This window comes from Glandiceps talaboti, chromosome 14 (genome assembly GCF_964340395.1).
Source record: "Glandiceps talaboti chromosome 14, keGlaTala1.1, whole genome shotgun sequence".
Lineage (NCBI taxonomy): Eukaryota > Metazoa > Hemichordata > Enteropneusta > Spengelidae > Glandiceps > Glandiceps talaboti.
This window is the reverse complement of record NC_135562.1, coordinates 635,233-707,321: the sequence shown is the minus strand read 5'-3', so window position 1 is coordinate 707,321 and position 72,089 is coordinate 635,233. Positions and strand designations below refer to the sequence as shown.

At 35.2% G+C, this 72,089-nt stretch overlaps 2 protein-coding genes across 11 annotated transcripts in view; both read left to right on the top strand.

Annotated features, from left to right (window-relative positions):
* Positions 1-8,001, top strand: part of LOC144446036 (protein 4.1-like) — an 82,688-nt gene extending 74,687 nt beyond the window's left edge. For 8 of the 10 annotated variants that reach the window (XM_078135707.1, XM_078135713.1, XM_078135710.1 and 5 more), the window contains 4 exons: positions 282-578; positions 2,909-2,989; positions 3,665-3,825; positions 5,002-8,001. In XM_078135707.1, coding sequence (XP_077991833.1) covers positions 282-578; positions 2,909-2,989; positions 3,665-3,802 — 516 coding nt within the window. In that variant the 3' untranslated portion in view covers positions 3,803-3,825; positions 5,002-8,001. The remainder of the gene's footprint in view (positions 1-281; positions 579-2,908; positions 2,990-3,664; positions 3,826-5,001) is intronic. The other 2 variants (XM_078135715.1, XM_078135709.1) reach the window with 1 other exon arrangement.
* Positions 8,002-38,284: 30,283 nt separating this feature from the next.
* On the top strand, positions 38,285-65,582 carry LOC144445776 (gamma-aminobutyric acid type B receptor subunit 2-like). Its single transcript, XM_078135415.1, has 15 exons — positions 38,285-38,554; positions 43,411-43,548; positions 47,889-47,990; positions 48,721-48,978; positions 49,790-50,014; positions 50,570-50,630; positions 50,917-50,994; positions 51,568-51,715; positions 51,989-52,121; positions 59,905-60,066; positions 61,299-61,421; positions 62,362-62,467; positions 64,478-64,587; positions 65,197-65,346; positions 65,493-65,582. Exons 1-15 carry the CDS (start codon positions 38,285-38,287, stop codon positions 65,580-65,582), a joined length of 2,154 nt encoding a protein of 717 aa, XP_077991541.1.
* Positions 65,583-72,089: the final 6,507 nt, after the last annotated feature.

Below are 72,089 nucleotides of genomic sequence, written 5' to 3'. Positions count from 1 at the left end.
CCTTGGAAAGTTGGACCAGAATTTATGGAGGTCCCCTTTCTTTATGATAATGCTGCGTAGGAGCTTGCCTGACAGGGTAGTAGTATCATTTGTGACTATCAATACATGGTAGTCTTTTAGAGGCAAAGAGACATAACATCACCACTCTTCAATGAGACCAGAATAACACAATGAATAGTATACCAGGTTCAACAAAAAAAATACCGACTACATACTCTGGTCGTTCTATATCATGACAACGTGTGTGTGACCTGAATGAAAAAACCTTCAATTTTTTGCAGGCCGAACCTGAAGAAGAAGAAATGGTTGAGATGGTTGCCACACCATCTTTTGAAGCTGCACCAGTTGTAAAGACAGCTGCCTTGAAATACCAGCCTGGTGATGACGATGATACCACGGCAACAACAGATGTACCTATTGTACATACGGAAACCAAAACAATCACATACGAATCAAATGAAACCAACGACCAGCCAGACGCCATCGACCCAGGCACACTTCAAAGTGCACAAACTATTACGAGTGAAACACACACTACAACTACAACAACACATATTACCAAGGTTAGCAGTGACATAGTGGGTACACTTTTATTATTCTTCTCTAACTTTTTAATCATGTTCCAGAAATCTTTCCAATAGTGTGCAGCCCTTCAAACACAGAGTTTATTATAACCTTGAGAATGATAATATACAGTTGATTTTAAAAAGTAATACCCCACTTACATGATTAAAACCAGGAAGTGTAAGATAAAAGTTGAGCTTGTGACCTCACCATAAATTTTTCGATTGCAAAAGACCTGTTTTTGTTAAACAGCCGTAAACTTACATTGAAAGAAATAAGAAATAGAGGTTATTAACGTCCATAAAGAAATGAGGATATTTCAAAAACTGAAACTAAAAAATGTCCAAAGTTTTGACATAAAAGGTGAAATCCTTGCTTTCAAATAGTCATATCCTCTGTGAGGTTATGCAAGTGGAGTATTACATTAGATGTGGTGGTGTTGATACCATGACAGAGGTGTTTGCATAATTTCTTAACTATTTGTTTGATATGCAACTGACAAAATGTAAAAAAAAAAGGCAGTGTGCTAGAAATATAGTCTGTTATTTGTATATTCAGTTGATCAAGTTCAGTAAATAATTGTGTTATAGTTTCATAAACCTGTACAAATTGACTATATTCTGGAAACTAATAGTTGCATAGGTGTGTTTATAATATACCTAGTGATAATGCTGTGCCATGATTCGCTAGAATCAGTCACGTGATAGGAAAATAGAATGACTCACAGTCCCTCGGGTGTAATAAACGGGTGCTATAGCCCTCATGGCCAGGCAATATGTGTTCAATATTCCTGTGTGTTATAGTTACATAAACCTGTACAAATTGACTATTTCCTGGAAACTGCTAGCCTAGAGACTTTACTGTCTGACTGGGTGTGTTCTTGTGAATAACATCAAACCAGGTTAGGAAACATGTAACAACCAAAAGATGATGAAAATAAGCAATTCCTAAGAAATAAACTTAAGGTTGGTTTGCTCTTCACTAAATCATCATGTGTTATATAGCTCTGGAAGCAACTCACAGGGATGTTGTTGTTTACTGAACTTGGTATACTGAATTTATTTTATGTTGTTTTCACTCATATTGCAACCCTTTTAAGTTACCATTGACAACTTGTATAATGTTTGCATGAAATGCTTGTGATTAATACTGTAATGAAATGTAGGAATTTGATGGTGGCAAGGTTGAATGATCTAAAAGGGACATTGTCATGAAATGTAGGAATTTGATGGTGACAAGGTGGAATGATCTAAAAGGGACAATGTCATGAAATGTAGGAATTTGATGGTGACAAGGTGGAAGGACGTTGTCATCAATTACACGTGAACTGTAATAAAAGTTTCATTTGAACTTTTTATATAAATGTAATTTGATTTACTAACTATTACTAGAATGTATTGGCCAGTTGTAGGAGAATGTCCAAGTTTTATCTGTTTTTGTGTTTATTCTCAATCCTTGTTTTTATGTCAGTTCTGTGTTAACCTGAATTGGGAACACAAAGCCAAATGTCTATGTTGTATTATATATCCATAAACCTGAAAGAGTCAAGTAATCGTAGGGTTAGGGGTTTTTAGAGTAGCCACCATAGCAAGACTGGAGAACACTTGGCCCACTAGATATATCGGTATTTTGTTCCCTAACCTGTATTGGAAGGCACACAAAATGAAGGAGCCAAGTTCCATTAGGGTTTATGATGTTAGAGTACCCACCATAGCAAGCCTAACAAACAGTGGCTCAATGTATTTCGTGTACCCTAGTCTGTTTAGTAACCCCACAAAGTGAAGGAGCCAAGTAACATTAGGGTTAGAGATGTTAGAGTACAGCATATGTTAATAAAGTGATTGTTAGAGGTTTTACCTAATACTGAGCTGAGTCCAGTGTTTTCTAGGTGTGCTATCAAACACTTTTATGAAGTAAACAAGAAGTTCTTCTAAGTGTTTTTGATGACTCTGTCCTTCTACGAGCAATGTATTGAACTGACTAAACTGTGCATGCTTTGTTTGATTTGCCTGTCAAGATTTAGCCTTTTTCTACTGACATGATAGGATAGTGTTGTATTATTCATCATGTTAGTCAGACTGACTAGCACCAAGCAAGAATATGAAGTAACATGTGACGAGGGGTGGTCACATGTGTATGCCCTCTGTGTTGTATGACTTGCATTTATCATAACATTAATCTCAGCCCAAACTTATCTTGTACTTGCTGAATGGAAGCATAACTTGTGAAACTCTAACATAATGTAACTAACCATAAGGAGCATACAGCTACTCTAAAAAACATAATTTGTTATCAGTGAATGTATAATAAGTCTATACATTTTATGTGTTATGTTTTTATGCAGACTGTCAAGGGAGGCGTGTCAGAAACACGTGTTGAAAAGAAGATAGTTATTCAGGGTGATGCTAACATTGATCATGATCAGGTTAGTACTGTAAGTTGAAAGAGAACCTTGACAGATTTTCCCAGTATGCACAAAGAATATGTTTTGTTAAAAGCCCAGTTCAAATTTGGGATTGAGGAAGGCACAGTTCCAATTTGGGATCGAGGAAAACTGTTATCCAGCCGAGCTTTAGAAAAAGTTGGTCCTAAATAAATGATTCATATGGCTCCACTGATAACACTAATGTGATCCTAAACAGAGTCGCACATATTTTCTAGCTCAATGGAGAAAATATGAGAAGACACTATAGTTATAACTGTGCAAACTGAGTTTATTTTGAATTGAGTAGTGCAAACCTAAAGACATGGACACACATTATTGTGATGTAAAACAATCCGAAAATAATTCTGTATTTTCTATTTGAATGTGTACAAGTTTGTTAGCACATGATATAATCATTTGTACTTCACGAAGTATAACATAACGAATGCATTAGAATGGAATACATGTATATGGGGGGGGGGGGGGTGTTTCCCAGTCGCAGACTGTTACTTAGATGATTTTGAAAATTGACATGTTTTTTATTTGCCGCAGGCCTTGGCTGATGCGATACAAGAAGCAACATTAAGTCAGAATATTGCCCCCCCCCCTCCCCCTCCCCCTCCTGTACAGATTATGTCACTGTAATAAGTTGACATGTGTGTTTATTTATTACAGGCCTTGGCTGATGCGATACAAGAAGCAACAGCATTGAATCCTGACATGACTGTTACCAAAGTAGTAGTCCACAAAGAAGGTGATGAGGTGGTAGAGGAATATACACAAGACCAGTTACAGGCTAATGGAGAAAACTAACCAAAAACAAGCATTTTACAAATGTAAGTACATCACAACTGATGAGCTAGAAATTTTTGCACTTCAAAAAAATGACTTTGAAATTATAAACACACAAGAACAGTTATAGGCTAATTGAGAAAATCAACAAAAAGCTAAGATTTTATAATTGTTAGTATGATTATTGGAACAAGATATGAGATTGAATTGAAAATTTTACCTAATTGAAAATTTTGCCTAGTATTTTTTCTCCCCCAACTCTCCATTGTGAGTAATTTCAAAAGTTAGAAGGATAGATATTCTTAAAGTGGACATATGGATGAGGATTGGATTTTGGTTTTTTTAATTTATAAAACAATTTTATCATGGCTTCCTACTTGAAAAATCAATGTAACACAACATAGACCAAGTCCTTGTTTGAAACTCAATAACATGTAAAAGATTAATAAATGTGCAAAATCTTTGTTATTGTACGTACAATGACAAACTTTTTAAGTAGGAAGCCATAACAAAATTGTTTTATATATTAAAAATCCAAAATAAATATCAAATCCTCATCCATATGGCCACTTAAACACTGAAAATGTAATAAGCAAGACCCAAAGATAGTTCTCAAAAAAATGGACTTTCTCGTCATATCAATGTTTGTAAGAAGGAGAAGCGGAGAAAAAAGTGTATAGGTAGTTGTAGGCTATAAGGTATATAGAAAGCCCAAGACTGAATGACTTGACTAGTGCCCTCAGTGGTGAGCTGTGTACAAAACACTCATGAATTTTGGTGGTGCTATTTACATAAATTGCTATCAAGAGTTAATCAAACCACAGGGAACAGGACAAATAATCAGTTTTGTTATCGCGATTTTCCGGATTTAACACGTGTTACCTCCATTAGTCGGATCAGTGGATGTTTACACTCACGGCTTAATGCGCTAATTGGGCAAATAACTAGTGAGTTTGTTCTTGAATTAGTAAGCTACTAATTAATGCAAAGCTGATAAACTCCAATAAGACATTGATATCAGGTAGGTAATAGAAAGAAAAAACAGTGAGAGGAAACTTTATTTGAAATATACAGAAAATAATATTAGAAATCCGGAAAATCGCGATAACAAAACTGATTATTTGTCTTGTTCCCTGTGATCAAACTAACATTAATGGAATGGTCAGGCCTAAAATGGGATAAATTGAAACTTATAGTTTGTCTTTCTTTTTCTGTTTCAGATAATACCTAGAGTTGCACTTCATAATTGAACAAACGTTTTATATCTTCAGCCTTACACACACTGAAGTGTGTACTGTATTCCTATTGCTTAGATAGAGAGAAAGAGAGAGAAGAAATCCAAGCAGATATCCTGGTTTCCTGGGTTGTACCTAATTCTTCCTACTACACAATCATCAAACAACAAGAGAAAAAAAAAAAAAAAAATATACATACGCAGGAAGCAAGCTCATTAGATTTTTGACAAAAAAATCCACCCATACCAGTCTGTGTGTATGACAAGAAATTAAGCTCCGTTTTGGAGTGAAAAGTGTCTTTTTTTTCACCGTTAGTGAAAATCACTTGATCAGATAAATATTCCACATTTTTATTGTTCATTGTCTTTGGTATGGTTACAAAAAAATGGCAGTTTGCTTGTCCAGTACTTTTGTCTGTATTCCCTGGGGTAATGGTTATGTGCATATTACAATAAGCTTTTATTGGGGGTTTTGAAAAACAGAAAGTACATAATGGGGCATATAGAGATACTGTGTATGTAGTCGGGAACACTTTTGGGGAATTATATTTGTGGTGTAAACTTAATAATGTAAACTATTGGTAGGGCAGACACATAAAAACTGTAACAGACAGACAGACAGACAGACAGACAGACAAGTAGGCCAGATTCCCCTTACTTCATTATATCTAGTATGTGTGAGACACTAAACATTTTTTTTTTTAAAAATCAGAGATAAACGTTAAAAGAAACCCAGTAGTTCATTTGTGTCAAGTAAGAGACCTCTTAAAAGAGTAAAAAAATTGTGCATATTTTCTCTTTGATATTTGTTCATGAGTCCGTACAATTTCAACAAGTTTTCATATATTTTCCTAGAGAATTTTTCGTTTTTTTCTGCTGCAGCATGTGCGTCCCTCTCAATTGTTGCATATATGACCTTTGACTAGAAATCGGAAACCATGTACTGTAGTTGATTTCATTGTGCAGCCGTGAGATACATGTACATTTCATTAGAGACTGGACAACCCACTACCAATGCCAGTTTGTCTTTCCTTTTAAAAGCTGTATTTTCAGTTTGGTTTAGTATTATCTTTATTTAACAAAAAAGACTACTGCTTAAAAATAGGTACTTTATTCATTGTTTACAAGAATAATTCTGTCTTAGTAACCTTTATTTTTTATTTTTGTTTGTTTATGGAATTATGGTGATTTGAATTAATTAAAAGTTGTTGAGCCAAGACTTTGAATTGAATAGTTTGTATATGTGACCATCATAGACTGTATATGTATTCAATTTTTATGTTAACCTATTACCTTGTTGTAACAAATTTTTTGCCACTCTTTGTTTTGTTTTTGTATAATAATGAAATATAGCAGGTATGCTTAGGGAGAAGATAGGATTTAAATTTAGAATTATGAGAATGTCAGAGTTAGAAATTTATTCAGTTAATCAGTGCTCGTCTTCTCCTGCAATTTATTCGTACATGCATTTTCTGTTGATAAAGAAAGCAGATTGGAATATTTCTTTGTTTTAAAGAGGTTGAATTTGTATGCATGTGTTCCAAGAATCAAATATCAAATTCATGTTGATTGTAAATTATGGAGAGAAAAGTAAAGAATTGAAAGACCTTTCTCAGACACATTGCCCTCTATTGCCAAAGGCATTTCAAAGAAACAGTGCCCTCTATTGACTGTGAAGTGAAAAAACTTATGAATATTCATGATGCTGTCAGCCATTGCTAGATGATGTACATTGACAGTCTCTTTCCAGGTAATTAGAAAATGTTACTGTTTCCATTGAGTTTACATAGTTATAACTGAACCATGGATAGGGTGCTTTTCAATAGCAGGGCAAAGATGGAACACAATTGATTGAAATCTTAACCTGATTTTTGCATAGCCCAAAACTGCCGCTTTCAACCCCCAAAAAGGGCTGACAAAAATTAACTGTGAATTTATTTGTAACAAACATGTAGTTTCTACTGTGCAGTGTAATGTTTTATTTTTTGGCAGTAATTTACACCGTTTCATGACTCTGACCAGACAGTTTTGAAAAAACAAATAACACATCATGTTAGTGTAGTAGTCCTACTGACATCTGACTGTTAATTGTAGTGTTGTAGAACTGATAGGATTTGATAGTAATTTTAATTCAGAAGTTTGTATCGTCTAACACACCAAAAAAAAAAAAAAAAAAAAAAAAAAAAAGGTCGCCGTGCGCTAGCATGTATCTCTGGTCATTCTCTGCCTGGGAGTAACAACAATCTTGCAATTTGTGATTCATTGACACAACAACCCCTGTAATGATGTAAAATAGAACATCCCAGATATGTAAATGGTACAACATTTATTAATAATAGGGGTGTGAAGAATGACATCACGATTACCGAGTGACAAGTCTAGTAAGTTACCTGCTGATTGGTTATATACCACCATTTGAATTTAAAACACCCATTCAGAATCATTGTTGTAAACCCAGTGCAGACAGCCCCCCCCCCCCCCCCCCCTCTATGTATGATTCTGGTTCACAAATCCTTATTGTAAATACCACCCTGTGAGTTGTCATTGTGTGCATGCAAATGCACCGTCACATCTTGTGTTGTATGACTAATGTATTTAAAATTTACTATTAACTCTAAAGAATGCAAAATCGGAAGCACCAGAATCTAGCTTCACATCCACTTCTAAGAATGGCATCAAATGTTAGTCTAATTTTTAGGGCGGTTAAGTGTGGAGGAGTGCTGTAATTTAGTCACATACAGCAGTTCAGTGTGGAGGTGCGTCATATTTTAGGCACATATAGGGCGTTTCAGTGTTGTGGGGGGCCAGTCGTATATGACCAGAGATAGTGTCCGACTGTAATGTTGCCATTTAGATGGCGTTAATTGGGAGTGCGTTTTATTTGACGTACACCAGTCTTTCTAGTACAACAGTTGAATGCTTATTACGCTATAATGTACCTGTAATCTGTGAATGGAGGAATAAAGGCAATTTTTTCTCATTTTAATCTTTCTCATGTGTTGGTGTATGTTCTGTATTATGTTCCAGGTTGGCTCTCAGAGCTGAAGAATGGTTATACCTCAAATTAAATCAAAAACTGCTTTTGAGTGTAAAAAATCACAGACTGACATCTATATGATGATATGATATGATATGATATGATATATATTTTATTACCCGATCAAAAATAAGTACAATACAAACGTAAACACAGGAAAAGCAAACTAGATCGGATAACAGGAGTCAGAAAATAGCTATGCTAATCGTGTCTGACCCCTGGCTAACATATGACATGTTTGCTATCAGTTCTGAAAGAGGAACTACACTTTCGAACATTTACTCTAACAGAATAAATATGTTGCTCAGATTTCAGTGACTGCATACAAAAAAAAATATTCCAAAAGCATTTATTATGCATGAATCTTGAATATGTAATGGCCAGGTCCATTGTTACTGACATCAAACAATGGACCTGTCATTCACTTCTTTGCATGATAGAATACACATGTAATTTTCAAACATTATACTAGTAATTATGACTGATGAATAGACTAATTCAAGAATATAAAACCTTGGCTTTCACACATTTCAATAGATAAACTATATAAGCCTTTTGATCGCAGTTCTTACACGCCTTGTAAGATATTTCAACATCAGCCTTTATATTGGGTTATATGTCTTTGGTGCAAGGATACATCAGCCTTGATATTGGGTTATATGTTTTCGGTGCAAGGATACATCAGTCTTGATATTGGGTTGTATGTATGCCTTATACATCAGCCTTAATATTGGGTTATATGTCTTTGGTGCAAGGATACATCAGCCTTGATATTGGGTTATATGCCTTTGGTGCAAGGACACATCAGCCTTGATATTGGGTTATATGCCTTTGGTGCAAGGACACATCAGCACTCTGCGTACTACATATACCACACAACATACGTTTACCTATCTGACATTGGTTAAATAATGCTGTGTGATGTAATATATTGTAGAGCATTCACACACGCAAGTCATTTAAAATAAACTGAGATGTACTTTTTGACAGGGAAATACTTATTTCTAGAAAGGTTACAGTGAAGATAGACAACCTTTTTGATGCAATATAAGTTATTTATTTAATAACTAAAGACTTATACAGTTACGGTAAAGAGAAATTTTGAATCAACAAGAAATATTATATAGTACTAGAACTCAAAACACTTTTCTGTCTAATTGTACTGTGAATGTATTCACAAGTTATTATAACATACATGTATGAGAGAGAGAGGAGAGTTAATTCTTAGATGAAATTGTATTATCACTGTTGGAGAGCTTTCCATTAGTCACAGTTCAGAATTGGAGCATCATCAATATTATATGTTCCGTAGTTACAATGAGGCACTGTGGAAGAAAACACAAAAGAAGTATTTAATATCTTAGCTAGGTGGTCATTAGATAATCTGCATTGTAGAAATTCACAACTCTACTAGACTACACTTTATCTTGCTTGCATGTTCTGTGTACTGGAATATAAACTAACAAGTGTTATCTATTTGAATATCAAATCAGGTAGATGACTTTCTATTATTAAATCCAAATTATATATTTGACAACTGTACATTGTAGATTGGCGTTCAGATGTATATACATGTACATGATTATTATTGAAAGCACCATAAGTAATATATTGAACACATATTGCCTGGCCATGAGGGCTATAGCACCCGTTTATTACACATGTGATTCTGGTAACTCACAGTCACGAGGGGGTAATGAACGGGTGCTATAGCCCGAATATAGGCCAGGCAATATGTGTTTTATAATATACCTCATGCTGTGAACTCGCGGTGGCAGACGACATCATCAGAAGCTGCCATTTTGACCTGCTGTGAACTCACGGTGGTCACGTGACCATGTAATAGTTGATGGAACTATTTCCCTAGGGAAATAGTCATTCTATTTTCCTATCACGTGACTGATTCTAGCGAATCATGGCACAGCATTATCACTAGGTATATTATAATGCACACTATGCTATATACTATATGTGATGTTACTCTATTTTCAGACCTATGTATAATATGACAATATCAAACTTACCACGTGTCTCACAGACAAGACCTTTGTTTCGATAATCTTCGTACTCATCATCCCATTTTCCATCTTTGTTGGGTTGGAACCTGTTCCCATGGAAATGCTTTGTTATTGATATGACATGATTTTATATATGAATAGATGTTTCCATATGTATACTTTAATAGTGGTACATGTAGAAACTATATCTCCATTAACCTTTTGATATGTAAGGTGCCAAGGGTTATATGTCGAATGACCTTTGAAGGTGCCAAGGGTTGTATGCCCAATGACCTTTTGATATATTAGGTGCCAAGGGTTGTATGCCCAATGACCTTTTGATATATTAGGTGCCAAGGGTTGTATGCCCAATGACCTTTTGATATGTTAGGTGCCAAGGGTTATATGTCCAATGACCTTTGAAGGTGCAAGGGTTATTTAAATGACCTTTTGGTATGTAAGGTGCCTAGGGTTATATGTCCAATGACCTTTGAAGGTGCCTAGGGTTATATGTCCAATGACCTTTGAAGGTGCCTAGGGTTATATGTCCAATGACCTTTGAAGGTGCCTTGGGTTGTATGCCCAATGACCTGACCTATTGATATGTAAGGTGCCAAGGTTTATATGTCAAATGACCCATTGATGTGTAAGGTGCACCTAGGGTTATAATTGTGAACATTACAAGCATAGTGTGGGAAAAGCTGTGCAAAACCAATGTTATGATTATGATTATCATGTATACAGGAAGGCATATGAGTACATTGTTCTGGTATTATTGTGACTACCATGTTACCTTTAGCAGACAATCACCATTCTTTGTTGTAATGTTGTAAATTCAAGACTTCTTCCATTATATTGTTTGCTTCCATGCTATGTATTCTTTTTCCCCCAAAATTCATGTGAATCTCAGATAAATTGTATTATTGAATTAGTGGAGCCCATACATGAATTGTGAATGGCGTTTGGTATCGCTATAGATGTAATAGATGTTGTTTAATAAAAACAAAAAATTTACCAAACATTTTTATCTGTCATTTTGCCCTTACAATGGAAATATTTCTGAGTGTTAATTCATTAAAATTGCCACTTAAATAGTACTGAACAACCAGTCTTGAACCAAAACTGACTTGATCCATATTATACTGGCAAGGAATTGACGTTATGCCCTCAGTGTCTGATCTGTCAGTTACCTTTGTTTACGTGATAGAAACACATGATCAGATGACGTGGAAAGTTTTGATTGGTCCAATGTACATCATGTGATCCTAGTGTAAATTTTCAGTCTGTCTCACTCATTGTCGTTTATACCTTATCCATATACTTACCATAGTTGGACAGAGTCTTGTCCGTTCACATTCTGTAATGAGTCGTTATTTGGTTCGCCATTTGCCCAGTTACTATAGTCATTAGGGCATAACCCTTGACGCACCACACCTGATGACCAGACATAGTCACCTTCGTTATTGATATCATCCAAACCTATCCAGAACCCAAACTTGGAGATACAAGTGTTGCCATCCAAACCTTTACTTTTGATGTAATTGACAACAGCCTGGTCTTTTTGCGCGGTATCCAAGATTGCGAGGCCATGATGAAAGTGTTCGCAAAACTCTACAGCATTTTGATAGTAAGGATTATCATTCACGTCCTGCTCACAGTAGAAATGATAGATTCTGCAGTCACATCCGGGATCTAGTTGTAATTTGCATTCATATTCAGCTATAAAGAAGTGATGAGAAAATACATTCTTTTAGTTAGCAGTATGGAAATCTTAGTTGTATACTACTCGTCATATTAGTACAGCAAAGATGAGGGTATCACATATCATATTGGTACAGCAAAGATGAGGACATCATATATCGTATTGGTACAGCAAAGATGAGGACATCATATATTATTTTGGTACAGCAAAGATGAGGACATCATATATTATTTTGGTACAGCAAAGATGAGGACATCATATATCGTATTGGTACAGCAAAGATGAGGGTATCATATATCATATTGGTACAGCAAAGATGAGGGCATCACATATCATATTGGTACAGCAAAGATGATGGTATCATATATCATATTGTACAGCAAAGATGAGGGCATCGTATATCATATTGGTACAGCAAAGATGAGGGCATCGTATATCATATTGGTATAGCAAAGATGAGGACATCATATATCATATTGGTATAGCTAATATGAGGGTATCATATATCATATTGGTACAGCAAAGATGAGGACATCATATATTATTTTGGTACAGCAAAGATGAGGGCATCGTATATCATATTGGTATAGCAAAGATGAGGACATCATATATCATATTGGTACAGCAAAGATGAGGGCATCATATATCATATTGGTACAGCAAAGATGAGGGCATCATATATCATATTGGTACAGCAAAGATGAGGGCATCATATATCATATTGGTACAGCAAAGACGAGGGCATCATATATCATATTGGTACAGCAAAGACGAGGGCATCAGATATCATATTGGTACAGCAAAGATGAGGGCATCAGATATCATATTGGTACAGCAAAGATGATGGTATCATATATCGTATTGGTATAGCAAAGATAAGGGCATCATATATCATTGGTACAGCAAAGATGAGGGCATCATATATCATATTGGTACAGCAAAGATGATGGCATCATATATCATATTGGTACAGCAAAGATGAGGGCATCATATATTATTTTGGTACAGCAAAGATGGGGGTATCATATATCATATTGGTACAGCAAAGATGAGGGCATCATATATTATTTTGGTACAGCAAAGATGGGGGTGTCATTTATCATATTGGTACAGCAAAGATGAGGGCATCACATATCATATTGGTACAGTAAAGATGAGGGCATCATATATCATATTGGTACAGCAAAGACGAGGGCATCATATATCATATTGGTACAGCAAAGATGAGGGCATCATATATCATATTGGTACAGCAAAGACGAGGGCATCATATATCATATTGGTACAGCAAAGACGAGGGCATCATATATCATATTGGTACAGCAAAGACGAGGGCATCATATATCATATTGGTACAGCAAAGACGAGGGCATCATATATCATATTGGTACAGCAAAGACGAGGGCATCATATATCATATTATTGGTACAGCAAAGATGAGGGTATCATATATCATATTGGTACAGCAAAGACGAGGGCATCATATATCATATTGGTACAGCAAAGATGAGGGCATCATATATCATATTGGTACAGCAAAGATGAGGGCATCATATATCATATTGGTACAGCAAAGATGAGGGTATCATATATCATGGAATCACTCACACTTGAATATTGCAGTCAACCTTTTTAATGTTGTAATTTTAGTAATTTAATAGAAATTAAGAGAAAAGTATTGTTTTCACAAATATAGATATGATTTCAATATATTAATCACAAAATATCAAACACTTCTGTACATTATACATTATACAGTTAAATGAACACTAACCTGGTGGATCACAGCCATATTCCTCAATTGGTTTGTCCTCTAGGCGAAAGACAAATCTACCTTCTTTGCCAATATTACTGTCTTGATCGATATCAACAATAATGTGTTGTCCTGATTCAGGAACATTGTAAGATGTAGTGGCGTCACCCCCATTGTAACCAACCTAATCATAAAGTAAATATATTACAATTGTTAACATGCTGAATTAAGCTATAATTACAGCTTACCCGTTTAGTTGTCAATGAATAGGAAATTACACACACACACACACACACACACACACACACACACACACACAGACACACACACAGAAACACAGACACACAGACACACAGACACACACACAGACACACACACACACATGCGCAATCCGTGGCTCTTCGCGGTCATCATTAAAATCCTTTCAATTTTTTCCAGGTAATAAACAAAAATTGTCAAGTGTCTGTTTTCTTTAAATCGTGTTATGTTGAACAATTTTCAAGAACTTGTCAACTATATTCATGTTTGTGTTCACTGAAATGATCAAAGAATTATATGTATTGCATCTGAGGATGTGTAGGTGAAGGTGCATTCACAATATGATGATCCCAATGGTGATATGCAAATTAGGTATATAAATATCAATTTTAGTCAAAAAAACATATCTCAAAAACTACATGGGAATGGGGATGTTCTGGAGTTGTTATTCTGCAGTTATTGTTCAAACGTATTGACAAAGCTGGCCCTAGCAACCATGACCATTAGCAACAGTGAAATGATGATGCATATTACAAAGATAACAAGGATTGTTAGGTAATTAAGTGTATAAAAGATTTTTAAAAGTATGCAAATATGCCTAGCAACAAGACCACGTCCATAGCAACAGCCAATGATTGTTCATATTGCAAAGATAAAAACTGGGAAGGGTACGCAAGTGAATAAATACTCCAAAAGTGTATGCAAATATGCCTAGCAACAAGACCACGCCCATAGCGATAACCAGCAAATGAAGTATACTATAAAGATAATACAGCCATTAATAGTGGATAGGCAAGCAGATAAACAAACACAAAACTACAGTTGCGCTAAAATGCCATTGGTGCTATTTTCAAAATATTTTTAGTCAGTCTTATTTGCAAAACTAGAAAGGATTATGATGACTGTGAATAGTGAAAGATTGGCACACCCACACCCCCACACACACATGCATGCATATACACACACACACCCACACCTACACAAATATTCATATATTTGTTATTAAGCCGTGTACACAAGAAGTACATACATACATACATACATACATACATACATACATACATACGTACATACGTACATACATACATACATACATGCATACATACATGCATACATACATACATACACACATACACAAATACATACATACATACATACATACATACATACATACATACATACATACATACATGCATGCACGCACACATACATACAGACAGACAGACAGACAGACAGACAGACATACATACATACATACATACATACATACATACATACATACATACATACATACATACATACATACATACATACCATACATACCATACATACATACATACATACATACATACATACATACATACATACATACATACATGCATACAGTTTACATGCATTTTACTTACATAATGACGTTGATTAAACTTTTAAAATGATGATGCATCCTTTCTATAACATTACCAAAGCCTTCTGGTGTTGTTAAAACAGTTGACTGCATCGTAGGCATTTCTTTAACGGTTTTAGGTACGTATGATAAATTATGTCATCTGATCGTATAGAAATTATATCTTGATGCCAGTCAGTTAATCGCAAGTGGTGGCTAAGCGTGAACCAGTAAGTACAACACCGCGAGTACCTTATACAGATGCAACAAAAACTTCTTTCAAACACGTGTAACCTCAGCTTGTGCCCTTATAAAATCATTTATTTACTGACTGTATACTGTACGATGTACTTACATAGGCAGGGGTACCGCCAAAACCTGTATTTGCATTACCACCACTTTCCGTTCCTGTAGTCCATGTAATGTCATCGTAGTTAAAGATGGTAAATAAGTGTCTACCATCCGTGACAAGTACACACTGAAACGTGTTTCGCTGTTGGACAGGAATACGTGATGGTTATGAGTACATACTTTTGTATTACATATCAGAGAAGTAAATCGCCCTTTTTACCACCCGTAAAGGGGAGGTTATGTTATGCGTCTGTCTGTCTGTCTGTCTGTCTGTCTGTCTGTCTGTCTGTCTGTCTGTCTGTCTGTCTGTCTGTCATAACAAAGCACACATATCCGATAAAGCCTGTTAGCATAGTTCAACCATAACAATGTATCAACCATGAGAAAGCACACATATCCTCTAAAACCTGTTGGTATAATTTTAATTGTATTGAGTAGTTTGCATAATTAATCAGTTTGATAATTAGACAATATATTTAGAATGGTAGCTTTAAATTTCAGATAATTTAGTACATGGTAAAGAAGTGCACGTGTCATTAAAGCTTGATGATGTAACTTATATGCTAAATTGTTAATTTTCATATTTAAATGATTCTTTGATAATTAGGCAACATGTTAACTATGCAAGGTTCAAATTCCATAGTTTTATATAATTAATTTTCCAATTAAGTGGTACGTCATGTATAACAACAGTCACTTTAAATCTGGTATCATAATGTTTAAGCTGCAACAGCTGTAGCTGGAAAGTTTGTTTTCAAATGTCTTGTTAGGTGCAATAACTGACTTGTAATATCGTATACCCTGAATAGTATTGCATCATCTGTGGGTAAACATATTTTTGTAGCTGTATACACACAGTAAATCGATTTTTGGGGCCGCGCCCAAAATGCAGCGCCCTCAATGGTGATAATAATTTCAACACGTTTCTGTATTGCTTATTGATGATATCAACCACCGATTAACTTGTACAATGTCTAATTATTGGTATTTTGACAATATCAGTGAATATATTATGGATGTCTGATTGAAAAATGATACTCCAGTTACAGTCTGTACAGTTTAAACATGGTGACAGATTCAAAACCAAGTTTTTGCTTTACACTACCTACGGATAACATTGACCGCTAATTAACAGATACAATGTCACTACACTACCTACAGATAATATTGACCTCTAATTAACAGATACAATGTCATACACTACCTACAGATAATATTGACCGCTAATTAACAGCTACAATGTCTTTTTATTGTCTTTTAAGTGAATGTATCTTTGGTTACTTGGTGAAAAAAAGTTCCAGATGCTGCTAGTGCAGGTTTTAAATACTGGATATACTTAGTACATACCTTGTTTAGGCCAATGTACGGAGAAGTACCAAAGAAAGCTACCTGATCCCATGTCGCTATAAATACCCATGTTGCACAAAACTGCTGATGTCCGGGTTTATTGCTTCTAATTATGTGGGTTGCTTTCAACATTGAACTGTCAAATGGATCTATTATTTGTCTGTAGTATACATCACCGCCTGCCGTGGTGTCAGCGTCTGCCCAAAAGGGAGCAACAATATCACCATATGCATCACTGATACCATAATAGTTATAATCATACGGTGGGTAATTATAATCATACGGTGGGTAATCATACGGTGGGTAATTATCATACGGAGGGTAATCGGGATAGTAATTGTAATCATCATCTAAAGGAAATGGTTGGGGAGTAAATTGACCTATACTTCCACTGAATGAAATGATTCCATTTGTGTTTACCTGAAAAAGAAAGAAAATATAAAATGAAAAATGGGAGTAGTAGTGGGCACTTGGCAACTTTGACAGTCGATTATTTGAAAATCTAGAATGTAGGATACTAGTAAATCTAGAAATCTAGAAATCACCAAAATTCAAATATCAGCGACAGGTCACTTTCTTTATGCTTCCACAACAACCCTCGTACATCCGGTCAACATAGGAAATTGTTTACACTTACCCACAATGAATCGTGGTTTTTGTCGAAAAACGGGAACTGGTTACTGTTTACGAGAGATATCTCACCCGAGCCATCGTCATCATTTTTGAAGTTTGTAAAATCACCTTCATCGCTTCCATAAGGAAACAAAAGATCTAAAATACAATAAAGAAACAACTTGTTCACACTACACATCTACCTACCTACCTACCTACCTACCTACCTACCTACGTGTACGTACGTAGGTACGTACATACATACATACATACATACATACATACATACATACATACACACACACACATACATACATACATACATACATACATACATACACACACACACACATACATACATACATACATACATACATAACATACATACATACATACATACATACATACATACATACATACACACACACACATACATACATACATACATACATACATACATACATACATACATACATACGTACATACGTACGTACGTACAAACAGACACATGTATTCTGCATGCATGCATGCATGCATGCATGCATACATACATACATACAGACAGAGACAGAAAGATAGACCGACAAATTGCTATTTAGATGGCGAGATATACAAGAGTTTTAGGGACAAGGAATTTATTAGATATTTGATTTAAATTAAAGGCTACTTACCGGTAGACTGGTAGGGAAAGAATAAAAAAATAAAGTGTTGATCAAAATACAAGAATGCTTTGCTGTTATGCTTACAGCGAAGAATCTTAGAATACTGAGCAAAAATATAGTCTAAGTGTATCCTAATATTACATATACGGTGTGTCTATCAAAATGAATGGAACATAATTACACAAAAGCGTTGATACTTCTGACAAAAGTCAAGGATGTTCATCAAAATGTTCGTCGTTAAGATTTTAATATAAACTGATTACACTATTATGTAGGAATAAAGCCCTTGAAGAAACGGTCAGACACAGAACCACAAAATAAAGAAAAAAAATAAACGACGATATACAAAGAAAATAAAATGAATCCAGCCGTATTCCTACATGATATTTTAATCACATTGGGTATCAGTCAAGCCAAACCTATACATAGCAACCATTAACTGTCAATGCATTGATATGTAATGTATTCAAACGTACAATATGGAGTTTGTAGAGAATAGAAGAAATATGAAAACAGGCACTAATATTTGGTACACATTCATACAAGCTTTAGTTTCGATGAGACTTCTAATTTTGAAACAACGTCAATAATTTGTGACCTACTTTCGTATCATAGTTTAAGATACAATCGAGATTTATAGAAAATTGAAACACTCACACTAATACATACATACATACATACATACATACATACATACATACATACATACATACATACATACATACATACATACATATCAAATTCTTTTATTTCCAACTTACATGAAAATAGTATGTACAGGTAAAGTACGAGTACGAGTTTTTCTTGGTCACCTATGACAAACGTTCACATGATATTTGGTTGTTATAGTACCTACATCTCAATCTCCAAATTTTGTAAGAACCTATTATTGAGCTTACACTACAATATTTGGTGATGGATTTGGAATTCCTTCTATTTAAACCAGCTTTGATCAAACCACTTGTGACTTTATGATGTACATTTCCGAGACTTCCAATGACAATAACTATTATTTCTGAACGAAAGCCTGTAGTGTTTATTTCTAGTGAGAGTGGAAAATATTTGTCGAACTTCTGAAAACACAATGAAATATGTGCATGAAAGGGTACGGACACTTCAACTAGTAGTGCACGTTTGTTCTGTTTATCGATGATAGTAATGTCTGGTCGTTTATGCTGATGTTCAAAAGTTCTCATATGGGCATCAAACATTTCAGGTTTTAAAACAGTGTCTTTAAATGTCTCCTTGCCAGGATTACTGTTCGCGATTTTACCGAAGATTAAATCAACTACTAGTATTCTATTCTGTCTTTGTTGGTATAGTTTCTGGAATTTCGTACAGCTATTCAAAATGTGTGATACTGTTTCAGTGGGATGATTGCATATTTTACATGATTTAGTGTACGACTCTGGATAGTACAGGGTCATGAGACTTTCGCACTGCAGGAGCTGTAAACGACCTCTCGCGACAAATGATCCCAGATTATCGTCAATCTTGTGATTGTTGAGGTAAGTGGACGATACACCATGATTTACTTTCCCTGCCTGTCGAGTCACTCTTCCCTGTGAAGATTTCGCCTTAAGCTCGAATTGATATTGCTGCAGCAACGTCTGTTTAAATATTGTGTAACGAATTTGTCTGGCGAATCGAAGGTTATTTACACTTCCTCGTCTACTGCCATTTCGTAGAGGTATTTATCGTCTCCTTTAATCAAGGAGATGTGCTGACGCTTGCACATTTCATGCAGATTTACCCAAATTGACTTTCGCCAGTTAACTTTAGACTGCTTTGCTATGTTACCGGTATTGTTGATAACATATCCTGCAAAATTCGGACAATCATCGTCGTGTACAGGTACATACATACATACATACATACATACATACATACATACATACATACATACATAATACATACATACATACATACACACACACACACACATACATACATACATACATACATACATACATACATACATACATACATACACGTACCCCCACGCACTTACGCACATCTTTTATCATCTTACATATACACATAAAATTCTATATTCCGTGGCAGAAAACTGATTTACAGCTGTATTAATAAAAAAGATTACAACGTAGATAAGGGAGCCTTCAGTAATTTAGATGGGGAGAGAGCTAAGGAAAACCAAATCCGGTCTATTGCGTAAAACGTGACCCTCTCACCTATATCAATATCATTTTCTAAAAAGTAAACCTCCCCAATTTACTCTCTTAATAACGTGAGCTGACCCTCCACTTTTGCTCTCTTTCTCCCAGTGAATGTTTTGCTCTCCGCAATGATGAAAAGTCTATCTCCCAGTGAATGTTTTGCTCTCCGCATCTCCCAGTAAATGTTTTGCTCTCCGCATCTCCCACTGAATGTTTTGCTCTACACAATGTTAAAAAGTCTATCTCCCAGTGAATGTTTTGCTCTCCGCAATGTTAAAAAGTCTATCTCTCAGTGAATGTTTTGCTCTCCGCAATGTTGAAAAGTATTTTTTTTAAAAACAGGTTTGTCGTGGAAAGGGACAGAAACATATGGTTAAATTTCCAATACATACATACATACATACATACATGTATGTAAAGGAAATCACAGGGGTACACCATGTATAATGCCTATGCCTCAGAATTTTGCATCCCAAGAATGTGAATGTGTGTAGGATAAAAAATCCACTACATGGACATACTCTCCACATTGTCAGAGCCATGCATGGTCAACATCTCAACTCTACGGCAATATCCCCAATATCTTACTGCATTGTTCCCTTTTCACTCCTGTAAGACCCACTCCTCTCCTCACACCACAACTGAATTCACTGAATTGTCGTCAGGAGCGATTTGACTAATATGTTCTGATATTACGGTATAATGGTGGCAGTGATCGGATATAGCAGCAGTGAGATTTGACTATGATGGCAGCGGTGGGATGCCAAAATCACAAAATATTGCAAAGTTAAATTATACAATGACACCCCCACTAATTTCCCCGACCCTCCCCCTTGTAATTACTGAACGCTCCCTAACAAACAGTTACACCAGAATGGATAATACAACGTTGTTCTGATATATTTAATGGTATGGATGAAATAATCACCTCAGCAAATGAAGGTATATTTGAGAAGACACACAGAATCAATATTAGTACTCTTGATATCATCTTGACTGTTACCGAAATAATTCTATAAAGAAAAGAGATTGTATTAGACATAGGACATTACAATATAATTACTTTAGATCGGAAAATTGGAACAAATGCGATGTTTCGATAGAAATAATAGACATATAGAAACGTCGCATTCGTTTCCAATTTATCAATCCAAACTAACTATAATGTTAGTACTGTCCTATTGATTCTTGGACCCATGAACAATATATTCTCCATTGTATTAGACATGATCAGATTGCTACCATGATATCGACCGCAGAGGAAAAAACAGATGAAATATACAAAATATAGTTATGGAAGTGTATCCACTGTTACAGTAGTTGATATTACCTTTCATATGTTCCATACCGAAGCCGAGAGGAAAACATTCAGGAGATGGATTTTTTAACATTGCGTAGAGCAAAACATTCACAAGGAGATGCGGAGAGCAAAACATTCAGCGAGATGGACTTTTTAACATTGCGGAGAGCAAAACATTCACTGGGAGATGCGGAGACCAAAACATTTACTGGGAGATGGACTTTTTAACATAGCGGAGAGCAAAACATTCACTGGGAGATGGACTTTTTAACATTGCGCAGAGGAGCAAAACATTCACTGGGAGATAGACTTTTTTAACATTGCGGATAGCAAAACATTCACTGGGAGATGGACTTTTTAACATTTCGTAGAGCAAAGCATTCACTGGGAGATGCGGAGAGCAAAACATTTACTGGGAGATGGACTTTTTAACATTGCCGAGAGCAAAACATTCACTGGGAGATGGACTTTTTAACATTGCGTAGAGCAAAACATTCACTGGGAGATGCGTAGAGCAAAACATTCAGTGGGAGATGCGGAGAGCAAAGCATTTACTGGGAGATGGACTTTTTAACATTGCGGAGAAAACATTCACTGGGAGATGGACTTTTTAACATTGCGGTGAGTAAAACGTTCACTGGGAGATGCGGATAGGAGCAAAACATTCACTGGGAGATGGACTTTTTAACATTGCGGAGAGTAAAACATTCACTGGGAGATGGACTTTTTAACATTGCGGAGAGCAAAACATTCACTGGGAGATGGACTTTTTAACATTTCGTAGAGCAAAACATTTACTGGGAGATGAACTTTTTAACATTGCGGAGAGCAAAACATTCACTGGGAGATGCGGAGAGCAAAACATTCAATGGGAGATGGACTTTTTAACATTGCGGAGAGCAAAACATTCAATGGGAGATGGACTTTTTAACATCGCGTAGAGCAAAACATTCACTGGGAGATGCGGAGAGCAAAACATTCAATGGGAGATGGACTTTTTAACATTGCGGAGAGCAAAACATTCACTGGGAGATGCGGAGAGCAAAACATTTACTGGGAGATGGACTTTTTAACATTGCGGAGAGTAAAACATTCACTGGGAGATGCGTAGAGCAAAACATTCAATGGGAGATGGACTTTTTAACATTGCGTAGAGCAAAACATTCAATGGGAGATGGACTTTTTAACATTGCGGAGAGTAAAACATTCACTGGGAGATGGACTTTTTAACATTGCGTAGAGCAAAACATTCACTGGGAGATGCGGAGAGCAAAACATTCACTGGGAGATGCGGAGAGCAAAACATTCACTGGAGATGCGGAGAGCAAAACATTCACTGCAAGATGGACTTTTTAACATTGCCGAGAGCAAAACATTCACTGCAAGATGGACTTTTTAACATTGCCGAGAGCAAAACATTCACTGGGAGATGCGTAGAGCAAAACATTCAGTGGGAGATGCGGAGAGCAAAGCATTTACTGGGAGATGGACTTTTTAACATTGCGGAGAGTAAAACATTCACTGGGAGATGGACTTTTTAACATTGCGGAGAGCAAAACATTCACTGGGAGATGGACTTTTTAACATTGCGGAGAGCAAAACATTCACTGGGAGATGCGGAGAGCAAAACATTCAATGGGAGATGGACTTTTTAACATTGCGTAGTGCAAAACATTCACTGGGAGATGGACTTTTTAACATTGCGGAGAGCAAAACATTCACTGGGAGATGCGGAGAGCAAAACATTCGATGGGAGATGGACTTTTTAACATTGCGGAGAGCAAAGCATTTACTGGGAGATGGACTTTTTAACATTGCGGAGAGTAAAACATTCACTGGGAGATGGACTTTTTAACATTGCGGAGAGCAAAACATTCACTGGGAGATGGACTTTTTAACATTTCGTAGAGCAAAACATTCACTGGGAGATACGGAGAGCAAAACATTTACTGGGAGATGAACTTTTTAACATTGCGGAGAGTAAAACATTCACTGGGAGATGGACTTTTTAACATTGCGGAGAGGAGCAAAACCTTCACTGGGAGATGCGGAGAGCAAAACATTCACTGCAAGATGGACTTTTTAACATTGCCGAGAGTAAAACATTCACTGGGAGATGCGTAGAGCAAAACATTCAGTGGGAGATGCGGAGAGCAAAGCATTTACTGGGAGATGGACTTTTTAACATTGCGGAGAGTAAAACATTCACTGGGAGATGCGTAGAGCAAAACATTCACTGGGAGATGGACTTTTTAACATTGCGGAGAGCAAAACATTCATTGGGAGATGGACTTTTTAACATTGCGGAGAGCAAAACATTCACTGGGAGATGCGGAGAGCAAAACATTCACTGGGAGATGAACTTTTTAACATTGCGGAGAGTAAAACATTCACTGGGAGATGCGTAGAGCAAAACATTCACTGGGAGATGGACTTTTTAACATTGCGTAGAGCAAAACATTCAATGGGAGATGGACTTTTTAACATTGCGGAGAGTAAAACATTCACTGGGAGATGAACTTTTTAACTTTGCGGAGAGTAAAACATTCACTGGGAGATGCGTAGAGCAAAACATTCACTGGGAGATGGACTTTTTAACATTGCGGAGAGCAAAACATTCACTGGGAGATGCGGAGAGCAAAACATTCACTGGGAGATGCGGAGAGCAAAACATTCACTGGGAGATGGACTTTTTAACATTTCGTAGAGCAAAGCATTCACTGGGAGATGCGGAGAGCAAAACATTCACTGGGAGATGGACTTTTTAACATTTCGTAGAGCAAAGCATTCACTGGGAGATGCGGAGAGCAAAACATTTACTGGGAGATAGACTTTTTAACATTGCGTAGAGCAAAACATTCATTGGGAGATGGACTTTTTAACATTGCGGAGAGTAAAACATTCACTGGGAGATGCGTAGAGCAAAACATTCACTTGGAGATGCGGAGAGCAAAACATTCACTGGGAGATGGACTTTTTAACATTGCGGAGAGCAAAACATTCACTGGGAGATGCGGAGAGCAAAACATTCACTGGGAGATGGACTTTTTAACATTGCGGAGAGCAAAACATTCAGTGGGAGATGCGGAGAGCAAAACATTCACTGGGAGATGCGGAGAGCAAAACATTCACTGGGAGATGGACTTTTTAACATCGCGTAGAGCAAAACATTCACTGGGAGATGCGGATAGGAGCAAAACATTCATCGCGAGACGGACTTTTTATCATTGCTGAGGGTAATGTTTTCCTCGGCTTTGATAGTTACATGCATGAATGAATGAATACGGCTAAAAAGAATATGAGGTACAGATAAGAAAAACGAGAAAATGTATCTTTTGACGAAATGGCTGAACGATCGCCAAAAATCGTACCATTGACCCATATGGCTATTAATCAAATTTGACTGAATCAAATTCCAACACTCGTACTGTAAATAGCTAGTTTGAGATCGAACAGGGTTATCCTACTAAATGTAGTTTGGACAGGATTTCCATCATCTTTTGAATAAAACAGACACGAGGATAAGCTTACATCTTATTATTAAGACAATTATTAAAGCAACAATCGACAGAAACCGACAAAATTACGACGCGTACGTACCGTAGGCCTTGGCAGGGTCGAGACAGCCACGTCGCGTACTGTAAGAATCGGCGCGGCCATGGCATGGTCGAGACAGCCGCGTCGCGTACTCGGCCGTTGGGTAATTTTTAGTTTAATAACCGCGAACTTGTCCTTCTTGAACCACTATTCGAATAAAAAGTTGACAACTAAAAGTTTCCTACTCACCTCATATAATCTTCTGCTGTTTTCTTCTTTGTCTGCTTAACTGGAAACACACAAAGTTGTATCAGTTGGTATAACTATGGCTATATATTGAGTTGAAATACCAGGGGTATATCAGATTGTAATATTTGTCCAATGGTAGTCAGATTACATAGGAAGCACAAGATGCAAAATAAACAATATTCCCCTGTTTAAAACAATTTATGCAAATTTTACTGAAATATGGGCAAAAGTTGCAAACAAAAGATGGTTTCCAGATTAAGTACTTTTTAATGTTACCGATTTCTATAAAGCTGATGCTCCCTTTTTATTGTCCATATTGTGCGGCTCAGTACATCCTCTAACCTTTCGATATTTGTATAAAAAAGATGATGCAATAGGACGAAATTATATTAATAACGTAATCACCTAAGTAAATATACTAATTATATTAATATTTTCTATTCTATTCTATTCTATTCTGTTCTGTTCTGTTCTGTTCTGTTCTGTTCTGTTCTGTTCTGTTCTGCCCTGCTGTTTTTTCTGTTCTATTATATTATATTCTGTTCTGTTCTGCTCTGTTCTGTTCTGATCTGTTCTGTTCTGTTCTGTTCTGTTTTGTTTTGTTTTGTTTTGATCTGATCTGTTCTGTTCTGTTCTGTTCTGTTCTGTTCTGCCCTGCTGTTTTTTCTGTTCTATTATATTATATTCTGTTCTGTTCTGTTCTGTTCTGTTCTGATCTGTTCTATTCTATTCTATTCTATTCTATTCTGTTCTGTTCTGTTCTGTTCTGTTCTGTTCTGATCTGATCTGATCTGATCTGTTCTGTTCTGTTCTGTTCTGTTCTGTTCTGTTCTGCTCTGCTCTGCTCTGCTCTGCTCTGCTGTGCTGTGCTGTGTTGTGTTGTGTTGTGTTGTGTTGTGTTGTGTTGTGTTGTGTTGTGTTGTGTTGTGTTGTGTTCTGCTGTGCCCTGTTCTGTTCTATCCTATGTTATTCTATTCTATTGATAATTCATAACATATTATAATCACATCATAGTTCACACACACAACCACACACACATACACACACATACGCACGTACATATATACTAGTATATGTAGAAAGGATATTTAACACGAGTAAATTCATTTTAACCAACCAACCAACCAACCAACCAACCAACCAACCAACCAACCAACCAACCAACAAACAAACAAACAAGCAACAGGAAACAGGACACGCGGACAAACTGATAACCAGGCTATTTGGCAGGAAATATTCACTTTAAACAAAAACAAACAAACAAACAAACAAACAAACAAACATACATACATACATACATACATACATACATACATACATACATACATACATACATACATACATACATACATACACACATACAATAACAAAACAACCAAGTAAACTAAAACAGAAAGCAAAAACGTCGAAGCACTGAATTGAAATGTAATTAAAAGATCAGCTGTTGATGGGAGTTCACATATTGATGATAATATCTAGTCATCCCACGTCATCATCTGTCTAGTAATTGTCTTGCAAATATCATAGGATTGAAAAATCATTGAAATCACAATATGGTTTATACAATAGGTTTAACGTAACCAGTGGTGCAAGAAATTGTGAAGTGACTTTATAGAAATCGGTAAAAATCAAATGATTTTCAATACAAAAGCAACCCTAATTATATTATTGAGGGATTTCAAACGGAAATAGCTTCTCTAGTTCTAAATCCTTGACATTCCTAGTGTACTGAATATTTCACAACTCCTGGCAGCGAAGTCAGCATTTTAAAAACAGTTGAACACTAGTTCCAATTTTCAAAAACAGGTTCACTCTCCTACTAAGCCCTGAACCCTCTCAGCCGAAGAAATTGGCCGGTGCTTTAATTCATGCATGTGCACGTGTTAATATTAATAATGTCCATAAACTTTTTAGGTATTTTATGATCGCTAGAAGTAAGAGTGTTTCCAGGTCCCTGTGATTTGTCTCCAAGTTGTGTTTGTCAAAGTATAGCATTATCTAATAATGATTGGTGTCGTTTATAGTGGTCAAAGTTGTTCCTTGTTTACCATATTAGAAAGGTTTGATTGTTCGTGATTTCTTTGCATAGAACTAGTTTGTTGTAAACCCAGCAAGTTTTTTCTTTGCATGGAACTCGTAAATATAATTAATGTGTGGTCTGTTTACGTATTACATTCGTCCATTCATTATCCCATGCATACATCTCTTCATTCATGTGTTCGCTCATTCATTCATTCATTCATTCATTCATTCATTCATTCATTCATTCATTCATTCATTCATTCATTCATTCATTCATTCATTCATTTATTTATTTATTTATTTATTTATTTATTTATTTATTTATTCATTCATTCATTCATTCATTCATTTATATTGTTACTCATTTCAGAAAATGATTTTTGATATTTGTGAAACCAAAGATTCAGAATGCGTAAATAATTATTTTTGACAAACGAGCAATTTGACTATTTATGAGAATGACGCTGAAGGACGCCAACTAAGTGTAGACAAGTTAATGAAACAATTCATGCATTACTGTCGGTACGTATCACCAAGCTGTTTCATCAGTAAATGTGCTGAATTAGTATCCATCACTCATAATTGTCTGTTTTATAAGATGTAATTTACATAAAATCAAATGTTATAAAACTAATAACTAAGGTGTTTTGATTGAATATCAATTTATTGATGCCATAATATTGTTAGCATACGAATATTTATAACATATGCCTACGTGTGGTTAATCCGTAGATTCACAATGTGTACGTTTTGACGTCGCCTTAGATGATAGCACCGATAGTCAGAATCCCAATCAGAGTCAGATTGTGACCAACGCATTGAATTTCAAAGGGAAAATTGTCATTAGGTAGAAAAACGAACTTTGTATTGAAAATGTAGTATCGCCAGTTTAAGTGACATATGGTCTAAAACTTGTGAGTAATTTTACGTCATTTCAAACATTTGAAAGAGAGGATGACATGGTGTCTATTATCATAAATAACGTGTGGCAACTGAATCAACTATCCAACACAATAATATACAAGCTTAGTAGTACATACAAGTAGAGATGTCTTTAAATGAAGCTAATTTCAACAATAGCTATAAGATGAGACACAAGGCAGTTTATGCCAAACGTATGCGATCATTTGTGAGTCAAGTCAAATCAGACAGTAGAGTGAAAGTTGACATTAGTAAATCAGAATAACAACTGACACTGCCGTAAAGTCTATAATACACATCACTACACACACAGCACACACACAATACACATACATGTATATACATACATACATACATACATACATACATAGATAGATACATAAAATAGATACATACACATATACATACATACATACATACATACATACATACATACATACATACATACATACCCACACACATTCACATACACATACACATACACACACGCATAAAACGTACTCGAAAGTAATAACATTATAATCATTAAAAATGTTAATCATTATGTGTCATTTAAATCGATTGGTACTGGGTTATCACCCTGAATAATGTTAGAGGCTGTCACTCCCAACAAAGTCCATAACATAAATGAATAAATATTAAAACAAACACATACACATAGCAGCCTTACCGCAATTCAAAAAGGTCCATGTCAAATAGGTTACGATATTTATCACCTGTACAACACACTCATATCTATACTTTCAACGATCACCACAAGTCTCGTTCCTGAATTTTGTAAAATGATTTACATTGTAAAGACCTTTATTTTAAAATTTGCTCCAAAAGGGATACATAACGATTGATGATTTTACAAGATGTGTTCATATTTATATTGTATAGTCAAGGAAATGAAAAACAAAACTATTATGTATAACAGCAAACCGAATACAAACAGTTCTATCAGTAATGTCGTAAAACAGTAACGTCTAAACACTACCTTTCACGAATAATTTGACAGAAGTAGCTTTAAGTTTACACCATAACGTCTAACAATACAAGTACCGTAATGTTTTGATAAGTATGAATAACAAAGACATGATAATTCATCAATACGCAATGAATAAAATATTCTGCTTGAGGCAGAGCAATGCAAAATCTTAAGCTAGTTAAAAGTACTACGTGATGTCTATTCCATTGGACAGGATGTCGTCAGTTAAACGTCAGACGAATTCGGATCACTGAGACAAGGCTTTCAAAGTATTTACCGTTTGCCACAATTGTTTTATGTCTTGTAAAAGCGGCTTCCGTATGTTTATAAAGTACTTGATGTGTCTGTATGAAATTATGACCGTTTACTAAAAGGTCAAAACAAAAAAACAAATCGCTACCTTTAGGCAAAAACCAATGTTACAGTAATGGATTGTACATCAAACGTCGGTAGAAAATAGTAGTCAATCGCACAGAGGAATTATCTATAGGGCAAAGCTTTTATAAAAATTACAGATGAAAGATGAAGAACAAAAATACAGAAACTGAGTGTTCTTATGATCATTACAGCGTCAACAGATTGTGGATATGTCTGGTATAATGTCATTGATGATAGTGATACCATTAAAGTTTCAAATACAGAATCATAAATAACACCTTCCGATCTATTTTGGTTTATATTTTCTTTCACTGTTTTGACATTTTGCTGATAAAAATACGTTTCAAAAACCATGGATTACAATTATTGTTTGTAGTATTTTCATTGGTAAAGTGTAAGTGTAAATAGAGATAACCAAAACGTGAACATATGATTTAAAATTCATCATATTTGCTAAGAAAATAAAAGCCCAATATAGATCGTCAGGTGTTGTTTATGCTTATATTTTCCAGTATACAGAAACCAGGACGAGTACAAGGTAACTGTAGTTCACCACAGTGTTGTAATATGAGTGTAAATGTAACAATTTATTAATCAATATAATTCTTGGCGTTTCTAATAACAATTCTTTGACAAAATGCACATAGGCAAGATAATGGTAGGCCATGTGCCCGACGAATTATGTTGTCTATATGCCTTGTTATTCCAAATATCCAGGATTATAGTGATTTGATAAGTATTTTATTACTTGTTGCTTTTACACTACTATTTATCACAGTTATAACAGCATCTACTTTTATATACTATTTTATTTTTAATTTGTAAATACTTTTGCCACAAATTCCTAAAGAGATAATGTTTTTCAAGGCTCCATTTCTGCCTGTGCTAAGCTGAAGTTTAATCTCACTTTTTCTCTTGTCGTGATCGCAGAGAAACTTGTCAAAAAATTAGTGTTGAAGTCATGCTGTTCCATTCCATTCCATTATGTTGAGTTGACTAAGTTAAGTATATCCTAAGGATCCGCCTTGATTCTACCCACGTTTCAATACTATACACCGAACAAGTAAACTTGTTAAATTGAATTTGTAGCAAGTAAACAATGTAACAGCGACCTATGCTTCATTGATGAAATAAAACATGTGAATTTTGACAGAGTTGTACCTTAAAGCTGTTTTCAAAGACTGATTCCAATGTTTATTTGTATTCAACACTCACTCTCCAACTTTCACGAGTACCTTCGTTACTTGTCAATGCTCGTCAGTGTTGGCATAGCAACAGTGTTCCGCCCTACATCTTTACAGAACACCCATAAAAACCCTCAGGCATTTTGACTTCTATTAAAGTGAAGGTGTGTAGAGTCACACTCACTTACTCCGTCCAGAATTATTACCTACGACAAGGTCTAAGGGAGATTTCAAAATTTACAGGGAGGGAGGGCCGATGAAATTCGTGGGGATTCACTTTTTTCAAATCGGCTCTCAGGGGAGGGCCATATTTTAGAAAATGAGAGTAGGGGAGGGTCACATTGTTATTTGACTCATTGTATAGTCTAACATTGCACTCTTTTTGTTTTTTGTTATCCCATCGCTGCCACCGGCTCCAAATCCCATTACCGTCATAATTGGGTTAGGGTTAGGATTACGTTACATTACATTACATTACATTACATTACATTACATTACATTACATTACATTTGGTAATTAATAAAACCTAGGGTTTCGTGAATTGGTAACTTTCTTTATATTTATATACTTCGTAGACAAAAAAGTCACACATGGCACTGTCTTGAAGGATGTGGTTGTGTTTTTTGATGTAGCAAACATAATGCATTACAACATTAACAGGGAGTTAAACTCTTTAAATTCAGAGTCACAAATTCATGTTTATCTTACATTTATTCATCTAATAAATGTAACATAAAAAATATTCGTGACAATTAAAACATCTGTTTTAGTTTTGAAATACACAATTTGTTAACTATTTTGCCTGGTAGTTATAAAGATTTGAGACATACAAACACCGGATTCCAAAGATTTTAGACATACAAACACCAGATTTCAATGATTTGAAACATACAAACACCAGATCCCAAAGATTTTAGACATGTAAACACCAGATTCCAAGGATTTGAGGCATACAAACACCAGATTCCAAAGATTTTAGACATATAAACACCACATTCCAAAGATTTGAGGCATACAAACACCAGATTCCAAAGATTTTAGACATACAAACACCAGATTCCAAAGATTTTAGACATACAAACACCAGATTTAAATTATTTGAGGCATGTAAACACCAGATTCCAAAGATTTTAGACGTACAAACACCAGATTCCAAGGATTTGAGGCATACAAACACCAGATTCCAAAGATTTTAGACATACAAACACCAGATTCCAAGGATTTGAGGCATACAAACACCAGATTCCAAAGATTTTAGACATACAAACACCAGATTCCAAGGATTTGAGGCATACAAACACCACATTCCAAAGATTTTAGACATACAAACACCAGATTCCAAGGATTTGAGGCATACAAACACCAGATTCCAAAGATTTTAGACTTACAAACACCACATTCCAAAGATTTGAGGCATACAAACACCAGATTACATAGATTTGAGGCATACAAACACCAGATTCCAAAGATTTTAGACATACAAACACCAGATTCCAAAGATTTCAGGTCATAAATATTATTTACAGAATATTGAGGGTACCGTACGTATCCATACATTAATATTATATATTATATATATAAGGCCTAGATACTCTAGCACCAAATAATTGAACTAATCAGCATGGCGTTTGAATAGTCATGGAATAATACCGATTTTTACAGTATTGCGACGAATTACAGACGATTATAAAAAAATGCAGTTGTAGAACATTTGCAAATCTCAAGAAAATAACAGTTGATCAATCTAACAGTTTATATTGTATGTGCAATTGCATTACTTTCGTTTTGAATTTTGTAAATGCTTTGAATTTCAAATTAAAAAAATACACATGGCATATCTTAAGGATATTGATAAGAATCGTTGGTTGATAAACATCGTGTGTCCTATATCCCATTTCAGTACTTCCTTTCGGCAATTTGTGTGAATAATTTGAAATCCCAAATGACAAAAAAGTAACATGAGATATTATCGGAGTGTCGCATCTCTACAATTTATCATCAGCATGTAATTTAGTTTGCAGCCGATAACGAAGTTCACTAAATGATGTAATTCGAGAGTTTGTTATTTGGTGTCTACGAATAAGACATAATATGCAAAGAAATGGTTTAATAGATAAAAGTAATAATGCGAGGTGTAGATTTAATCCGTGACAAATCGCGTCCAACCCTTCTACAACTCCGACACTGCATAAGTGATGAGGACGCCCACCTCGTTACACTTACAATCTTCCAAATCATAAAGCAGTAAGGGGTGAAAGGGTGTTATGGTTTATGGCTAATGCAGTGTTAAGAGTTGCATAAGGGTTGGACTCAATTTGGCACATCTTGTTTGTTGGTTATTTACTTCCTATCAAACTTTTTGAATAAACTATATATTGACAACCGAAAACTGGGGTAATAATCGTTTTTGGATGTTTACACAGTGTAGAAGGAGAAGTTGCAGTAGAAGAACTATAATCAGAATATGTACACTCAGGGAATATCTTAAATATTTGCATGAAACTATGATATATATTATTGTGTTTGTCATGACGTCATGATTGCAACATTGGTTGTTTTGTTAACTCATTGTATAAAATGTTTACAATAGGCGTCAACGCGAAAGTTGAGTCTTCTTCGTGTAATAGTTGATCAGGGTGTAGTGGGAAGATCAAATGCATAGGAAACGGAATATGTAATGAGTAAAATGTGGACAAAGATGCAATATGTTGATTAGTGTGTAGTGGAAATATAAACTGCATAGGAGACGATGTATGGAGTACAACATGAACAAAAGATTGTATTCCTTGATGGCCCTGAGTTCAATCTGTGTTGATGATTTGGTTTCTTAGAATATTGTTTGACTTTAATTTGTAGAATCTAACTGTAGACTTAAAGTGGCCTTATGGCTTAGAACTGGCTATTTACTTTTTAATTTATAAAACTGCTTTACCTGAAAAAAATCCATATGCCCACTTTAAATTAATGATCATTACATATTAGACAACCACAATATGTTCAAGGTATGGCCAAACTCGACCAAATTAGGCTCAAAATCTTTGCTTGGTATAAAAATGATAGGTATTTGCTAAAATCAAATTTCAATTTGGATTCCTCTTTGAAATCATTTTGCTGATGTCAAGTATGAGGTAAGAAGATTTTATATTTAAGACAAATTATTCAAGATTCCCAGTAAAAGATGTTGCTTTTAAATGTATGACTGTATATTGCTCAAATGTTATACAGAGTAATCTGATCTTTATTTAGTCGTCATTAAGAGAGTCGCGTTACATCTTCTTTTTCGGTTGCAGGATTGGCTAACGAATATATCCTATTCCTAATAATCATCACTTCACCCAGAGTAATCTTTATTGACAGAATAGACTTAAGAACTTACATTATCAAAACAACGTCCACGTCATAAATTTGACACTAAGGAAGTCTAAAAGGAATTGTAAGGAAAGGTGTATTCTAACTTGGGAAAATAAAAGCAATGGAAATATACAGACAAATAAATAGATGTGTACATACATACATTGGGCAAATACATACATACATACATACATACATACATACATACATACACACACAAATACATACATACATACATACATACATACATACATACATACATACATACATACATACATACATACAGACAGACAGACAGACAGACAGACAGACAGACAGACATACATACATACATACATACATACATACATACATACACACACACACACACACACACGTACGTACGTACTTACATACATACATACATACATACATACATACATACATACATACATACATACATACATACATACACACACACACACACATACATACATACATACATACATACATACATACATACATACATACATACATACATACATACATACATACATACATATATAAATTTATATATGTGTATATGTGAGTGTGTAACATTTCGCAAGCATATATTTTATTTTCTATGTAAAATTGAGATATATGAATTGGATCTTTGAGTCTATGATTTACAGAACTAGCCAATGATATGGCGTACCTTCCTGTTGCCTGGTTACAATTTTAGTCAGTAATACCGTGGTTGTAAATGCGAACGTTATTTTTATGGGAATCATTAACGTGCAAAAGTATAGATTAACACAAAAGTGATGATTTTTAGACCGCTATGAGGCGCATCATTTCATGCTTTTCTTACGTCATTACTTGCCGTGCCTACATCATCACTGCAAGCCATATTTACGTCATTACTTGCCGTGCTTACATCGTCACTACAAGTCATATTACGTCATCACTTGCCGTGCCTACATCATCACTACAAGCCATATTTACGTCATTATTTGCCATGCTTACATCATCACTACATGTCATATTACGTCATCACTTGCCGTGCCTGCATCATCACTACAAGCCATATTTACGTCATTACTTGCCGTGCTTACATCATCACTACAAGCCATATTTACGTCATTACTTGCCGTGCTTACATCATCGCTACAAGCTATATTTACGTCATTACTTGCCGTGCTTACATCATCACTACAAGCCATACTTACGTCATTACTTGTTGTGCTCGCATCATCGCTACAAGCTATATTTACGCCATTACATGCCGTGCCTACATCATATATCACTACAAGCCATACTTACGTCATTACATGCCGTGCCTACATCGTCACTACAAGCCATACTTACGTCATTACTTGCCGTGCCTACATCGTCACTACAAGCCATACTTACGTCATTACATGCCGTGCCTACATCGTCACTACAAGCCATACTTACGTCATTACATGCCAAGCATACATCGAACCATGATTACGTCAATCCCACAAATGATATAAGGACGGGTCCTTTGACATCATCACAGTATTTTGTTTGTTTGAGTATCTGCTGGCCACGTCACATCGTTTAAAAGTTGACATGGATATCCTGAAAGCTTTTCATCACTGGAATATAAAAATAGACTTTTACAGTAACAGTCTACAGTTTATCATTAAACTATGGTAATGTTGGCTTATAACACGTAATATCTATTTATAATTACAAAAGAGTTCTCTTGGCATAAAGTTGTATTTGCTATGAATTGTAGGCGAGATCAATATTTGTAATTTAGTTTTCACGCTATATATTACTATATACAGTAAACACGATATATTCAACAATATAAGCTCGTTAACGAAACGCCGTCGATTTTAGTTTTCTTATATCTCTCCTCCTCTTGAGGGATGGTTTCATTATTTTCATAGCAAGTCGAGATTGAACTATCATCATAATCTATAATATATGATTCACGGTCAGTGGTTAGTAGACAGTAATTATCGTTGTAAAACGTATTGTAAATCACACCATTACCTCGCCCGCTATAACGATTCACTCCTTTTCGAATTCTCAATCAAGGTTGCCTTGGGTGGGTCAAAGAACGTCTATGTCTTTTGAATTCATAGAAACATGTTTTAGTCAGTTTCATTGATAGCATCACGACGAGCATATTTGCCTCGGTTTCCATCGATATTCGTGAAGGTACAGAAAAGAAATCCCAGCATTTCAACCCTCCTACACCATGAATCATTGTAAATAAGAAAACACTCGTGACTTTGCCTAATATATTCTTTAGAGCACAGAAAAAAAGCCTCCAGGCGTAAAATAATTAAGTTAGTAGTTGTAGTTCAGTTCACCTTTACTGACAGGAAGAATACGCTGTCTTTAATATCAAAATTTCATAGCGCTCATATAACCCAGACCCGTATTTCTTCCAATTAGCCACATCGGCTTACCCTGTCATCACTTCTGGCTAAACGACACTGGTATAAAGCCGGTCATGCCTAATTGGCACGCTTTTATGTTTTGGTTTTATCCAATAACTCAAATCATTACCTCGCCTAGATTCAAGATATATTGTTTGCTGTTAGTGTATCATGATTTGTCCAGATCCAGCATTTTCACTTTTCGTATTATCATTCTCACTATATTTCAGATTCACACGACTATATTTCAGAGTATTACTCACATTCACAGTGACTATATTTCAGAGTATTACTCACATTCACAGTGACTATATTTCAGAGTATTACTCACATTCACAGTGACTATATTTTAGAGTAATTATCATATTCACAGTGACTATATTTCAGAGTAATTCTTATATTCATAGTGTGGCATCATACACGACAATTGACAGCTTTGATAAAAATCGGTTATGTATAAAATCATAATCAATGTTCAAATCTTTTCGAACGTGAAACAGAACTTTTTTTTCATTATTTAATCTCAGGCTCAGCTCAAATGCTTCATGACCCAGCAAGATGAAATGATAACGACATCAATATAAATGATTTTCGTGTGAGTATTGCTGTCTGCTGTGATATAATTGACTTCGTAAATTGTATGATGCAATTTTGTATTGTATACGTGCTTTCATAAATGTAAAACGAACGAGTTATGTCGAAACTGTTTCAACGAGTGATTAATAATAACAATTCCTATATAGATATGTAACAGCGATCACACATGAAGACCGTGGTTACTCCGATTCATCGTATCATATGAAATGTCACTGTTATTATATCGTGAACATTGCACAGGCTTCATTCTTTTAAATTGCTTAAAACTAATCTTTATCAACCGATGAATGTAATGTTGTTTACCCTTACAAATCCTGAATGAAGCTTCTTTTAAAAACCAGGTTTGCTGTGTGCATTTACTAGTGATAAGATGTACATACAACATGTAACTCCATGATATACAGAAACGAGGGGGATTTTACACCCAACAAATATGATATCAAAGGTTTTTAAACGAAAATGAAAATTCCATACAGCTAGAGTCACGCATATTATATAATGCGATGGATTCCTGTGTGGAATGAACGGATTATATTTTTCCTTTCGCTTCAAGAAGGTTGTTGAGCTGAAAGAAAGTGCATTACATCTTTAGCAAGGCGCCATCGGAAAAAGACCTATCAGAACGCTTAAAGATGTCAACACTTACTCTTGTATTAATGATGTGCCTCGGGTAATTTTAGGACTTTCAAGGACTACCTGTTGGTTCGCCACATACATCAACTACTCCGGGAAAACTAAACTCCGCATAAACATTACTTCAAGATTGATTTTGCGGTAAGGAATGTTTGCGATCCTTTTGAGAAATATCGACACATTTAAGACAAGCATTCAAGTTTACTTAAGGCTGAGCAAGATTAAGTGTGTTCACTTTATTGCTTCTTTTCGATGTATGCGAACACAATCGCTGTGTAGGTTTATTTAAATCAATCACGTACACGTGACACGAAGACACGATATATTGTAATATCCAAGCACACATCAGCAGCTATTGGTGGATGTCTATTTCGTCGAAAATATGGTCTAAATAACAAATATAGCTGTAGACTTCTAGAAGGATACACAGAACAATGCATACTTGCTTTGGATTGGTAAGACAAAATGACAGCGATTATCAAATCCAAGTACTTCATAACGTGTCATATTTTGCTGACAATTTTCAAGAGTACTAACAGTTCAGATAGTCTTGAACCAGAATTACACATCGGCGGCTTCTTTATTGTGGGCTATCCGACCCTACTTCCCCAATTCCAACGTTTTAATAGTACAGTTCGAGCAGCGTACGCTGCACTGGAACATATTAATACACATCCCAACAGGAATGACATACTTCAAGGATACACTCTACGGATGACATGGCAGCCTTCTCAGGTGAGTGGTTAAACGATTCCATAGGATGCGATGTCGTTTTTAGCATTTTTATCGAGAGAGAGAGAGAGAGAGAGAGAGATCGATCGATCGAGAGAGAGAGATCGATCGATCGATCGATCGATCGATCGATCGAGAGAGAGAGAGAGAGAGAGAGAGAGAGAGAGAGAGAGAGAGAGAGAGAGAGAGAGAGAGAGAGAGAGAGAGAGAGAGAGAGAGAGAGAGAGAGAGAGAGAGAGAGAGAGAGAGAGAGAGAGAGAGAGAGAGAGAGAGAGAGAGAGAGAGAGAGAGAGAGAGAGAGAGAGAGAGAGAGAGAATATATATGCATGCAAGTGCCCAAGTGCTTAAGGTTACAACTTTGCCTCGATAGAAAGTCTGAAACAATATGCTTGTTTGGAAAGTGCATTACATCTCATTACACGGGGCAGATAATCGACATGTCTGAAGACATGAATTTACCTCGACAGCTAGCGACACCTTATCCCTTTTACACGCGTCGTCTTAAAAGCTTATAGGTTCTATTAAAACTTTCAAACAGTCACATTGTCACATGCAATGAACAATTACCAAGAATATAAGATGTATTCCTGAAGGTTTAGGTTTAAAACAGATTATGAGCACTGGATTCCTAGTACCTTTATAGTCGAGTATACAATCCAAATTTAGTCATCCGTTTTCTCACACGCACTAAATTTTTTTATTCCTTCCTTCCTCCTTTCATTCATTCATTCATTCATTCATTCATTCATTCATTCATTCATTCATTCATTCATTCATTCATTCATTCTTTCTTTCATTCATCCTGTCAGAAGGAGCTTAAATCTTTAATTTATATTTTAGCGGGTGAAAAGTGTCCTTACAAATAAAAGTGAGACAATTCATTAATTCCTTCCTACCTTCATTTAGTACACAGTAATAAGGTTATATAAAAAGTGTTGACAAGACATATTTATCTTGAAAGAGGTGAAGTTAGTTGGTGAAAAGGAACCGTTGATATGTCTATGTTCTCTCTTGACGTAGATGTGCGACTTTTACATTGATGTGGTCTGCGCGATTTAGTCGGCAAATATAATGCGTCGAATTGTGATACCTTTCTGACGAGGCTTGGTACGGAAAGGTGTCAATCTAAAGATATAGTGTATTTCATGTCCGATAATTACAGTTAACAATAAATGGAAAAAATTGGCCAAGAAGACAAAAAACTACGAAATTTTATAGATAGGTTAGAATCAGTAATGTTTTACTTATGCACTTAGTCAGAATGTAGTATCTGGTTGGACAGCATCATAGATGTGGTAATATCTCACATATAGACTTAGTCACCGTGTAGTGACCAGTTGGACAACGTCGTCAATGTACGATATCAGGGTAATATTTCACTTATACACTTAGGCACCATGTATTGACTGGTTGGACAGCGTCATAGATGTGCAATATCAGGGTAATATTTTTCTTATAGACTTAGTCACCATGTATTGACTGGTTAGACAGCGTCATGAATGTACGATATCAGGGTAATATTTCACTTATAGTCTTAGTCGCCATGTATTGACCGGTTGGACAACGTCATCAATGTACGATATCAACGTAATATTTCACTTATACACTTAGGCACCACGTATTGACCGGTTAGACAGCGTCATCTAAATTCAGTAAACACCCAACCAAAACATTACAAGTATGTACTCTTAAATGAAATAGTTTATTCAAATGAATGTTTATAGATATATACATAGCTCAAACAGTTGCATTTTCGTAAACCATGGCCTCTTTTACGGAACCGTCCAAGACGCACCACCAAGAGGCACCACCAAGAGGTACATATTTGTTTGCTTCAGCAGAAATATGTACTCTAGCTTGCGAGAATGAAACAGGTGTTGGCTCCATATATTTCTTTGTAATCTTTATACCACACTAGGACTTGTCGAGTTTTTAATTTGTCATAAGAATCAATACAGTGTTGTAAAACGATGTTATTAGAAGTGGAGTACAATTTTGTATATAAACCATTGAATACTTCATTGTACTGTATGGTCTGAGCAGCCACAACTGACTTTCAAAAGTATCGTTCAAACCGCACAATTTTGTGTAATTTACTTCCACGAAATGACTTGAAAAAACATAATATGAGCAAATAGACATGACGAAGGTACAAATTGTATTCACAACGTGGGCTTTCATACATGACACAAACATATTGCAAGCTCGAATTCTACAACTGCAAAATGTCAGATATAATCCTACCTATTTAAAGCATGGTACAAATATTTTATGATTTTATCAACTATGTACAGTTATATGTCTTTGTGTGCCGTGTCACTCTACCAAACATAGAACTTTGTTACATATACCATATACCGACTATATACATTTATATGTCTTTGTGTGCCGTGTCACTCTACCAAACATAGAACATTGTTACATATACCATATACCGACTATATACATTTATATGTCTTTGTGTGTCCTATCACTCTACCAAACATAGAACATTGTTACATATACCATATACCGACTATATACATTTATATGTCTTTGTGCACCGTGTCACTCTACCAAACATAGAACATTGTTACATATACCATATACCGACTATATACATTTATATGTCTTTGTGTGCCGTGTCACTCTACCAAACATAGAACATTGTTACATATACCATATACCGACTATATACATTTATATGTCTTTGTGTGTCGTGTCATCCTACCAAACATAGAACATTGTTACATGTACCATATACCGACTATATACATTTATATGTCTTTGTGCACCGTGTCACTCTACCAAACATAGAACATTGTTACATGTACCATATACCGACTATATACATTTATATGTCTTTGTGTGTCGTGTCATCCTACCAAACATAGAACATTGTTACATGTACCATATACCGACTATATACATTTATATGTCTTTGTGCACCGTATCACTCTACCAAACATAGAACATTGTTACATGTACCATATACCGACTATATACATTTATATGTCTTTGTGCACCGTATCACTCTACCAAACATAGAACATTGTTACATGTACCATATACCGACTATATACATTTATATGTCTTTGTGTGTCGTGTCATCCTACCAAACATAGAACATTGTTACATGTACCATATACCGACTATATACATTTATATGTCTTTGTGCACCGTATCACTCTACCAAACATAGAACATTGTTGCATGTACCATATACCGACTATATACATTTATATGTCTTTGTGTGTCGTATCACTCTACCAAACATAGAACATTGTTACATATACCATATACCGACTATATACATTTATATGTCTTTGTGTGCCGTGTCACTCTACCAAACATAGAACATTGTTACATATACCATATACCGACTATATACATTTATATGGTTTTGTGTGCCGTGTCACTGTACCAAACATAGAACATTGTTACATGTACCATATACCGACTATATACATTTATATGTCTTTGTGTGTCGTATCACTCTACCAAACATAGAACATTGTTACATGTACCATATACCGACTATATACATTTATATGTCTTTGTGTGCCGTGTCACTCTACCAAACATAGAACATTGTTACATGTACCATATACCGACTATATACATTTATATGTCTTTGTGTGCCGTGTCACTCTACCAAACATAGAACATTGTTACATGTACCATATACCGACTATATACATTTATATGTCTTTGTGTGTCGTATCACTCTACCAAACATAGAACATTGTTACATATACCATATACCGACTATATACATTTATATGTCTTTGTGTGCCGTGTCACTCTACCAAACATAGAACATTGTTACATGTACCATATACCGACTATATACATTTATATGTCTTTGTGTGCCGTGTCACTCTACCAAACATAGAACATTGTTACATGTACCATATACCGACTATATACATTTATATGTCTTTGTGTGCCGTGTCACTCTACCAAACATAGAACATTGTTACATGTACCATATACCGACTATATACATTTATATGTCTTTGTGTGCCGTGTCACTCTACCAAACATAGAACATTGTTACATATACCATATACCGACTATATACATTTATGTGGTTTTGTGCACCGTGTCACTCTACCAAACATAGAACATTGTTACATGTACCATATACCGACTATGTACATTTATATGTCTTTGTGTGCCGTGTCACTCTGCCAAACATAGAACATTGTTACATGTACCATATACCGACTATATACATTTATATGTCTTTGTGTGCCGTATCACTCTACCAAACATAGAACATTGTTACATGTACCATATACCGACTATATACATTTATATGTCTTTGTGTGCCGTATCACTCTGCCAAACATAGAACATTGTTACATGTACCATATACCGACTATATACATTTATATGTCTTTGTGTGCCGTGTCACTCTACCAAACATAGAACATTGTTACATGTACCATATATCGACTATATACATTTATGTGGTTTTGTGCACCGTGTCACTCTACCAAACATAGAACATTGTTACATGTACCATATACCGACTATGTACATTTATATGTCTTTGTGTGCCGTGTCACTCTACCAAACATAGAACATTGTTATGTATACCATATACCGACTATATACATTTATATGTCTTTGTGTGCCGTGTCACTCTACCAAACATAGAACATTGTTACATGTACCATATACCGACTATATACATTTATATGTCTTTGTGTGCCGTGTCACTCTACCAAACATAGAACATTGTTATGTATACCATATACCGACTATATACATTTAGGTAGGAAGCCACGATAAAATTGTTTTATAAATTAAAAATCTAAAATCCCTACCAAATCCTCACTTTAATTATATTTTAATCTGTCTTCGTGCTACAGTGTGATGGTGGCAAGGGTTTAAAAGCTCTTTACGACACTATTTATGAGAAGCCGACGAAAGTAATGTTGTTTGGACCACTGTGTTCGTCTGCAACCCAACGAATTGCCGAGACAGCCGTACAATGGGATCTGATCACAGTAAGTATATCATACTGCGATCGTTTGGATTTACAATCACACAAAACCTTAACTACACTAATATTTAGTTTTAAAGACTACATCGTACACGTTGAGCCTTACATTCAAACCTCTGTTCACAAATGAAACTAATCTATTAAACATGGTATACATAAAGAACCGAACTATAAAGGATTGGACATAAAAGAACGTCTGGTAGATTTCCTCAGGCAAATATAAAAATGATGCCATTCTATATACAATGTACGTATATGCCTAGGTGATAATAATCTTAGCTTAGTTAAGATTTCCAACTGTAATTGAGTGAATGAACTCTCATCAAACTTCAAAGCCAAAACGCTTCTCTCCCTTCGGGTTCTATACATATATTTCCTACACACTGTCAATCAAACCTTTGTATTACTTGCATAGCGGAAATATGGCTTTTATTGGAATTTCAAAACGATAAAATTGAAAACTGTAAAATATCTCGATAGAGAAATAAAATGAAAAAAATGAGACATAATTCAATATGTTTAATTACAAGTATTAGGAGAATATGTTGGTATGAACATCTTATTATGATACAGAAAATACAAATAAATGCGATACACAAAAGCTTGCCTCTTTCTACTTAGATAAGAATTAGCATTTGTAGTGAACTGTCAATATAATAACGATGCCAGCAATATAGATTTGATAAGTCGTAACATTCAATGACAGAATAAAGTGTACTGTTTTCTACTTGCATCTGAATGACAGAATAAAGTGTACTGTTTTTACTTGCATCTCAATGACAGAATAAAGTGTACTGTTTTTACTTGCATCTCAATGACAGAATAAAGTGTACTGTTTTTACTTGCATCTCAATGACAGAATAAAGTGTACTGCTTTTACTTGCATCTCAATGACAGAATAAAGTGTACTGTTTTTACTTGCATCTCAATACATGTTGAATACAATTGAATTTGATAAATGTTAGCATGTCAATAGACACAAGTACATCTTTAAGTGCCTTTTCAAGTAAATGTACGCATAAGCCTATATAATGGTAAATAAATGGCAGGCAAATATATGGCGTTTTTTTTCAAAGGATTCCCGTCATCTACATAATAAGATACGCGAAAACATGCCTACACAACTTGTAGTTGAAGTGAATGTAAACTAGCGACTTAAAAATACATCGATTCTCGTTACCTGCAATAACTATGTTATTCCATTACTTAAAATTTACTTTACCCTTCCATCAACTCACTTAGATTGAACCATAGACTCCTCACCTCAACTCACTTAGATTGAACCATAGACCCCTCACCTCAACTCACTTAGATTGAACCATAGACTTCTCACCTCAACTCACTTAGATTGAACCATAGACTTCTCACCTCAACTCACTTAGATTGAACCATAGACTCCTCACCTCAACTCACTTAGATTGAACCATAGACCCCTCACCTCAACTCACTTAGATTGAACCATAGACCCCTCACCTCAACTCACTTAGATTGAACCATAGACTCATCCTCTCAACTCACTTAGATTGAACCATAGACTTCTCACCTCAACTCACTTAGATTGAACCATAGACTCCTCACCTCAACTCACTTAGATTGAACCATAGACCCCTCACCTCAACTCACTTAGATTGAACCATAGACCCCTCACCTCAACTCACTTAGATTGAACCATAGACCCCTCACCTCAACTCACTTAGATTGAACCATAGACTCATCCTCTCAACTCACTTAGATTGAACCATAGACTTCTCACCTCAACTCACTTAGATTGAACCATAGACCCCTCACCTCAACTCACTTAGATTGAACCATAGACCCCTCACCTCAACTCACTTAGATTGAACCATAGACTCATCCTCTCAACTCACTTAGATTGAACCATAGACTTCTCACCTCAAATCACTTAGATTGAACCATAGGCTTCTCACCTCAACTCACTTAGATTGAACCATAGACCCCTCACCTCAACTCACTTAGATTGAACCATAGACTCATCATCTCAACTCACTTAGATTGAACCATAGACTTCTCACTTCAAATCACTTAGATTGAACCATAGGCTTCTCACCTCAACTCACTTAGATTGAACCATAGACTTCTCACCTCAACTCACTTAGATTGAACCATAGACTCATCATCTCAACTCGCTTAGATTGTACTGCGATTCTTGTTCTCTAAATCCTGGAAATGGATCGATCGATTGATTGATGGCCAGTCAGCCAGCCAGCCAGCCAGTCAGTTTCGGATTTGATGTTTATCTTATCTTCAATTGTAAATAAATACCACAATTTGACATAATTTTCATTTCAGTATTCGTATGGTGGTTCTTCTCCTGATCTATATGATCGGAGTAGATATCCGTTATACTATAGTATGTATATGACATCCATCACCACTCACATACCATCAAGAATTGCCATTCTGAAGTATTACGGATGGAAGAAAGTAGCACTACTAACTCAGAATCACTATTTGTTTTATTATGTGAGTATAAATATTCATCTGAACATGATTTATTTATTTATCGGACACACACACACACACACACACACACACACACACAGACAGACACGCACACATGCACGCACACACACACAGTCAGTCAGTTAGTCAGTCATTCACATAGTCAGACAGACACGCGCAAACAAATAAACCGACAGACAGACGCTGCTAGCCGCATGTGGCGAGCGCGCGCGCACACACACACACACACACACACACAGTCATGACAGAGAGAGAGAGAGAGAGAGAGAGAGAGAGAGAGAGAGAGAGAGAGAGAGAGAGAGAGAGAGAGAGAGAGAGAGAGAGAGAGAGAGAGAGAGAGAGAGAGGTTGAATCATTCCAAGTCAGCTTTACAATATTAACGTTTCGATGTAACTAGTCCATCTTTATCGAGCAGTCCATGAACATAGTGTCAACAGACGTACATGTACACATCATATCATATTATGTTATTATGGCGATATATTACGACCCCTGTCAATGAATAAAGACAAACTTTCAGAAGTTATACAGTAATTAGCACAATAATTAATACAAAAGAGATTTGGGTTAGATGGTTTGAATCCATTCTGCTTTGCTTAGTTTTATTATTCACGTAAATGTAATTGTTAATGATAGAGGATGGGTAATGTTGTAGCACCCACTCCTTCATCACTAATGGTTTACAGTTTCTAGCCTTTAGGTATCTCACCACGCTTCTAATCTGACAAGTTAGTGACACGAGTACGACTCTCTTTTCTACAAAATATGATTCACCGTTATACAGTCTACATTATCTGCATGAATGACAAACTTGTATGAACTGTTCACATATAATGTTCCATTTTCTAAAAATGCCAACATTTCCGACTTGGACTCCCAATAATCTTCTAAAAATACCCTCTCTGAAAGCTTACCATCACATTCATCACATAATTGAATTTGCTATACACCTCAGAGAGCCAGGGAATAAAAAGCGGGTATTACATGTAAACGGATTCATAGATAATATTTCGTTCTAAAAAGGGTACTGCAGTCATGGCTGTCTTATATCAAGTTGTTTCCGTGTAAAGTAACAGCCAAGCTGTTCTACATATATCTGTGCCTTTCAGACTGTGAGATAAACCTCTTGGCCATTTGTTAATTGTAGTGCATACAAAACAGACTCAAATACGACAAATGCGTGTTATTGTCACTGACATGCAAGATTAGATGAGATGAAATGCCGTAGGGTTTTAGTTAAGACGTGATCGACTATGTCATCGAGTATGATTACATGAACAAGAGATTCCTTGCCCCCGTCTCCTTGTAAATCAATAATAACATTGTTTGATTAAAATTAGCATTTTAAGAACTACATTTTGGACATACATTGACCTGTTAACACCAGGTTCGCTAGGTGCAATCTTTACACATGTGACGTCATGAACCTCAAGACTAACAAGTTAAAACAAAGCAGAACTGTACATGTACATCGATCTACCTTTGAGTCGAGATGATAGATCACATAATCAAATAATATTCTTAGTTTCTACGCATTGCAATTATAACCACAGTTGTTGATTAGTGGTTATTACTAAATAATTTGATTTATTGTTGTCATGGAGGGAGACTTGCGTAAAAACTACTAAACACACCGGCTATCATAATAAAGGACATGTCATCTCATACATCGACCGGTTTGTTAATATATGCAAGATATTGACACCGGACAGATTCACACCTTTTGAGTATCATTCCATGATAACATATAATGTTTTCCCGAGATTACCATTTGAACAATGGAAAGGACTCGTTACCAATCTGTTTTTCACTGTCTCTGTAATGTCTTGCTTTACCTGCATGTTTATTTTTTTTAAACAGACTGCTCGAACGCTTCTGGATGAACTGAAGAAGAATGACATTGAAGTCATCATTGCTGAGGTATTTGATGACCAATTAAGTACATCAATTGCAAATATCAAGGTAAAGATTAGGATTTGATTATTCAAAACACAATGTATACTTTAGTGCATAATGAAGTTTGCTCAGGAAGTAATAATTCTTCTTACAGGGCATGGGATTTGTTGACCTTTTGACCTTTCAAGTGCAAATACTTGATATAAAAGCCCGATTAAACTATTCTTAGTATGGTGCTTATTTCGATGCATGATTCTATCTAGTATTACAATTGTCTTTTGGCATGGTTTGAACAGTTGGTTGCATGGTAAACATTTTTTTTTATTTTATGATAAATTACATCATCGGATCGTTTATAGATAAATCTCAATATCAGGTTTGCGCTCAGTCAATTGGAAATGATGGTTAATTATGCCTTAGTAAATGGAACACTGCGAGTAACTTTTAGATGTGTAGCACAAATCACTTCCAAATATGTATGAGCTCAGTTTCTGCATCTTAAGGAAACTATAGCTTTTTTACGACGCACCAGTGAAGATGTTCAATAATTCAAGTAGTTTTCAGTATCTACCGCAAGAGTTTTCCGTTGATTTAGCGCAAAATTGTCTGAACAAACCTTTGCATGCTTCTGTTATCAGCAATTGTTGTTAACCTTTCTTTACGTATTAAATGTCAGTGGCTTTGATTAGGATGTACGATGCACTGTAAGACAGTTTTTACAGAAGAGGGTTGATCACAAAGATTCACCTTACTGATATGTTTGTCTTCTTTTGTTATCTCTGTTTGCCTGACATAGCAAAGAGATGCAAGGATAATAATTGGAAGCTTCCATGAAATCGATGTGCCAAAAGTCTTCTGTGAGATCTATAAACACGGCCTTTATGGACCCAAGTATGTATGGTTGTTGGAAGGGTGGCTAGAAGCAGGTGCTTGGCATGACAATAACGTGAATACTGATTGCAACAGTACTCAACTAACCCAGGTAGCAGAAGGTTACTTTGGAACTGACTGGGTCACAATAAATCCTGATATGAGTAGGGTTGATTTTGGAGTTGTAAGTAATTTTGTCTCACGTCTTAAAGTGACCATATGCATGACTTGTAAGTAGTTTTGTCTCACGTCTTAAAGTGGCCATATGGATGAGTTGTAAGTAGTTTTGTCTCACGTCTTAAAGTGACCATATGCATGACTTGTAAGTAATTTTGTCTCACGTCTTAAAGTGACCATATGCATGACTTGTAAGTAGTTTTGTCTCACGTCTTAAAGTGGCCATATGGATGAGTTGTAAGTAGTTTTGTCTCACGTCTTAAAGTGACCATATGCATGACTTGTAAGTAGTTTTGTCTCACATCTTAAAGTGGCCATATGCATGACTTGTAAGTAGTTTTGTTTCACATCTTAAAGTGGCCATATGCATGCCTTGTAAGTAGTTTTGTCTCACGTCTTAAAGTGGCCATATGCATGAGGGATTGGCTATTTATTTGATGTGGAACAGCATATACCAAGTCCGTGTTTGTTACTCAATACATTGCAAAACATTAATAAACATTTTCAGAAATAACGTCAGATTTTCTAACGGTCACTATTTTATGCGTCCCAGCTATGATCAGGACGCCAATGTAACTTATTAACATGATATAAATCTCCTCAATGTACACAGAGAACACGAAATCAGAAGAATGCTTGACATAATGTATCAACATTAAATGGATGACAGTGTAAACAATTTGTTTTAAAGAGTATATATTGCCCATTGTATTTTTAGTCCATATAATTACCCCTTACATTTGACAATGAACTTGTAATTTGTCTGTCACAATGTATAACAGCAATACTAATAATTTGTAATACTGCTTTGTGTCTAGCCGACAACACCTGAGATGGCTGAATATTTGGTGTCCAATAACAATCATGGAAAATTTCCACGCCTGGTATACGATGGCATATGGGCTGTAGCCCTTACATTAAATGCTACCATTCATAGACTCAAAGCTTTGGGAAGAAAAATTGATGATTTTACATATGGCGACCGAAATATGAGCAACATCATGGCACAAGCTGTCTATGACGTCGAGTTCAATGGATACACGGTAAACATTGTGATTTCACAGTAAGAGTTCTTATAGTCTAGAGGCCGGCTATCCATGGCTTTAGGGCTTTCTGGAGAAGCATTCGCATCCATATGAATAGCATCGAAGCTAGAGTTTTTAAGGAAGTGTATATAATATCCAACGTGTACTAAATATGTAGTTTTTTTTATAAGACAAGCTGACACACACACACACAATATCACGAAGTTAAACTAAAATAGGAAGCAAAGCAAATAAAACTATGAAATATCTCGCCCCTCACATACATAGATACATAAATAAATACACATACATACATACATACATACATACACACACACATACACACATGCACACATACATACACACACACATACATACATACATACATACATACATACATACATACATACATACATACATACATACACACATACACATACATACATACATACATACATACATACATACATACATACATACATACATACATACATAAAGACACATAGATGCATACATACTATTTTTCAATGTATTGACTATTTGATATTTGGAATAGTATGTTATCTTTGTCAGGGTCACATGCGTATGGGAGTTCACGGAAGACAAGGCAACGTTGACATTTTACGGCTTCACAGTAAGGCTTTCAAATGCTAAGTGTTCTATCTTCATGGTGTATACAATGTTATAAAAAAATTGAATAAACGTCTCTTGGAAACATCATTACTTGGAAGATCGAAAATATAGTTTATATATGAAATATAATACTATATACACACACATATATATGACCTTTCTTTAGCATGTGTTTGTATGGTGTACCTTGATAGTATTGTTTTCGTCTAAGTATCAGTACGTTTTAATCTTTAGTTATTTCTACATCTGAATACTCGATTATCATCTCATCCAAACCTTTGTTTCAGATGATACGTACCTGAAAGTTGGCACATTTTCTCAAGGCAAAATAACCATTGACGGCGATCTCGTCAAGTGGAGAGGCGGTAAAATTAGCTTATTACTCATAAATATAGCTATCGTGGGTTCAGTCGGCACATTTTTTAAGGCAGAAAAACCATTGACAGCGATCTTGTCAAGTGAGGAGGTGATATGATAAGACATCTTGCTATTGATATTGTCATCACGAGTCATTTGTACGGATAACTTGCTGTGTAGCAACGCACGTGATAAATAACAATAACGGACGACATATGTATGTATGTATGTATGTATGTATGTATGTATGTATGTATGTATGTATGTATGTATGTATGTGTGTGTGTGTGTATGTGTGTATGTGTGTATGTATGTATGTGTGTATGTATGTATGTATGTATGTATGTATGTATGTATGTATGTATGTATGTATGTATGTATGTATGTATGTGTGTGTATGTGTGTATGTATGTATGTATGTGTGTGTGTGTGTGTGTATGTATGTATGTATGTATGTATGTATGTATGTATGTATGTATGTATGTATGTATGTATGTATGTAACTGGTCATGTTCTGTTAAGATGATACTATAGTATTATGTATATCTCAATAACTTTAAACTATTTGCTTTAACATTAAGGTCGTGTACCAAGAGACTCCAAACCTACGTTGGTAAAGAATGTTGCCATCAACACTAATGTCACTATTATATTTATTGGTGTAGCTTCGCTTGGTATTGTTGGGGCGGTTGGCTTTCTAGTGTACAATATAACCCACAGACATGAAAGGTACGGATGTGTTCTTATTGTCCACATGCTTGATTTTATGTATCGATAGACATTATAACTTGCAATTAGTTTTATCAATGTGTCATATAAGCTTAAGACTGTTTCCTCGAGGTAGTGAGGATCACCCAAAAAAAATAAAATGTTTTCAGAGCGCGAAGGGGGAGGGGGGCTGCGAAAGTTTTTTTGACCATTGTATAATTTCTTCCAAGCCCCCCCCCCCCCCGTCGTAAATTCTGACCCCAGCCTAAGGACATATTTTTCCTCTCTTGACAGGTTAATCAGAATGTCATCACCAAATTTAAATAACTTGATTGTGATTGGATGTATCTTAATTTATGCAGAGGTCATTCTTATGGTGTTAAATGCTAACATTATTGATGTTGACTATCTATCCATCCTTTGTAAGGTAAGATCCATAGAAGTCAATCTTGTGTATTCAGAAATATTTGAACCAGAATGTATAATAATAACAATTGTGTTACCATTGACTTGCATTGTCTTGTCATTTTGCATTGTCAGTTATTTTGGATTGTCAGTCATTTTGCATTGTCAATCATTGTCATTGTCATTGTCATTTTGCATTGTCAATCATTTTGCATTGTCAATCATTGTCATTGTCATTGTCATTTTGGATTGTCAGTCATTTTGCATTGTCAATCATTGTCATTGTCATTGTCTTGTCATTGTATATCAACTTTGCTTTAATTGATACACTGCTAATAATAGTACAAACGAACTTGTTAATTAAGCCTTAATTTCCAAGGTGTAAAAATCTTTCTGTCCAACTTTGGTAAAATTATATTGAAGCAGACATACACGATAAAACATCAAATGTAGCCGTTGACAATGTTTTCTGTACGCTGTAATGTAACTATTGAGCATTTAGACTATAACTTTGTTCAACCATTAATAGAATGTATTGTGTTACTTAATGTAAAGTGTAGGAACATCTATATCATCCAATCACCAGAAACAAAATATTTCAAACGTTTACCTATATAGCGATGATGTCACGATAGTATGTAATGGCAAATATGGTCTCGGTAGAATCATTGTGTATTTAGCAAGAGGATACCTGGGGCATGTCTGCTTCAAAAGACTAATCAGCAGGAAGGGGTTATGCATACAGAAAAGACAACTTCCCTTTTTGGAAAGTGAGAAGCACTTCGCCATCACGACAGGCTTGTCAAATGACGAAAATATCGAAAAAAACCGTAGACTTTGAGTAGTCATTAATTTAATGCTGGCAGTTATTCAACCGGAGACAGTGGTTACCGTAGTATATGTTATACAAAGTAAGCCTTAGAACATTGTCAGTGACTCACATATTGCCATAAGCCTAACTCTGTGCACTTCAATGCATTCTGAGATGTGTGTAAGCTTGTTAAATCAAGGAAAATTCAAAGTGCTGTGACAGTAGTTGCTTCTCGTATGTCTAAGAAACTCAGTTCGCTGTTCTGAATGTAGGCAACTACATTCAGATGTATGTGTAACCGTAGTTTGGATAAAGGCGAAATACCAAAGTGTATAGTCTAGTCATCAAATTGGCAAAACGTATCCGGTGTACCCCAGGGTTCCGTCGTGGGCCCACTCTTTTTCTTATGTATTAAAATGATTTACCTGATGTTATTAAGTCGTGTAGATGCTACGAATTCAAATTTTCTCCATACTTTGAGTGTCTGTGCAACATAAAGGTACCTCGAATAAACTAAATGACGTTAAACAATGGTTACTATGGACTTATTAGATCTAAGATTTGCTTTTATCATACGGCACAAATACTGCAAATGTTAGAACTATTATTTTCATTTGCGTAGTACATTTTCTAGAGGACTGTGTCATTTTTTTGTGGGAAACTGAGTTATTATAATTGGGTTATTAGTAATACATTATGGAAATAGTCAAATTATAGTAATGACGTACGTGAGTTCTGTTATTTAAATCTGTTTATAATATACATTATAATATAATTGTTGCATCATAAAATATAAACTCTTCCTATTCAAATTATTTCTCAGAGAAAGAGAATTTCGTGACATTATGTTTTAAACTCAAAATACTGAAACGTTTAGTATGAACAAATCAAAATACTGATAAATATGATAAACCATAAACTCTTAGTATGAACAAATCAAAATACTGATAAATATGATAAACCATAAACTCTTAGTATGAACAAATCAAAATACTGATAAATATGATAAACCATAAACTTTTAGTATGAACATATCAAAATACTGATAAATATGATAAACCATAAACTCTTAGTATGAACATATCAAAATACTGATAAATATGATAAACCATAAACTCTTAGTATGAACAAATCAAAATACTGATAAATATGATAAACCATAAACTCTTAGTATGAACAAATCAAAATACTGATAAATATGATAAACCATAAACTCTTAGTATGAACAAATCAAAATACTGATAAATATGATAAACCATAAATTCTTAGTATGAACATATCAAAATACTGATAAATATGATAAACCATAAACTTTTAGTATGAACATATCAAAATACTGATAAATATGATAAACCATAAACTCTTAGTATGAACAAATCAAAATACTGATAAATATGATAAACCATAAACTTTTAGTATGAACAAATCAAAATACTGATAAATATGATAAACCATAAATTCTTAGTATGAACATATCAAAATACTGATAAATATGATAAACCATAAACTCTTAGTATGAACAAATCAAAATACTGATATATATGATAAACCATAAATTCTTAGTATGAACATATCAAAATACTGATAAATATGATAAACCATAAACTCTTAGTATGAACAAATCAAAATACTGATATATATGATAAACCATCAACTCTTAGTATGAACAAATCAAAATACTGATAAATATGATAAACCATAAACTTTTAGTATGAACATATCAAAATACTGATAAATATGATAAACCATAAACTCTTAGTATGAACATATCAAAATACTGATAAATATGATAAACCATAAACTTTTAGTATGAACAAATCAAAATACTGATAAATATGATAAACCATAAATTCTTAGTATGAACATATCAAAATACTGATAAATATGATAAACCATAAACTCTTAGTATGAACAAATCAAAATACTGATATATATGATAAACCATCAACTCTTAGTATGAACAAATCAAAATACTGATAAATATGATAAACCATAAACTTTTAGTATGAACATATCAAAATACTGATAAATATGATAAACCATAAACTCTTAGTATGAACAAATCAAAATACTGATAAATATGATAAACCATAAACTCTTAGTATGAACATATCAAAATACTGATAAATATGATAAACCATAAACTTTTAGTATGAACAAATCAAAATACTGATAAATATGATAAACCATAAATTCTTAGTATGAACATATCAAAATACTGATAAATATGATAAACCATAAATTCTTAGTATGAACATATCAAAATACTGATAAATATGATAAACCATAAACTTTTAGTATGAACATATCAAAATACTGATAAATATGATAAACCATAAACTCTTAGTATGAACAAATCAAAATACTGATATATATGATAAACCATCAACTCTTAGTATGAACAAATCAAAATACTGATAAATATGATAAACCATAAACTTTTAGTATGAACATATCAAAATACTGATAAATATGATAAACCATAAACTCTTAGTATGAACAAATCAAAATACTGATATATATGATAAACCATCAACTCTTAGTATGAACAAATCAAAATACTGATAAATATGATAAACCATAAACTTTTAGTATGAACAAATCAAAATACTGATAAATATGATAAACCATAAACTCTTAGTATGAACATATCAAAATAATGATAAATATGATAAACCATAAACTCTTAGTATGAACATATCAAAATAATGATAAATATGATAAACCATAAACTCTTAGTATGAACATATCAAAATACTGATAAATATGATAAACCATAAACTCTTAGTATGAACAAATCAAAATACTGATATATATGATAAACCATCAACTCTTAGTATGAACAAATCAAAATACTGATAAATATGATAAACCATAAACTTTTAGTATGAACATATCAAAATACTGATAAATATGATAAACCATAAACTCTTAGTATGAACATATCAAAATACTGATAAATATGATAAACCATAAACTCTTAGTATGAACAAATCGAAATACTGATAAATATGATAAACCATAAACTCTTAGTATGAACAAATCAAAATACTGATAAATATGATAAACCATAAACTTGTAGTATGAACATATCAAAAGTCAAATATGGCGGTGTAAGATAATCGTCATCAAAAAGAATATACAATGTTATATACTAATCATTCTTGTATACATCCACCATACTTCCCACACATCTATTGCCACCAGCACCACCACCACCACCACCACCACCACCACCACCACCACCACCACCACCACCACCACCACCACCACAAGCCCCAGCACCAGCACCAGCACCACCACCACCACCAGCACCACCAGCACCACCACCACCACCACAAGCACCACCAGTACTAGCACCAGCACCAGCACTACAAAAGCAACAACAATGGTACTAAAGATTACAGTAATGCAGACTAACACTGCTTTGGAAATCACATAAATTACTACAATGTAACTAACATCAATGTATCCTCTCTAATTTTGTCTAGTTTCGCAATTGGGTGATGTCTATTGGTTTTTCATTGGCGTTTGGTGCTATGTTATCGAAGACTTGGAGAGTTCATAAAATATTTATGAGTACGAGGAAGTTCCAGAGAATCGTACGTTTCTTAACATGATTAATACACATGTTTTATATTCAGTTATTCTACATTCCTTTGTCTGAGGGATTTTTAAAGGCCAAGGTTTCAGTCTCAGGTTCTCATATTAGTGTGATCTTATCAGTTAAAGGCCAGGGTTTCAGTCCCAGGTTCTCATATTAGTGTGATCTTATCAGTGGAGCCATGAGTATCATATAGGAATATTCTTTTGTTCTGGACCAACTTTTTCCCTAGCTTTGTCAGACAACTGTTTAGACTCCTAATTTTTAATCCTTTTTATAAGTGGGCTTTCAAATCAAACAATAGTTCCTCTACTTGAGTATTTAACTTAAACAATCAAATCGGTATTGAATGACGTGATGGACTTTGTTTCTGTGATCGCATGGAGTTCATAAGATTTAATGTCTATACATTTCCAACAGCGTTGTCAGCTGAGTTACAGTCCAGATCTAAGTCAGAAGCAGTATCATGTACGATTGGTAGATGATATTCGATATCAACATTTAGTCGTCTTCATTTGGTTACTACACTCGATAACGATCATGTACCCGACAGTATATTTTTTTCAAATGTTAACAGTTCATCAACGTAGGCGAACATTGCATATTCTGTCAGAGTATATATATCTGGGATTGGAAGTAAGGCCGACTTCGAACACTACTATTCAACAAGTCACTTATATATATAATTCAAAAGAATAAGGATATTATAAGTCGTTACTCGGAGTTCCCAGCTTCCTGTGAAACGACTTATAACAGCCTTATTCTGCTACTATAAATATTTCATCTAGCACTGTTCTCTCCAGTAAGACACACATGAATATATGAATATATGAATAATGAATATATATATATATATATATATATATATATATATATATATATATATATATATATATATATATATATTGAATTGAATTGTTTATTCACCAGATATAAAACAGGATAACATTTTTATGTACATTTCAAAAAGGAGGTTGATTTGATATATATATCTGGTGAGGGCCACAGAAATAGTTCGGTCTGAACTAGTCTAGTCTGTGACCCTGACAAAATAAATATAGAAGAAAAAAAAAATACAAGTGTGTAACTGGGCAACAAAAAGTAAGAAAAGAAAGGGATATCTACAAATACGAAACAATAATTGTACAAAATATTTACATGTCTCAATAATTTAAATAAAATTTATACTAATAAGAAAAAAAAATACATGTCATGTGTTTTCTATGAATTACTCAGGTGAGCCTTTAAAATTGATTTGAATCTGTTCCTATCGGTGATGTCTTTAATGTGTCTTGGTAATAAATTCCAGTGATGAGTGGCTGCATATCTTATACTGTGCTTACTTTGTGTTAGGTTAACTTTGGGTACGTAGAAATTGCGATGTGTAGCGGAACGAGTAGAATAGGAATGTGAAATTGTATCCAAATAGCGGTTTACATCATGGGCAAAGTGATTGTGTAACAAATCAAAAGTAAAGAGGCAGGTGTGAAATGAACAAAGTTTATGAATTGGTAAAATATGTAGCTGTTTGAATAAAGGGTCAGTGTGTGCACGAAAGTCAGAGAAAGTGATAAGACGTGTAAATTTCTTTTGTAGTAAATATATTGGTTCCAAGAAAGAAGTGTAAGTATTCCCCCAGATTTCGACACAGTAGCTTATATGTGGAAGAATTAGGGAGTTGTACAATAACAGAAGAATAGATTTCGGAATAAAGTGTCGGAGTATTGAGATAAGTCCGATCTTTGGGGCAATAGATTTGACAACTTTTTGGATGTGGGACTTCCAGTTAAAATTGATGTCAAGAGAAACTCCAAGATACGTTGTCGAGGAGACGTTGTTCAATTCATTTCCATCTATTCCCAAACTACCCTCTATGTTCACAGGTTTACGGGGTGTTTTGATGACCATGTAATTTGTTTTTTCAACATTGACCGTTAGTTTGTTCGCTCCACACCAGTCACACACCTTCTGAAAATCTACATTTATGTGGGTAAGATTAATTTCGTTTCCTTCGATAGATTTGAATAAGTTAGTGTCATCTGCGAAAAGTCGAAACTGGAATGAGTTGGTAGAATTTGCTATGTCGTTGATATATATTAAGAAAAGAATGGGGCCAAGAATCGATCCTTGTGGGACGCCACATTGAATGTGTTTATAGGGGGATGATACATTGTCAATGGTAACGTATTGCTGTCGGTTTGTGAGGTAGTTTTTAAACCAATGTAGTGGAATGCCTCTTATGCCATAATGTTCTAACTTATGAATTAAAATGTCGTGGTTTATGGTATCAAATGCTTTCTTTAGGTCAATGAAAATGCCGAAGGTGATGAATCCATTGTCTAGTTGTTCACTAATGTCAGAGACCAGGTCTGCAAGGGCCAATTTTGTGTTATATTTTTTTCGGAATCCAAATTGTGTATCTAAAAGAATATGTTTAGTTTCAAGATAATTGATAAACTGTTTATTTACAAGTGACTCTATAATTTTACTAAATGTAGGGAGAATTGAGATTGGTCTATAGTTGCTGACATTGTCAGCTGCACCTTTTTTATAAATTGGCATTATTTTGGCTATTTTTAAAGAATTTGGGACTATTCCTTGGCTCAGTGAACAATTAATGATGTGTGCAAGAGGACGAGCGATGATATGTGCAGCATGTGTGACAAGTCTTGGGTGAATATTGTCGTATCCAACAGCTTTACGTGGGTCTAAAGTTTTGATTTCATTTAAAACATCTTGTTCAGAAACAGGGTGGAAGAAGAAAGAGTTGAGATAGTTACCGTCGAGATATTGTGTGAATTTGGTGGCTGAAGTAATATTTGATGCAAGGCTTGGACCAATGCTTGTGAAAAAGTCGTTAAATTCGTTCGCTATATCAGAACTTTCTGTCAGAGGATCATTGTTGGGCGTCGTTGAGATCAGTTTGCGTGGGTAGAGTTTGTTAGTCGATTTGTTCAGTACTTCGTTGATCACCTGCCACGTCTTGTTAATATTACCTTGGGCCCATCGAAATTTATTGAAGTAATAACGTTTCTTTACCGACTTGAGGAGTTTTGTTAGAATATTTCTATATTTTTTGTACTTAAGTTTATAATTAACATTGTGGGGATTGTTTTTCATTTTTGTGAACAACCTATGTTTTGTACGTACTGATTTAAGTAGGCCGTTTGAGAGCCAGGGTTTGCGGATACTATTGGAATGGCGGGCGGTTTTGGTATGAACGTGATTTGATACGATGTTATAAAATATGTTGTAAAAGGCTTCGTAGGCAATATTTGGGTCTGTGCAGTCATAGACAGGTTGCCAAGATGTAGCATTCAAGTCAGATAAGAAAGCATCAGGGTTATAATTTTTAAAGTTAAGTATTTGGGCTGAGTTTGCTGGTTTCAGTATATGTTTGAGGTGGTTGATAATACAAAAGATGGGATAGTGATCTGTGATGTCGGACTGAAGTGTACCACAGTTGATAAAATAGTTAGTGATATTTGTAAGGCAGTGATCAATGATTGTACTGGTGTTGTCGGTGATACGGGTAGCGGTATTGATGATCTGGTAGAAATTATAGGAATTTAGAAGAGTATTGTACTGGATAGCAGGTGCGCTGTCAGTGGAAGTATCAATGTTCACATCACCAAGAATTATGCAGGATTTACCTGAAGCAGACAGCTGGTCAAGACACGATTCAAGACTATGGAGGAATTCAAGATGTGGTGTGTTGGGTTTTCTGTAATTGACACCTACTATGATTGCTTTGTTATCAATGACAGTTTCTACAAAGATCGATTCACAGTGCATAATGCTGATGTTGTCAATACGGGTAAAAGATAGAGAATTGTGAACGTAAAGTGCTACTCCCCCACCCCTTGCAATTTCCCGGTTAGAAGTAATGAGTTGATACAATGGCAAGTTATAAAAAGAAGGATCTGAATTGTGATTTAACCAAGTTTCTGACAAACCAAGAAAATGAAAATTACAATCTAAGATATCTAAGAGAGATACTAGATCATCGTAGTGTTTAGCTAACGATCTGATATTCAAATGTAAAAAAGAAAACGAGTTTTGGGAGTAAGATGTACAAGTACCTTCATTGAACTGGTCTGTAGAGTAAAATGAACATTTTGTTTTGTCTGGCAAAGAATCTGAGTTCAGTTCCATAAATATGTACAAGTTCACTGCATAAATGTTATATTATTCAGACAATTCGGCTAAGATCTTGGGTTGTTGTTATACAGATAGCTGGGTCACCATTATTCTTCCTTGTATAGATCTTGCCGTTGTAGGTCCAGATGAACTTCCACTGCTTTGTGTTGCGTAGTTGGTTTGCCTCGTAGAATAGATGTTTATTTGTCGGGGTTAAGTTTTCATTGATATATAAACGGTTGTTATTTGTGTATCCGATGTTACGGGCGGTTTTGTCTTTAAGATGTTTCTTTGAGTTGTATAGTTTGTTGCGGACGGTACGTCGGACGAACTTAACGATAATGGTTGCAGGTTGTTGTTGACCCTGACGATTTGTTCTGCGTGGTAGACGATATATATATATTTTAAGCAGTATACCTTGGTCATATATAGATAGATCCAAGATACAAGGATGTTATAAGTCATTTTTCGAGTTTCATCTGTAGTTGACGTGGTAGAATTTATTACACATATATATATATATATATATATATATATATATATATATATATATATATATATATATATATATATATATATATATATATATATATATATATATATATATATATATATATCTATATGCGATAATTGTCTTCCTACAGGCCATTAAAGATATAACACTGTATACCATGATCTTTGGTTTGCTTGCTGTTGATATGCTGTTACTGGGCCTATGGGAAATATTTGATCCACTGAAGAATGTCGTTACAACTGTCGTTTCCGAGGTAATGAATATTAACATACACGTCTCTATTGAACCATGGGTGTTATATTTTAATGCATGCAAGGTTTTGCGAGCATTTCTCTCGTCAGCCATAGAGGACGTCGTTATTTATTTTTTTCAAAATTGATCGGCTGACTGGACAATTTCTTAGTGTTGGTGGATAAATAATGTTTACCTTAATCATTATGGGAGGTTTATTATTCCTAGTACCAAAGACAATGTTTCGGTTATGTGAATTGAAATACTAAAATAGAGAAAAATTACACTACTTGCAAAATGTGAATGAAAAGGCTTTATGTGTTAACTAAGTTCAATATCCTGACATGTCACTGTCGTAAAGAGCAGCACGATGAAAATGTTTGATGCTATCAATGAGCGAATTTTGTGTATTACTGTACAATGGTGGGATCATGTGGCAGCGGTGGTATCATGCCAAAATCACAAAATAATGCAAAGTTAGAGTAAAATGTGACCCTCCCCTAATTTCCATTTATAAAAATATGGCCCTCCCCCGAGGCACGATTTGTAAAAAGTTACCTACCTCCAAATTCCCCCGGCCCTCCCCTGTAATTACTGAAGGCTCCCTTACATGATATAATGTGGCCATACGGATGGGATTTGGTATGTATTTTGAACTGTTTAATTTATAAAACAATTTCACCATGGCTTCCTACTTGAAAAATCAATTTCAAACAACATATACCGAGTCTTTGTTTGATACTCAAAAGCTAAACAATGCTTCCACATTTATTAATTTTTTGCATATTATTGAGTTACAAACAAGGATTTGGCATACGTTGTTTCAAGTTGATTTTTCAAGTAGGAAGCCATGATAATATTGTTTTATAAATTAAAAATCCAAAATAAATATCCAATCCTCATCCATATGACCAGTTTAAAGTATTCAATCATTGTCAAATATGCCATTTTTTTTTTTACAGGACTTCGTTATTCAGGATGAAGAAGAAGTGTTCATTATTTATAAATATTATAACTGTCGATATCAGTACAATGCTCAACTTTTAGGCACCTTATTTGCATACAAAGGTTTGTAAAAATATGTAAATTAGACTGATAACCGTTCCTATAAAATAATTTTGTTATGAACTAGGTAATAGAATAGAAAACGTCTCATCAAAATTCAAAACACAAGAATTGACATTGCATGAAGAACATTATGAGAACTGTTTTCAGTGTTTTCAAACAATTTAAAGCTGCATCTGGAAAGTTACCTTTTGAAACATTTCACGTGAAATAACTTATTCGTAACATCATTTTTTAATAAAAATGTTTTCACCAAGTAACCAAAGATAAATTGGTTAGTTACTAATGTAAAGACATTGTATCTGTTTTTAACGATCAATAGTATTAACCCGTAAGTGTAGTAGTGACACGTTGACATCTAGAGCAGCTCTACTTGTAACTTTTACCTAACACAGGTGATGCAATACTGTTAAGGGTGTACGATATTACAAGTTATTTTACCTAACACAGGTGATGCAATACTGTTAAGGGTGTACGATATTACAAGTTATTTTACCTAACACAGGTGATGCAATACTCTTAAGGGTGTACGATATTACAAGTTATTTTACCCAAGTTATTTTACCTAACACAGGTGATGCAATACTGTTAAGGGTGTACGATATTACAAGTTATTTTACCTAACACAGGTGATGCGATACTGTTCAGGGTGTATGATATTACTAGTAAGTTATTGTACCTAACACATGTGATGCAATACTGTTCATGGTGTACGATATTACAAGTTATTTTACCTAACACAGGTGATGCAATACTGTTAAGGGTGTACGATATTACAAGTTATTTTACCTAACACATGTGATGCAATACTGTTAAGGGTGTACGATATTACAAGTTATTTTACCTAACACATGTGATGCAATACTGTTAAGGGTGTACGATATTACAAGTTATTTTACCTAACACAGGTGATGCAATACTGTTAAGGGTGTACGATATTACAAGTTATTTTACCTAACACATGTGATGCAATACTGTTAAGGGTGTACGATATTACAAGTTATTTTACCTAACACAGGTGATGCAATACTGTTAAGGGTGTACGATATTACAAGTTATTTTACCTAACAAAAACTTTTTCTAAAAATTGTTCCAGTTGCAGCTCGTGCAGCTTTAAGGGAGAGTTCACTTAAACAACGATTTGACTTGTAATGACTACTATATAGCTTTAATATGGATTTTATTATTCGATTTATTACTTTCGTGTGTATTGCCGCCCTCTAGAGTTCACACTTGGAAATCATGACGTCACACCCTCCTCACATTTGAAATGATAATACATGTTTCATGCATTCTTTTAGTTCAAAGCCTTTCTCTTTGAGTAGTATTTAGAAGTAATTTTCAACCAATTTCTAAATGAAATGACGATTCATTTGTACCCAACCACTTCATTGGCAGGGCTTGTATTGCTAAGTGGGGTCTACCTGGCTTGGGCGACGAAAAATGTTCACATATCAGCCTTGAATGACAGCAAATACATCGCCCTCTGTGTCTACACTGTGACTATTTTAAGTACTCTGGGTAAGTCTACAGTTTTATATTCGTTAAAAGTACTATTTACCAGATATAAAATCATTTATGTTGTTTGTCTGAGCACAGGGACTCGAAAAAAGCCTTTATATATGTTTACAAATATGTATTTTTTCTTTATTATTTTAATTGTTTCTTTTTTTCTTTTTGTTTTTCCCTACAAGGGGATTCATTCATTCATTCATTCATTCATTCATTCATTCATTCATTCATTCATTCACTCTCGCTCGCTCGCTCGCTCACTCACTCACTCACTCACTCACTCACTCACTCACTCACTCACTCACTCACTCACTCACTCACTCACTCATTCATTCATTCATTCATTCATTCATTCATTCATTCATTCATTCATTCATTCATTCATTCATTCATTCATTCATTCATTTGTCCGTCCGTCCGTCCATATGACCTTCCATTCGGCTGGTCTTGTCAGTCAAAAGAACGCAGTACTAATAAAACGTATTGGTTTATTGTTTGTAGGGGTATCTGTGGAATACTTCATAACTGATGTTACTGTTAATAGCTCAGCTTTAGCATCACTGGTAGTAGCATCAACGACAACAGTCTTGTGTATTGTATTCCTTCCAAAGGTATTGTATCAATATCTATAGAAATATGGTTTACTCTAACATACTATTTTCTCTGCTTGGGTAATGATGGAGTAACTTGGGTAATGATGGAGGAACTTGGGTAAGGATGGAGTAACTTGAGTAATTATGGAGTAACTTGGGAAATGGTGGAGGAACCTGGGTAAGGATGGAGTAACTTGGGTAAGAATGAAGTAACGTGGGTGAGGATGGAGTAACTTGGGTAATGATGGAGTAACGTGGGTGAGGATGGAGTAACTTGGGTAATGATCGAATAACTTGGGTTATGATTTTTAACCAATATTTTACATAATATTATAATTTTATAAATATTGGAGATGATATTCTTCTACCTTTGTTCTCATATATCTTATATGCATTGTGGACATTGATCATATAACTTATCATCTCACATACATTTACATACAAAACACACATTAAATGTGATCTTCAGATTTCTATGGTGATTTTATAGTCGCTGATGACGCTCCGATACATCACAGTAAAAAGTCTTGCACGTATATTAAAGCTCTTAGAAGCGACATGGTTTTACAGTCCTTCGCTTGAACTACATTATACGGAAATAGTAAAGTTGTGTTGGCGTTCTTCTAGATTGCCTTCAGGTCAGCCAAGAAAGATGGTAATACAAACAAAGTGAAGGTCTTCATAGGAGCAACTTCAAAGAGTGGTTCCCCCGGTGTGATGGTCTTTGGAACTAACTCAAAGTCTGAAAAAGTCAACTACAGACAGAAACTCTATGAGGTAAGGAAAATTGTATAACATAATAATTAATATGCCTAAAAATCAATTCATTCATAGTTTTGGTTGCTCATTTATCGTCCTCGATATTTTCTTTCTTTTCAGTTTTCAAATCATTTCATATAAGCTTACTCTCATTTTCCCGCCAGAAAAACATGGAGTTGGAACATCTCAAGAAAGGACTGGATAAGAAAGTAACTAACCCTACTCGAAGAAGACGTCCTTCTTTGATAGATTAATAAACTAGGTTGACAAAAAGGACGCCTTCCTTTGTCACATTTGGTATAGGGTGATGACTTGACTTTCTCCTCGGAGCTCTAGGCATGCTAGAGATAAGTTTAAAGTTAACCCGTATTATTAATATTCATCTACTTATTTTATGAACGTGTGTAGCTAAACAATGTGGTATACCTAACCTCATATGAATAATTAATTTCATCATTACCATTGACATGTGTAATAATGATAATAATAATGCTACTAATAATGCGTATAATAATTTTAATAATAATAATAATAAAATAATAAATAATATATATTTCTTAAAAGAACGCTTAATTAAAACACTTTTGCAGTGCAATTAATAACATCGGAACCGTCATTCAATAAACGAGGTCTTTAAAAAGACTTTACTTAAAAACAGTACATTTTTTGGCAGAACGGAGTTTGGTATTGGGTTAAAATTTTGGTGAGACTGGTAGAGCTATTGAAACATCTGACCTAGAAAGATAGAATGGTGTAATCCTCATTTCTCCAGTGATAAAATAATGTGAATGCAAAGATCTGGGATTGTAAATCTGACCTTTAGCAACTTTCAGATTTGCTTACAAGCGAGATTTGTTTGTTTGACGGAGCATGGAAAGTTAGGGATTGTGTAGGGAATAGGGGAGTTGTGTGGTTCCTTATAGCAATTCGAAGACTTTATTTTTGTAAGTGTTGTTACGTTATAACTTCGCCTGTCAGAAATATGATTTCATATTGATATTACCACAGGACCCGTGGTGAACCCAATTACAAATTTAAAAGTACCTGCAACGAAATGGTAAAGAAACGTAACGGTAATAATGGTACGGTATAACGGGTAATAGTAGTGTATTAGAAATAAACGTGTACAACCTGATCTACTTCCTGTTAAAATGTATCGCTGTTTCCAATGATAACTATTGCTAGGGCTCTGGCTTCTTATTGTGGGTAGCCGCGATCTCGTCAAATCTCGTGAAGTGATGTGAATTCATAGATCAAAACGTTCATTCTTTATTGCACAATAGAAGTCTCGTACTTTGTGATGTCGATACTTACATTATTTGTGACGAAACGAGTTCACGATTTATTCAAAACATTTAGTATATTCGAAATTTAGGACGATGAATATTGTATTTTAATATACTTAGTTTTGTCTCTTTGCCCTTTGTCATTCGTCGTAGAAGACATTTTGCGTGCGTTGATCAAAGTGTTCATCAGCTTGGTAGATTTACAAAGGTTATGACGCACATGCAGTTTTTAGCATCACGCTTTCGATCAGTCTTGGTCGACGATTCTCATCAGAATGACAAATTCCATAGTTACAGCTGGCCACTAGGTGGCGGTATGACCAGCCGATTGTAGATGTGTGGTCGAAAGTCTGTGAGGGACAAAATTGTAGCATCTGCTTTATCTGAACACTCCAGTTGCTACAATCATAACATCGACTGGGACCGTTTTTCCATTATTGATGTATCCCCACGTGATATCCCTAGAAAGATCAGGGAGGCTATCAACACCTGACACTACAATCCCAAGAATCGAACAACCTACACATCTACAATCAGTTGATCATACCGCCACCTAGTGGTCAGCTCGTCAACCAAGACAGACCGAAAGCTCAATGCTAAACACTTTGAACTGCTTGAGCGTTATAAACTTTGTAAATCAGTTTGAGTAAATGTGCTGCTGACTTAGAAAATAAAGTTTACGTCTGTGTGATGTGAAAACTTGGATCACTGTCATTTCTGATTTGTTCGCGTATTATATTGACACTGTTTGTACGTTGTTGGAACGTGTTGTCATTGTCGTATCCATGTGGCATTAAACGCGTTTCAAAGGTTTGTGGAAAAAGTGTTCTGCAGGTTACAATGGGAGATTTGTCTGTTATTGTCCATATTATATAAATAAAAAATAAATAAATAAATAAATAAATAAATAAATAAATAAATAAATAAATTGATGTACGTCAAAAGCCCAGAGCTTGTTCTTTTAGGAAGAACCTTAAACTCTTTTCAGCAGAGCTTTCAACATGTATACGTAATTGTACAGCGCCTCTGAACTTTACCTTAGTGTATTAGATACTAATAGTGGCGCTTTATAAATGACTTGATTGATTGATTGATTGATTGATTGATTAATTGATTGATTCATTGATTGATGTATGCGATATTGTTCAACGGTCACATGGGTGTCACGTGAGACCCTTCCGGTTTCCCCGGAGTAGGTACTATATTACAACCAATGCGTCATTTTCATAGAGGTGTATTTGTATATGCTGATGCGACAACATATTGATTTATAAGAACGTTAGGTTTCATATGTAGGTGTTAAAACATGTCGAATGAAAATATAAAAGGTGGTTGGCGACGGAAGAAGATGACTGTCTTTATCAGTCTCATTCTCTTGTCCATATTGTGTATGTACGCGATAATAAAGAGTCCAGCTTTCTCTAAAGTAAGTAAATATTTTTGTAACAGCTACTTAATGTTCCCTGATACAGACTCGTTGCATGAACAACACATTGCATAGTACTGTATATATATTTCTCATTTGAAATGGCCATTCTGTACTCTACACAACCATATGGGGAAATGGCCATTCTGTACTCTACACAACCATATGGGGAAATGACCATTCTGTACTCTACACAGCCATATGGGGAAATGGCCATTCTGTACTCTACACAGCCATATGGGGAAATGGCCATTCTGTACTCTACACAGCCATATGGGGAAATGGCCATTCTGTACTCTACACAGCCATATGGGGAAATGGCCATTCTGTACTCTACACAGCCATATGGGGAAATGGCCATTCTGTACTCTACACAGCCATATGGGGAAATGGCCATTCTGTACTCTACACAGCCATATGGGGAAATGACCATTCTGTACTCTACACAGCCATATGGGGAAATGGCCATTCTGTACTCTACACAGCCATATGGGGAAATGGCCATTCTGTACTCTACACAGCCATATGGGGAAATGACCATTCTGTACTCTACACAGCCATATGGGGAAATGGCCATTCTGTACTCTACACAGCCATATGGGGAAATGGCCATTCTGTACTCTACACAGCCATATGGGGAAATGGCCATTCTGTACTCTACACAACCATATGGGGAAATGGCCATTCTGTACTCTACACAGCCATATGGGGAAATGACCATTCTGTACTCTACACAGCCATATGGGGAAATGGCCATTCTGTACTCTACACAGCCATATGGGGAAATGGCCATTCTGTACTCTACACAGCCATATGGGGAAATGGCCATTCTGTACTCTACACAGCCATATGGGGAAATGGCCATTCTGTACTCTACACAGCCATATGGGGAAATGGCCATTCTGTACTCTACACAGCCATATGGGGAAATGACCATTCTGTACTCTACACAGCCATATGGGGAAATGGCCATTCTGTACTCTACACAGCCATATGGGGAAATGGCCATGCTGTACTCTACACAGCCATATGGGGAAATGGCCATTCTGTACTCTACACAGCCATATGGGGAAATGGCCATTCTGTACTCTACACAGCCATATGGGGAAATGGCCATTCTGTACTCTACACAGCCATATGGGGAAATGGCCATTCTGTACTCTACACAGCCATATGGGGAAATGGCCATTCTGTACTCTACACAGCCATATGGGGAAATGGCCATTCTGTACTCTACACAACCATATGGGGAAATGGCCATTCTGTACTCTACACAGCCATATGGGGAAATGGCCATTCTGTACTCTACACAACCATATGGGGAAGTTTGGTACCTTTTCAATTAAACGATAAATTACTTTGATCTACCGTCAGGGTTATTGTATTTCCCCATATTAGATATATATGCACCAATACAATTTAACTTTTTTTGTAAACAAATTCTTGGGGTTAAGAGGTCTACCTGTAAAAAAATACGATGGTGTATCAGGAACTTGGTCGCTATCCCCAGAAATATACTTATGTATAATCCCACGAAATCAATGTTAGTTTTAGTTCATAATACTCTGAGTATGATTCCACGGACTAATACAAATTCGAGCCGGGAATCACACAGGAGCATTATGACGTAAAACTAACATGGATTTCGTGGATTTAAATATTTATCACATAATTCATAAGTTTTTCCACATGTTTTTCTACAATTTTGAATCAAATTTTATGAATACGTCAAAAAATGGCGTCCGACGGCTATGCAAATTATGCAATTGCGTGACCTATCATGATTGCGAGGTCAAGCATACCTACACGGTACTTCTCATACTGTGCTGTGGTTTCTTAACCAAAATTATAGGTTATAACCTTGCGATGTACATGTAATATCAAATTTAGTTTAAAACGTAAGTAAAATTTGTCTGAATGCGACTTTTGTTCCGTCATTTTAATCATATTTGCTCGGGATGTGTCAGTTTGGAGTTCTTAGCTCGACGGATAATCGGAAGTAAGCTTGCTGGTTGTCATATAGACATAATCTAAATGATGTTTTGATAGACAGATGCTGTTATCGTAAGAATTATGTGCTTTCAAAACGTAAATGAACACATTCCGTTACAAATATCCTTAGTTGGCATGAGTGTGATACGTAGAGGTACTTCTATTTTCATTTAATAAAAAAAAAATGGTACTCTATCTAAGCATCATGTAGATTATCGATGTAACTAAGCAACATATTTTAGCACAAATTGAAGCGTCACCAAAATGTTTATTGTCCAAACATCTGAATATATGGCTGGCCGTTCAGGCCAAAATTATTATTTTATTTTAGCAGTAGTATTTTATATTTTCATACTTACAATCTAATTGTAACCGTTTAGGTACTTTTATTCCATATTCCAAAAAATATATTTGACTTTCAGTTATATATAATCCTTAAAAAAATTCTGGTTTGACGAAAAATAAAACAATATTCTCAAATAAATGAAAACTTGTTTTAATTAAATAATGTTAACATGGAATAAAAATGTGGATTCCATCGAAAAACAACACCTAAACGGCTACAGTTAGTTTAATTTTTAGCATTTCATTCTCCAGTACATTATTGTTTAGTTTTTTCATCCACCACTGTATTGCTGTGATGCATAGCTTTTTTCTTTAATCATATTATACTGATGAGCATAAATTGCTCAAAGTTACTAAAGAATTGAATTATGTTTTTTCTTGTTATTGTAGATTCAGAATCCATCAAACGAAGTGGCCAGCAGGTCTAAAACTTGGTCTTACCTGTTGAGATCCAATATCACTATGACAATACATGATGAAATGGGAGATTCTAACAGACAAGGGCAGCAATTCGGTTTTCTGAAACCACAAAAAAACTTTGTAGTGCCAAATATTGCACATATTATCTGGTTTACATGTAAGAATCTCGTAAGTATTTTGAGTATACACAGAATTATGAGACCAGAGAAAATACTGTTTCATACTGACTGTGAACCGGTTGACCGTTGGTGGCAGCAGGCGAAAGACGAGATTTCCACTTTAGAAGTTGATGATATGATATGATATGATATATATTTTATTATCCGATCAAAAATAAGTACAATACAACGTAAATACAGGAAAAGCAAACTAGATCGGATAACAGGAGTCAGAAAATAGCTATGCTAATCGTGTCTGACCCCTGGCCAAAGTAAATAATGGTACAAGTTTAGAGTGCAAATAAATATACAAAAAGTAGCTCTACCCTTAACCCCCTCCCCTCACCACCCCCCTATATATACGAGTGCCATAATGAAAAGAAGTCTTATATTACATTAGAACTGTACAATGTTATATTACATACTCTTTTAGTAAATCTTTACATAATGATGATTTGAATCGCTGCCTTCGTGGTTCATTTCTTGTGCTGTGCTGTGTTGTATTGAATTCCATGTAACTGCACCTGTGTATGTCATTGACTGTTTACCATAGAATGTTTTCACAGTAGGTACACATAACTTCATAAGTTATTTTGTTCTTTTTGTCGTGTATTGTACTCATAGTTTAACACATTGCAGTATTCATCAACAGAGTGTGGTAAGTTATTGTACAGCAAATCATAAACAAAGGTACTGACCAAAAACCTGTGCAGTTTATGTACATCAAGAATTTCTAGAGTGTTGAAAAGTGGTGAAGAATGTGTCATGGACTGGCTATGTGTGATTGCTCGCACAGCCATTTTTTGAGCTAGTAAAATACAATTCAAATAGGAGGAAAAAGTGCTTCCCCAGACTTCTGTACCGTACGTTATATGTGGTTGGACGAAAGTTTTATATAGTAAAATAAGTATATTTTTGGGTACAAAGTCCCTAAGTTTATAAATGATTCCTATTTTTTTCCGAATAGTCTTATTGACAGCGGGTACGTTTCACACGGTGCCGTTAAGAGACCTGTGGTTTTTCGACGTTGGTATGATTCACACGGTGCCGTTAAGAGACCTGTGGTTTTTCGACGTTGTGTTTTACACGGTGCCGTAAAGAGGCCTGTGGTTTACGACGTTAGTATGTTTCACA

Excerpts from the sequence above, each read along its gene's own strand:
- LOC144445776 (XM_078135415.1), top strand. The coding sequence starts at position 38,285 with ATGACAGCGATTATCAAATCCAAGTACTTCATAACGTGTCATATTTTG. Across the intron at positions 48,979-49,789 it reads GTAGGGTTGATTTTGGAGTT|CCGACAACACCTGAGATGGC; the intron begins GTAAGTAATTTT and ends CTTTGTGTCTAG. Across the intron at positions 50,015-50,569 it reads TCGAGTTCAATGGATACACG|GGTCACATGCGTATGGGAGT; the intron begins GTAAACATTGTG and ends TATCTTTGTCAG.